This window comes from Pocillopora verrucosa, chromosome 5, assembly GCF_036669915.1.
Source record: "Pocillopora verrucosa isolate sample1 chromosome 5, ASM3666991v2, whole genome shotgun sequence".
In the NCBI taxonomy this organism is placed as follows: Eukaryota; Metazoa; Cnidaria; class Anthozoa; order Scleractinia; family Pocilloporidae; genus Pocillopora; species Pocillopora verrucosa.
In genome coordinates this window covers 17,877,569-17,940,142 of record NC_089316.1, presented here as the reverse complement: position 1 = coordinate 17,940,142, position 62,574 = coordinate 17,877,569, and the positions used below count along the sequence as shown (strand labels likewise).

The window sequence follows — 62,574 nt, the reverse complement described above, 5'->3', positions numbered from 1 at the left end:
CTCTCTATTTCAATATATATGTGTATATATATATATATATACAACTTGACGAACGGACTCTTCCAACCATACAGAAAACCGAATGACGAGCCGTTCTGCATCAATACAAAATCTGACCGCCCACCCACTGTCAGCAAGCAAATATCCGCAGCCATCAATTGCAGATTATCAGTCTTATCCTCCAACAAGGAATCTTTCGACAAAGCTAAGCCCCTCTACGACAAAGCCTTCAGATCAAGTGGAGTCTACGAAATACTTGACTACCGCAAGAGAAACACTACCGCACCTACAAAAAGAAACATCATCTTGTTTAACCCCCATACAGCAAAAATGACCGAGCCAAAGTCGCTACAACCTTCCACACACACTTTACACACTTTATTTTTCTTTTTCTTACAAAATAATTTAGATTATATTGACCCGCAGATAGCAAATTTGCTATTCGAGGCGGGTCAATCATCAACAAACATTATTTACAATATATAAAGAAAATTAAAAACTAAATAGTTAGATATTGTTAAATTATAAAGAGAAGCATAACTGGTAAATACATCAATAGTTGTTCAATAAAGTATAGAAGCAAATAAATTAGTACTGAAAGCAATCGGATCAATTTGTTTTAATTATGCAGTCCTTAAGTTTAGAGGAGATCTTTTCAACATCAAGATAAGAATCTTCATTATCTAGTATCTGAAATAAAGACGTTTTAATTTGTTTATTAAAGGAATGTTTTGATAACGTTTTGAATTCTTTCGGTATCTTATTCCAAATTTTGACACCAACACGCGAGAAAGCCTTTTTTTGTAGGTTAAGTCTAGAGTACTTTGTACTAAAGAGCTGCGATTTGGATGATCGAGTATTGTAGGTATGAATATGAGATGTTTTAGTAAATAGTTTCAAAATATTAATGGGAGCCCTCTGGTCGTGCACGTCAAACATAAGTTTACTTACGGCTTCATAATATAGGAACGTAACAGGCAGAATTTTTGCTTTGGCAAATAAAGGGATGGCATGCTCTCTTCGATCGGTGAAATAGATTAAGCGCAAAACTCGCTTTTGAAGAACTAAAATCTTGTTTAAATAAGCATTTGACGCATTGCCCCAGGCAAGGAGTCCATAAGTTATATAAGGTAGAATTAATGAATTGTAAATATTTACAAGGATAGTAGAGGGAACGAAGTACCTCAGCTTTGCAATCATCCCTATTGTTTTACTTATTTTTACGATAACAGAGACAACATGGTTTTTCCATGACAAATTTTGATCAATTAAAACGCCTAGATATTTGATATAACTTTTTTGCTCTAAACTAACTCTTCGGTTTGTCTCACAATCTAAAATACCTATTTGTGGAGAAAAATGCATTTTTTTCTGACGAGGACGAAAAATTAAGAAATTTGATTTTTTTGTATTCAACGTCAACCTATTTGTAGTTAACCAGTCATGTACGTTATTCAACGCTACATTAACCGTTTGCTCGATCGCCTTAAGATTCTTATCAGCATAAAGTATATTAGTATCATCCGCAAAGAGATAAAATTTTAGTTTATCAGAACAAAGGTGAATGTCATTTATGTAAAGTAAAAATAGAAGAGGTCCAAGGACTGATCCCTGGGGGACACCACAGGGGGAGATAAGTTTTGTTGATAAGTGCTCTCCAATCTGAATTGTTTGTGTTCTATTTTTTAAATATGATTGAAACCAGTCATTTATCAATCCACGGAAACCGTAAAAGTTCAATTTATCGAGTAATATTTCATGATTGACCGTATCAAATGTCTTTTTCAGGTCAATGAAGACACCGCATGAGAAGTACCGTTTATCCATATTACGTAGTATATCTTCGACAATATCAAGTACTGCATGCTCTGTGGAATGTGACTTGCGAAAGCCATACTGTGAGGAGTACAATAGGTTGTTTTTGTCAATAAATTCCTTCATCCGGTAGTACAAAAGTTTTTCAAAAATCCTATTAAAATTAGACAAAAGAGATATTGGTCGATAGTTTGAAGGGTCGGTCTCGTCGTCAATAATAATAATTCAATAATTACAATAGACTCACCAATTGACCAGCCACTGTATATATTTAAGTGAGGTATATGTGAGGTACACTCCTCTATAAAATCTGTCCGATGATCGCGTAAGCGTGAAACTCAGTCAAAAAATAAGTTAAGCCCTACTGATTAGTTCAACCCTCAGATATACTACGCTCTGCGAACGCATAGCGCACTATACCGCATGGATAGACGATAGCCAAGATTTATAAATATATCATATATACCAAAAAACAACCTTATCTTGACAGTAATGAATTGGTCCATGCTTAACATACGTACACAGCTGTTTGCAGATAGGTTGTTCGAAAAAACTCAAGTATAGGCGAAAAACCCTGCAAGACTCTATGGGTAGTTTTCAGGTCACGGCTCCTTGGCCTCAGGGTTTTAAGGAAATCCGAGAAAATAACTTTGTAAAGCGGAGGCTTAGTGCATTAAGTTATTGTTGTTGTAAATATAAGCTTCTAGAAATCTTCAGACTGCTGAGGCAATGCTGACATGCGCACCAGATAACTTTCTAGAACATTTCATCAGGAACCCAGTTATTACGGAATACTACTAAAATAGTTCTTTTTTAAACTTCTGGAATGCTCTAGAACACTTTGTGAATGCTTTTAACGGCTCGGTTATGTAAAAGTAGTAGTTATTGTTGTTGTTGGGAGTGATCGACTGTTTAGAAAGTTTTACCGTGAGAGAGAGCTACAGTGGAAGATTGCTTATATCAAAAAACGTTGTAAGAAACTGCGAGTTTTACTCAGTGGTAAGCTAAGATATATACTGTCATGGGCTTAAGTAAGTTTATCGATTATAAATACTGTCTAGCCTTTATGAGTCGCTCCATATTAAGAATATTACTCGTTGTTTAATATAGTGGTTGAGTTTTTAGGATTGTTATAATTTTTCTGTCAGTGAGATTAAACCGTAATACTAGATATCTTGGGTTTGATGATTTTATTTTCTTCACAAGCCTGCCTTTTCATTTTAAAGTTGATAAAAGAACGAAAAACGAAAAGAAAAACGAACTGACCCATAAAAGACGAAGACGATGTTAATTCAAGGAAAGCGAATTCGAAGTTACCTAAAAAAATTCAGTATTGTCAACTGAGGTGAGAACGTAAATTGAACCCCCGTGAAGAATTTCAAAGCTGACATTTCTAGCGTTAACCCTTTTAGTCCGAACGCAGGACTAACGAAGGTTAACACTCGAAACGTCAGCTCTAAAACCTTTTTCAGTGGCCAATGTACGTTATCCACCCAGTTGATAGTGCTAAATTACACTGTTACACTCTCCCACGCAGTTCTATAGTGTCTTAAGAAATTCACCCCCTTTTTTACAAAAAAAAGAGTTTGCAACGTAATATTCTATGGTTTTGTTCTCTCGTATTCAAGTGCATGTCGGCATTTATCCTCTTTTCATTAATCCTTTTGTGCTTCTTTATTTGTTTCAGTTATTAAGATTAATTGATTAGCGAAAACCCAGATCGCCTGTCGCTTGCACTTTGTCCTTTTCCGTGAACGTTGCAAAAAGCTTTATCTGGTTATGGATGCTCTCGATGCGCAGCGGAGAGCAACTCTACCTTCCTTCAGTGCTCTCCAAACTTCACAAGTGCCCCCATAAATATATATCGGCACAGCTAAAAGCATGAACTTTTTTTTATTTTTTTATAACATAGCAAACACAAATTTGTGTACGAAAGACGAGTTTTATTATACAGTTGTGTTGAGTTCACCAGATAATCGCGTTCCACCCGTAAACTATGAGTAAATGAGAGGACAGAAGCGTCCAAGAAATATTTTGAGACCAAAGCCAATGGCCAGAAAATTGCTATGCTTAGTCTTGAAAATTCGAGATTGTTTTATTTTGAAAATGTAGCCTATAATTGAACATTACTTTTTGGACATATCAACACTTAAACTTATGTTTACCTCTCAAAAAAAAAAGCGAAAGACCTATAGTTTCTTGCATTTTTGAGTGTCGCGTGGTAGATTCACCACGCTCGAATGATTGTTTATTAAAATTTACGACCAGAAAATTGCTTCAACACAGCAACACAGCTTTGTGTCGAAAAGTCTGGAAATTGTACGATTTTGAAACAAAATCATCCGTCGAAGAACAATCTGGGACATATCAACACTCCAAAATACTTAAAATTGATTTCCCCTTTCTACTGAAGACTACCCAACGTTGCAGAAAAATTAGTTTCCCTAAGTTTTAAGCCATAGTTATCATCGTGTTTGGATATGAAGTATCATTAACTAAAAAGAGCTACTTGCTAATCTTTTTATCGAAACAAGTATTATTTAGCATATTTGAGCTCCAGAAAGTCTATCTTAATCGGGGTGACGCGAAAAAACAATCTTGAAAGGTTTGAAACCTCGTAGCTAAACTCGACGGGAATTAGTGGCTGAAGAGAAACTGCATACGTCATGTTATGTATGCACGGCCGTAAGTAAATGGAGATTTACACCAAAAATGCACGCTAGGAATTAGGTGGTCCTAACGCACTTGCGTTATGTTATAATAAAAATTATTTACTGTAGTGTATATATTTAGTAAATCACTTACCATGTAGGATCTGTTGTAAATTCCAGTAATAGTAGAGCTCTCAGCGCGCGCAGCGTAGCCCCATAGTTATAGAAAATAGTAGTAACCCATCAAGCCAAAACAATTTGGACTTACGACCGTAGGACCGTTCAAGGTGCTACTGTCAGCATGGGCGGCCAGCTGTACCGCGGGCACGTCAACGCCGTAGCCTTACTCTTATCCAGCGGACGTTTGAGCACAATGCGTGCACAACACTTGTACGAAATGGTAGTAACCCATCAAGCCGAAAAGATTTAGAATTGAGACCGTACGACCGACCGTAAGAGGTGCTACTTTTAGCATCCGCGGCCAATTGCATTGCAAGCACTATCTTAGCCATTACGTGATGGAAGAGCGGGGAAGAGGGTAATGCGCAGGCGCGATTGCGTCGTAACTTAGATACCATTAGTGTGCGCCAAGAGACACCGACAGATGACAATGAAATGCGCATACTCGAGTGCCGAGCTTTAGTGCAGCGGACCGCGGCACACGGCTGGGCATTACACGAGGGCTTCACGTGGGCTGATGGATATGAAGCCGCGTAAGAAAATTATATGCAACCCGTGTTTTGATAAGGAAATCAAACTTTATTACTCTCCAAGATTTTGACTAGTGCAAAGCTTCTATTGGGGTGCGTAGTAACGTCAATGCCGAATCCCGGAACACTTTCGGCTATCATCGCTGTTCCTGTAAAACTGGTTTTACTGGAAATGGAATTTCATGCACAGGTAAACAATCCAAAAGACTCTATTTGTATCGGTGAATGGATTTGAATCTCATAACAGATTGTCACGCTTGAGTTCTTTACATGCATAGACAGCTACTCGTCGTGATTCTAAAACTACTGAACGCATTGCCATGGGTAAAAATTGACTCGTATTTACAATTTATGCACGAGAACGAAGTATTAGACATGTCATGTATTGACTTTCGTGCGGCAGATTAAATGTCGGGTGATGCTTTTGGGCAAAGGAGGATAGAAGCTCATACGGTAGAGGTGAGGAGGAAGGGGTGTCTTGTTCAACCCTTCCCCATCTTACTCCAACTATATCATGTGGAAACTGTTCTTTATGCAGGCTTGTTTTTTCTTAACAAATTATTTCATTAGGATCACGCTGATTTTTAGAAAAAATCCATTAACTGATACGTCATAACTTGATGCATATTATTGAATGAACTTGGTCTGAAAGATTCCAGTTTTGCAAACTACTTCCGATACTTGAAAGGTAAAGGGCGAGTAATCCATAGTAAATCTTTGCCCAATTCTTTTCTTATTCTAAGGTGATAGAAGGGCGGCTAGAAAAGATTTTCCTTTGAAAGTTACAAAATTTGTCATAAAAGGAAGCAAAAGAAAAATTCACCTCCCTTGAGGAAGTGAGCCCTTGTTGGAAGTTCCTAGAATTGTCTAAGATAAAAGCGGATCCTGATATCTTCCTTTTTCAGAGATATCGACGAAAGCACCGCTTATCCATCTTTGTGTGATACCAAAGCCGCTTGTCATAGTACCCCAAGCTCTTATTGTTGTGCCTGCAAAACTAGATTTTCGTAAATGGACAAACTTGGAGGCGTAAGAATGTTTGGATTGTGAGGGAGAGTAGGCTCGGGGGGAACACGTTCATACGATTAAGGATACCTTCCAGGAACATATGACGGCGGAAAACGAGCATTGAAAGAAGGGAAGTTCACACTGAATAACGGAACTGTGCTAAATATCGTAGTGGGACAGAAATGAGGAGATTCGGTGGAGGTTTAAGGCGGACAAAGCACAAGCCAACCTGCAGCTCAGCTTAGAAAATCTGTGGAGGACAGTGCTGGCTCTGTAGAAGGGGGAGGAAGTTTTGCTTGTACTACAGATAACGTTCTGTTTCTCGCTGCCGGAGGAGGAGGGGGTGCGTCGAGTGGATATAATGGTGTGGACGGTCAGAGGGAATCAAATGGCACCAGTCGTGAGGGGAAAGATTCGTCACACGTTCGAAATGAGGGTACAGATAGGCAGCCAGGAGGAGTGGGTGCGGTTTGTTTTGGTCAAGGTTGTGACCGACTGGGCTCCTCCCATGCGGAAAGAGGTGGATCAATTGCTCAGGGCTGGATCGGAGGTCAACCCTGAGATATGAATAGCGGTAAAAACGGGGGCCCTGCACCAGGAGCGATTGGTGGGTTTGGTGGTGGGGGAGGTGGTTAAGAAGATAATGAGACATCAGGTGGAGATGGTGGATACTAGTGGGGAGGCAGTGGTACTCATAATCACTAAGCCGGAGGTGGAGGAGGAGGCTCGTATTGCAGTGGGGAAGACTGTTCAGGTTTATCTGGTGGGAACATATATGATCATATATGATAACGGCGCTGTGCAAATTAATGAATGGCTGGGCTGTATTCAAAACATTAATTGACTATCATATTTGGTTTTCTTTTACACATTCTTTGTATAGCAGGAAACAGTAGTCATAGCAGCGATTGGGGCAGTTGATCTAGCTTGCAGTCTAGTTCTTGTTTCCATTTCGTTTCAGATTTCAAATCTGATCACCTCAAATCCTTTTATACAGAAAAAAAGCGAAACAACAAAATCACTTCCCAACTTCACACCTTTAGGCCCCTCAGGTAGGTTTTCAAAGAACTGTTTGATTGACTGATTTATACCAATTATATATAAATCCTGGGAAATTTCTTGTTAAAGTTTAAATCGATTAATAAAAAAATAATAATCTTGGAGAGTGTATACGTGTTGTTTTATAAAACAAACGGTAACTTATTTTAACATATTTGCATGTCCTTCTTATTATCTATATAATAACTAGAATGCCAAATTTGATTCGCTAATTTTGAACTTCTCCACGTTGTGTGTGGTTTGTAACCTGATTCAAACAATATTATAGACCGTCTACATATTGAGTCATGCAAGCGTTACGACTTATAAAGTTTATGCGACGATTCAGGAAAACTCAGGATCTCTTTCCCTTCCAATTGTTGTTAGAACTCTAAGCCCTTTATGTAGAAGATAAACAAAAGAAGTTTGAGCGGTCAAAAAGATGTCTTGATTGATTTTCAGAATTATGCAAATGAGCTCTGACACTAGCGCAATGGAGGAAACGCATTGACTTGTGTTGCTTTTAAGATGTTGGTAGATGAAAGTTAGAGAGATAACCGCAGGCTTGAGGCTATCAGTGACCTAAAATTACCACTGATGTGCTTTTTTACCCCGATTTACGCCTACATTTTGAAAATTCTTTCTTCCACATCGATGACTTATTGGTATGAAATTATTTTGGAACAGATGGGTCTCCTCTGATCACGCTGGTATGAATAATATTTCATGTGAAATTTCCATATTTTATGTTTCCTCTGAGTGAATAAATCTGGTATGTTGTGGCGAGAGAAAATTCCGTGAGCTATATCATATTGTTGTCGCAGCGTGCTCGATTGCTATCCACGGGCGGTCTAGCCAAAAAATCAACTTTGGCTTGTAGGCCCACAGAAAAAAAAAGAGAGAGAGAGAATTGGAGAACAACCAAACTATTATTTAAAACGTGTATAAAAAACCATTTTTACGTGCAAAAAAGTAATGGAAAACTTTTTTTGGACGGGAAGTCGAGAGGACTGCTCTTAGCGAGAGTGGCGCTCAGCGAGGTTTGACTTAGTGAAGGCATGTTTTCTAAAAATGTGTTCTAAAATCTTCAAGAAAATTTGGTCAGGATACCACAGAGTTAAGAAGTGAAATATTTGAAAGAAAAACAAATTTGTGGGCTTTTTTGTGCGCCCTTAATTTTACAGAGTTGAACCAATGATTTCTTTTATTTTGATATTGCCTATGATTTACTGAAACGTACACAGGAAGGGACCCTTAGAATAGTGAGTGGATGATGGAAATAACTGCGTGAGGAGAAAACTCACAAAATTATCTTGTTCAATAAACATCAGTCAATCTAACAGCCTCTCTGTGGCGGGCTGTTGAACATCTTTCATATATCCAAATGTGATTGGCTAACATGTTTCTAGGAAGTTTAACATCAAATTGGTGGAACGTCGCAGTCAACAAACTGCTGTTATGCTTCTCGATTTGCTTGACAATTACAAAACATCGAAAGAATTTCTTTTCAGCTAGTTTTTGAAGACATGGGAGATTTTCTCCGCTTGTTCTTCATCTCTGTGGCTCTCTCCCACGGACAAGTTCTATCCTGCCCGGACGGTAGGTTTTAAGTCTTACATTTGTTGATAAGAAACTTATTTTTCTCCTCTAAAATTTTAAGCTTTGCAATTTACTAAATTAAAAAAAAAAGGAAACGCGAATTCTCATGGACTAAAATACTTGAATTCTCGTATATACATGTAGAGATCTAATGAATAAAATGGCTTCAAAATTTATAGTCCAATTCAATGCGATGTTATCTCTTAAGAGGCTGTCTCTCTTATTTCCACCCGGTCAATTTTGCGTCAAAAATAATATTTCCTGAAACTCTATCAACAGAAAGACTTTACCTAGGAAAGAACTAAATCAATTTCAAATATCCTGAGCTTGTTTCTCTCGGTTCCGCGTCGATTGTATCCACAGGATACAAATATCAGGATATTTGAAATTGATTTATTAATTATATGATATCAAACTCCAGGTAAAAGCATTAATTTGATATCATATAATTAATAAATCAATTTCAAATATCCTGAGCTTGTTTCTCTCGGTTCCGCGTCGATTGTATCCACAGAACAGCAACCTGTCAATAGCCGGAGAAATCGGCTACCAACGTGTTAAAAACTTGACACATGCTTCGTATGAACAGATGTTATAAGTGTTGCTTTTGGTAAATTTTCAATCGATTTCACCAAATTATTTCACTGACTACTAGATATTATAATATATTACACTATAACAACGCGGTCAGAACTTGATATCGGAAGTAAAGGTAGTTTGTATCTGTAGAGCACATTCTACACTTCCAGCCACCGTATAGGACATTGTTTACATAAGTCTACTGAGAAACACATTGAAAATCACTAATCACGTCCGACAATTTGTCTAATCACTAATCACGTCCGACAGTTTGGCTCTCAATTTTACAGGGATCTCAATATGACTACAGATGGCTCTCAACAAAACCACATTGAATTTCTGAAGTGTGTTACTGTGGTAACGTTCAAAGAGGTCCTACGTATCGTAGCAGATTGGATGTGAGACTTTGATCTCTTTGTTAACTTTGTCTACCAGATCTTGTCTCTCGGAATTTTCCTGGACGAAAACCATAAGGTTCAACGTACGGCACAAGGTATCAACGGTCTTCTCTTTTGTGCGGACCTTTGTGGAAACAGTATAACATCGAACTGGACCTAAATTTAAGCGATTATTTTTTCACTTCAGAAGCCTAAAACCTTCATTTCTCCCTCAGCTTCCAGACATGGAGAGTTTATATTCTGATTTTGGAAAAAATTCAGCTCTGTAGCGATGTTAAATGGGTGATTCACCGCGAAATGTGGCCAATTCCGACATTTGTTTTGATACCACGAATCACGATGGATGCCGCCTACTTTTCGAAGGCAATACCTAGCTATTTGTTGAAGTTATCATGGATTTCACTAATTTGGTTATTAGAAAAATTCTGAAGTGAGCCATGAAGCCGGGCTGCAAAGCGGGTAAGCTGTATTTATGACGAAATCTGCTCCAGTGGTTCGATTTTGGTGTAGGCGAAAAAATCGCGAATGCTCGTACGTGTGCTGATTCAAACGGTCATAACTTTTGAAAAATCGAAAACGTACAGGGGTTTTTGCATATTTTTACCTATAAAGGCCTAAAATTAACGGCTGTGTAGGATAGAATCGTCAACCAGGTCCAAAATCCCAAAACTTAACGTCTAAATCAAGGTTATTTACGGCCATCGGCCGATGGCGATTTCTAGTGGTCAGAATATGCTAAAATTCGCCTTTTCAAATATATCGAGAGGGAAAATTCTAACTTTCTTGGCAAACTAGAAAGGTTTTTAAGCAATCTGATATAAATTTTGTGGCTTAACTATGCGAATCAAATATTTTACAATGTTACAAAATATGCCTATTTTCCAATTTTCGAGACGTTGCGACGGTCCCTACGGACTGGAAAATAATTATGGCCCCTAATGCAGTCAGAAAATTATTTCGAATCAAACCCAATCTAATTTATTTCTTTCCTAGGTAAAGTCTTTCTGTTGACAGAGTTTCAGAAAATATTATTTTTGACGCAAAATTGACCGGGTGGAAATAAGAGAGACAGCCTCTTAAACATTCAAAAATATTCTCGAGCCCTTTTCACTACACGTGCAGGTATCTTTGCGAAGTTTTTTTTAGTTATGACCAAACAATCATCGCAATTTCTTAACTAATCATATAGTTCGCTGCTTATAATCGTGAATTCGTTTGAAACGCTGATACAAAAATAAACTAAAGTTTTATCAAGGTCATCTAAGATTAATGACTAGATTTTCGCAAAGAAGATCCTATAGTTATGAACAGCCGTGCACTCAAAGAAAGACAAATTGGTGTATGAACTAATTGGAAAGGAAAATGGAAAATGTTTTTCGTTCCCTTATTTTTACATTCTCTTGTAGAATAAAAATCTTTCTTTAGGTACATAATTATTCGCTGGTGTCATATTTAGTTGACATAACCTTTTTCATTCAATAAAACTTTTGTGGAGAAATTTTCCACCTTGAAAATGTTATGCAGACAGGTGTTAAACATAGACCAAAACGTTTTTCGTGTACCTTTTAGAACTCGCAATGCTATGCATATTTTTCTCATAGCACTCCTGCAGTGTTTTTTATTGTGCGATATTTGAAGCCTGATGACTAAGCTTTTCCCAGCCAGTAAGAAAAGAACGAAAGTTGTTGAAATGCAGGGAAAGCAATTATGTTTTTAATAATGCAAGCCATAACACGATATTTACGCGCTAATAGCACGAACCAATTATTTCATAACATAGTGGATATAACTCGTGCACGAAGATAAATTTCTAGTCCAGTTGAGTCGGGTTTACCCGGTAATCGCTTACTACCCGAAAACTATTAATAATAAAAGGGAAGGCGAAAACGACCAATAAACATTTAGAGACCAAAGCTTAATTCAAAGAAACACTAAACTTGCGGCCTGGAATTCGAAGCGGAAGACGAATTCCCTGCATTTACGAGATCCGTGTAATCGATTCAGTATGCTGAAATCGTTTTTTTTTTACTTGAATTCACGGCCAGAATGCGTGGCTTTGTGTTAAACAATTTAAAAAATCTGAAAACTGTAAGATTTTGAAACCAAATCTTCACTTCAACAACACTTTTGGGACTTATCAACTCAAGTAATACTTACTGTTGTAAAGAAGAGTTTCCAAAGTCGCAAAGCCTCCCTTGAAGTAACAAAGTTCAGTTACCTTCTTCACAGCCATAACTCGTACAGCGCCGGATTGGGAATGAAAAACCGCTAACTCCAAAACTATTTTCGTGGATTGACAGAGCTCAAGTTGGCTCATTAGGAGTTTGGTAGGAATTGCAAACGCGCGCTTTGTTATAATAACTTTGATAATAAATTGTGATTTAAAGTAGTAATCAGCAAAAGTTGGAAGTTGATGATTCATGGCTTGAAAAAGACCTTATCCGATGTTACTGACAATAAAACTCGATCCTCCTTAAGGCAATGAATATGCCATAATTATCGATATACGTACCACGTGCATCGAACAGCGAGATTAACAATATGTGAGACCCTTAGGAATGATGACCCATTTCGCTTTTTAACTCTTAATGATTTAATTTTTAGATCAATGCCGTACATTGGCATTTCCATCCACTTTGTTCTTTGTTGGAGAACGTCTTGTCAACCACACTATAGCAAACATCAGTGTGATTGATAGGGACATGTGTGAATATCGTTGCTACTTGGACCACAACTGCGTCAGTGTTAACTTTTATTTTGGAGAAGAAGGAGCAAAAGCACACAACTGTGAACTGAATAACTCAACAGGTAACGAGTATGGAAAGAATCTGGTGAAAGCAGCGGACTATGTATACCACGGAACTAAGGTACCGGTTGCTAAATTTCAACTGCACAACTCCCTCTTTTTTTCAATTCATCAGAGCTAAAGGGGTATCCTCTATGTTCATGTCTGTAAAACGCCTCTTATTCATTATTTGTTATTTGTACATAAATTTTAGAGAAGTGCTGATGTCGTTACGAATCTTTCGTAGATAAGCACTAACAAAAGACAAAAGTTTTTTGAGTGCCTTGAGGACACCCAACTCTATTAACGAAAGCAAGTAATTTTTCTTAGTCATTTCAGAACGTTGGTCACCGGCCTAGAATAAACAATTGATCGCTGTTTTTCTTGCAATAAAGAAAGCACAGCTACGAAACACTCATGTTCATTCATCTTAAATATTTTTCGCGGGCAAGAATGAATGGAATGGCCTTTCGAATGCATTTCTGCAAAAGGTAGTTGAATTCAATTGGTTTTCAGGTATGAAGATACTAGGTTGAATAACCGGATACATCTCATGACTGAAGAGTACGTACGACTATGGATATAACGATACAGTTGAGCTATGAGCGGGGTTACTGAGTACTGCTTTTGAGAAAGACAATTTACTCATAATATCCTTTCTACAAATACCCCTTCCCGATTTTTCAGAGTGATGGGAGTGACTTTACACAGACTTTTGGAATTTCTTCCTCCACCAAGTTGTGGTCAGGTTCTCGGCGAAATGTCGAAAGGGGTTATCAAAACAATTCTTCTTCTCGCCTCATGCTGAAAATGCGGTATATTTAACTCTCGAAATTATGCAATATATCTAGAGCAGACTTTTTATTTTAACGCCCGTGACAAGTTCTTTTCCGTTTCTGTTTTTTATTTCTTTGTTTGTTTGCTTTTGTTAAAGAATTTTTGCGCTCAGTCTCCATGCGAGAACTACGGCACCTGCCAGTCGGGATTTACAAGAAAACAATATCGGTGTTTATGTGCGTCTGGATTTACTGGCTACGATTGTGACAAAGGTAACACTTAAAATAATTGAAATTAATTCCTTTTTTTAATTTTTATTTTAACACAGTGGTCCATTTCTTCAGAGGGTCCAAGATTCAAAATCGGTCGTACTTATGACACATATTGAATATGACCCATTGTGGGGGAAAACAAAGATGGGGGCGCAACTTCAGTTTTCATGCTCTGCTGTATTGCGTCTTGTTTAAGATGAACAGCAAAGAAGTTGAGCCACCTCAAGTCGCAGTCTCACCCCAAGCTATTAATAGGCATTCAGTGCCGGAAAAAGTGGGGCGAAGAATTTTTCTTTTCCTTAACCTCGCATTTTACTGCTCACTTGCTTCTTCAGTCGTCACTGGTGACAAACAGCATAACACATCATATCTTTCCCCCCACCTCCTTCCCGCAACCTCCGTTCTTCACTATTTTGACCAGAGGGCTATTGATTATATTCTAGACATCAACGGGTGTGCTACAAATACCCACAAGTGCAGCAATGAAAACGTCATTTGCTTAAGTATCAAAGGATCATTTAAGTGTATTTGTAAACATGGATTCAGCGGGGATATACATAAATGCATAGGATTAGCCTCTAGTAAAAACACATGTTTTACAATCATAATGTGCTCCGACTATAACACTTAAGTCGGTTTTGCTTTGCACATTAGCCTGGTGGTGATGATAACGATCATAGGAACGATTCGTTGATTTTCTTTTAGACATCGATGAGTGTGCTCTGAATTCCCACAAGTGTAGCGAGAATGCCAATTGTACAAATACCGAGGGATCTTACATCTGCTCTTGTAATCCTGGATTCAGCAGAGATGGACTTGAATGCGAAGGTATAGTCCTGCAGAGCATAACCTTTCTAAGCAGATAAAATTCCGTGTGTAATCCTCTCTCCTTAACTCAGTACGTCCCTAAAGGATATAAACAATGCTACTCGAGATAAAAAAAATGAGTTTTTCGTTTGCCGCCTCTGCAGCAATATAACTGCCCCATCTCAAAAGCAAGTCAAGGAAAGACCTAGTGTTCTTGTCGTCTTTATGGTAATAAGCCAGGCCCCATGATTTCGTAGTTTTTGGTAGAATTCAAATTGCCTTTTAAAATCAAGATCATACATTTACTATCCCTATATATATAAATTTTTTCCTTTTTTTATTCGCCCACAGAACTGTATTATCAGGTCCTACTGTTACTTCGAAGTTTTACCTTTAACACCCCTTCCCCCCACCTACACATTCTGCTACATTCTGCCTCAATATAAACAAAGACAATCATGGCGGTACGATGTGTTAATCTCATTTCAGACATTGATGAGTGCTTTGAAAATACTCACAACTGTAGCAACGGGAATGCAACTTGTACAAATACCGAAGGATCCTTCACTTGCTCTTGTAATCCTGGATTCACTGGGGATGGACACAACTGCACAGGTAATACAAATTAATCAGCAGAAGTTTTCTACCGTTTCAAGAAGTAAAACCCACACAGCTACCTGCACCAAAGGCTATTTCTTTGGGGCCAGACCTATTAGTTATAACAATATCAGAGGTGGCGTATTTAGTTGATTTCGCTCTCTGTGGTGGACACATGCGTTTGATAGTCCCAATTTTAATTTTACTTCCATCATTTTCTTTAGCTGGCAATGGATTACTGTCGTTACCGTCTTTTCTGCATTCTTTTTTGGATGAGTGCATTGAAAATTCCTAGTTCTCAATTCCTACAATTATTTCGAAGTTGCATATTGTTTCCCCCCACCTCCACATTCTGCCTCAACATAAACAAAGAAGGATCATGGCGATATGGTGTGTTGATCCCATTTCAGACATTGATGAGTGCTATAAAAATACTCACAACTGTAGCAAGAGGAACGCCACTTGTGCAAATACCGCGGGATCATTCATCTGCTCTTGTAAGCCTGGATTCACTGGAGATGGGCAGAACTGCCGAGGTAAAATCCTTAAAAGCATAATGTCATTTACCAGAAAAATTTCACTGTTGCCGTTGTCTCCTCCCTATGGGCGCTAACGCACTGAAAAAACTTCAATCGACATGGCTGAGTCGTTTTTCACCTGACGATTTAATTATGTCAAAGAAGACATAACGGGATCTAAAGGTAACGTTATCTGACAGGTTCGTTTGGTGTCAGGGGAGCTTGAGTCACGCCCACCTGGCAATCTCAATCAGCAACAATGATTTTTTTCCCTCATCTTGCAAAAACTATTACTCTTCAGCTTCCCTTATAATTTTGCTCGGGTTGATGGCATCTTTTCGTTCACTCATTCTTATACCTGTTGTCTTTTTCGCCCTCTGTTCAATTTCTTTCCACCGCCTTGATTGACTTTCGCTTCTCTGCCGCGTCAACTAAAAATCAGTGGCTTGATCAATATCACTAAACGAGGGGGGTATTGGGATTTTCGGTTTTCCGGTGTTGGCTAATTTTTAGATCGGGTTTTCGGTTTTTGTGTCAAAAAACTTTCAGGTTTTTCACTTTTTCGGTTTTGGTGTTCATTACGTTTTGCAGATTTTCCGTTTTTTAGCACTTGGTTTTCGGTTTTCCGCAGAATTTGCATAGAAGGAAGAAAAAGTAACTTGGTTTATCCTTTTTTATAGATATTGATGAATGCAGCGCTTCCCCATCATTTTGTCCAGTCAATGCCGATTGTGAGAACACCTTAGGCTCTTATCGCTGTTCCTGCAGACTTGGATTTCTCGGCAATGCAACAAACTGTCACCGTAAGGACATTTGGATTTAAAGACAGACTTACTCACTTGTCATTTTCAACGCTTCAAATTCATTTCACGTTTTTTGTGGACATTTTCCCCAAAAATTTCACAGATATCATGTTCATAGCGAGGAGCCATTACTTAATAGCACATTTCAGGCGTAATTACTTTTTTCTTTTTAAAGGTACTTTGAATCTCAAAACCGATGGGAGAAGGGGACGCCCTGGCACTATACAGAAGTTCACTGTTCCACGGACCACCCGCTATCTCATCAAAGCCTGGGGCGCTCGCGGAGGAACACATTCATACGATTATGGAGACAATCCAGGAACATATTATGGTGGAAAGGGAGCGTTTATAGAAGGCAAGTTCAGACTGAATCATGGAACAGTGTTAAATATTGTGGTGGGACAAAGAGGAGGGGATTCGGTGGAAGTAAAAGGTGGAAATAGCACTAAAAAGACAGCAGCTCAACTAGAAGTGTCCGTGGAAGACAATGCTGGCACTGGAGGAGGGGGAGGAAGTTTTGTTTATACTGCAGATAATGTTTGTTGCTGGCTGCCGGAGGAGGAGGGGGTGCATCTGGTGGATATAATGGTGTGGATGGTCAGGCTGGTTCAAATGGCATCGGTAGTGTGGGGAAAGAATCCTCACAAGTTCGAAATGGAGGCACAGGTGGACAGCCAGGTGAATGCAACAGTAACGGCGGTAACTACCATGGAGGAGTGGGTGCGGTTGGTTTGGTCAAGGTTGTACCCGACTGGGCACCTCCCATGGGGAAAGAGGTGGATCACGCGCTGAAGGCTGGATCGGAGGTCAAGCCGGAGGTATGAATAGCGGTAATAACGGGGGCCCTCCACCAGGAGCAGTTGGTGGGTTTGGTGGTGGGGGAGGTGGATCAGAGGATAATGGTGCATCAGGCGGAGGTGGTGGGTACTCTGGGGGAGGTAGCGGTACCCATGCGAAACAAGCCGGAGGTGGAGGAGGCTCGTACTGTAATGGCCAAGATTGTTCCGGTTTGACTGGTGGGAACTCGAATGATAATGGCCTTGTGCAAATTATAGAACTTTAGGGCTGATTCCAAAACATTTCTTGAGTATTACAGTTATTTTTCAAAAGCCGAAGCCAACACTTTCTCTTGTTGAAAGAAAAAAGTATTCAAAAGGGACAAATAGGTATAACATTTTGTTAAACGTCACTAATCAGTGTTATGGAAGTTTATCAAGTTATCTAGGTAGCTCATCTAGAATTTCATAACTCGTTTTCCTTTCAGCAATCTAAAACGTGGTAAAGTGACGTCTGTTCTCGTTATCTTAGGGCGTTTGTCATGAGTACAGATTTATTAAATAACTTAGAGAAAAGTTTGGTCATGCAAGTCAGCTATAAGATATGAAGTAATAAAAAAAATACACAGGGTAAGACATCGCTTATAAGAGGTTTTGTAGTTTATCGATAATCTAAATAGTCCATTTATTGGAGTTTCCATAACTCGTTTGCGAGCATGATAATCATTAAGACTTAAAAAGTGACTTTCGTAGATATTATACCTATATTATTGATATTTCACTCGATAAAGCAATAATAATAAAAAGGGTCTAAGAATATCACTAAATTAGATATTTGGTAGTGTGTTTAAGCCTAATTTTTAGTCAAGTTGTAAATTGCTTAACTCATTTTGAGAATTCCAGTTCATTGTAGTACATGGTATTCAAATTATTTCATAGCCTGGTTCAAACGAGATCATCGTTTCTAACTCCGTGTCTAAACTTGCAATCTAACTGGGCGTGAAAATCTTCAAAACTCAGACTGTCCATTTCGTTTTCTCTTTGAGGATTTCCGCCTCTGTTCACGTCATTATGACGTGTATTATATTCTGTTGCTATTTGCTAATTCGCTTGTTCCGAAATTTCACTTTCAATTAGAGAAAAAAAAAGCTGGAGAGAAGTCCGGGAAATGGTCAAACATGGCACGATTTGGCAGGATAATAACATTAGGCTCGTTGCAATTTTCGTCGCCCAAGATCAAAAATTTTTATGCCTTAATGCGAAACGATTAACTCTGGGATTTAGTCATTCGAAAAATACCTACGTATCTCTTTCCATAAAAGCAAAAGGAAAAAAAAGCACTTGTAAACATGTATTGAATGTGGTTCGAATGGCATTCTGTGATAAATTAAACGAACTCCTTACGTAAATCAAATTATTTTCATTTTCCTCTATCGTTTCAGGGGAGTTCGTTATATTACTTGCACTACTTTCTTGGAAAATTACTAGTGCGATCTGTTGATTAGAAGTCTAATTAAAAAAAGAAAAAAAAGATCGTTTTGCTGTGAAAGGTTTGACATAAATTTTTGATTCGAGATAAGCTCATTAAAGCCATGAAATACCGGCCTCTGTTTGTGTGTAAAGAACCTTGACACCTGTTCAACCACTTGTTTCTAAACATCAAAGACTCTGGGATTATAATTGTAATCTACTCCAAGGTAATAGCAAACTGGTGACATGTAATACAAACAATTACTTTCAGGTAGCTTGATTCCCTAAAAAAATTCTAAATTCCCCTAAACAGTTTCCAGGAGGCGTTATCATCTACCTTGGATAGCAATCAAGGTACTTACAAGATATGTAAAGTACCAGGTCAGATATTTTGAAAAGTTAATCTGAATACAGAACAGCTGAAGGTTCGATCGCTACAGTATAAACTATAGCATTTGTTCTTCCTCTGTTTAAGCGTTGAATCCTCTCACCGATATACATTTATCAGGACTAGTTTAAAGAATTTGCGAGTTTCCCACATTTCTTAGGGGAGCATAAATAAAACTTGGCAGGTTTTCAATTAAACAAGGCTGAATCTCAAGGTTCATTTTCCATCCTTATGTCTGTCGGTTTTGATGTTTCGTGGATTTTTCCCTCATTCCACAAACAGTTTTTAGCCAAGATCCAAGAAATACCTATATTCTTAGCATTATAGCATAATCTTGGTCTTTAATTTTAATCGTAATTTATCTTACAGGAAAGGACAAGCCGGTGGTCGGGACGATGCGATTCTTTATTTCAGTGACACTTTGTATCGCGTATGAAATTTTCGCTCAAGAATGCAAAAAGGATGAGCATGCAATTTTTGGTATGATGCTTCGAAGACACACCTTCAAAAAGTTGAAATCGTCGATTGCAGTCGAATGTAATCGAGCGTGTAACGATGATTTTCGATGTCACAGCTTCAATTACTTAATTACGGAGAAATTATGTGAACTAAACAACCGGACTAAGGAGGCCAGACCAGAGAACTTTGTACCAATTTCGGAGAGATATTATGTCAGGAGTAATAAGAAAAGAGGTGAGTTTCATCGCCCAAAAGGACTTAACAATGAGTGTAAAATTTAAACTTTCTAAACTACTATGGGGGGTTGGTTGGTTAAATTTGAGACACCATGGACAAAAGACATGATATTACTCCAAATTTATACTTTCGAAAGCAAATTATTTTCCATGAAAGAAAGTGGATAGCGTTATCCGTAGTTTAAATTTCTGGGCCCTAGCTCTTTTTTTTTTTTTTGATCGAGAGGAGTAATGAAATTTATTATCCAACTGCACAAAGTAGGGAAAAATAATGCGAGTGCAAATATCCCGCGATATTGTACAGTTATTTCGACAATTAATTATTTCCCACCGTAAAAAAACCTGTTTGACAAGTTGGCTACATTTGCTTTCTCTTGTACCGTATTTAACAACTGTTCCATGTTTGTTAGTTAAGAGCCTTCAGCTCCTCAAGTACCGGCAACGATTAATTCAAAGCGTCGTCGCTTTGTGATCGAGTCGGATGATGAAAATGAAATGTAGTTTTGGAAATTATTTTCATATGCAAAGGGCACATCCATGTCTTTAAGAGCTTGTCTCCTGGCAGATTCAAAGCTTTGTTACTGGCGATAAATTATGAATCACTTTTCATTGATAAATGTACACTTTCATACTTGCAGCAAATGCGTACAATTTGAGAATAACAATCGAAAATAAAATTCAACTTTTAATCGTTTTGAAACCTTATGTGACAAGTTGACGGCTCAACTCGTAAAAATACTCAGCGATCTACACACCTAAACGTCTAGTAAGAAAGTTGTTAGAGGGTGGAAGTACAGCTAGAAATTATCTTTGATGAAAATATTTCTTGTCCTCAGTTCCTCTTGGTTCCATTCTTGAATTTCCAGCGGAAACATGTGAAGAGATAAACGCCAGCGAAAATGGAAAAGCGAAAAGTGGCGAGTACTGGATTTATTCCGTTATAACGGGAAAAACTGCTCTGGTTTCTTGCGATATGGAACCAGAAGGTAAAAATATTCAAGTTCTTGTTGTTGCGGCTGATATGAATGTGAAATAGTTTGTTTAAAAATTTATAGTTCTGGTAATTTAGATATAAAGGTAATGACAATAATATACACTTTTTGTTGCCTTTCAATGAAAACCTTAAAGCAACCATCATAAATAGTAGTAGCCTTACCCTCATCATTTCCCATTTGCACATATTTGTATTTATTGAGTAAAAAAAGTTATGTGTACTCTAGGATTCGGTAGACTTTCAAGGGCCAATTACGGCTCGACCAAGGAACTTTAGCAAGTGATTAATTGCAAAGCATTCAGACCAAACTAGCATATGAATATGCAACTTTAGCAGGCAAATGTGTGTGTTTGATGATCGTTACCCTTTTAACCGACTACCATACATACCAAAAAAAAAACAAAAAAAAAATGAAATCGACTCATGTATGTGGCCTGTAACATTTCTAGCGCGGCACTAATTATTCCTGTCCTACATTGTATGTGATATTTGTATCAACCTGCTAATCTATATCAACAGATATTGACGAATGTGCCAGCGGTGTTCACAATTGCCACAGTTCAGCTTCATGTACCAACACTGTAGGATCGTTCAAGTGCTCATGTAACCAGCCCTACGTAGGGGATGGAAGATCTTGCATTCCTCTCCCATCAGGTACAAAGTTGAGTCGGGTCTTCCACTGTTGCTGCTTTTGTAACTATGCTTTCACGCAGGCATCCGGCTTTACGTAGATACAAGCAACAGTGGGGTAATAAACTAATTACTCAGATAGTAATCAAGCAACTAGCAACTTACTTTTTTTGCTTCATTTTTGCGCTCAAGGAATTTTGTTGCTTCATATCTTTGGATTTCAAGTGACGTTATGAAAATCGAAAATCCAAAATAATTAACAATAATCCACTTAAGTGGAGGAGAGTAGTCGTGGATATTTATCGAGCCGTCAAGCGCCGAGGTAAATATCCACCACTTTAATCGACAGTGGTAATGAAAAATGTTTGAATGTCAGACAATATAACGAAGATTGGTTGAAAATTAGATTTAACTTAAAAGAACTTGCAAATCACTTCCGAACCAGCCAATCAGCGCACGCGAGAAGCACCATTCACTCAGGTGTTTTATACTAACAAGGGCAGCAACTCCTTGGTGTTCGACGGAAGGGCACCTACTTGGCATCCCCATACTGAGTTCTTAAAATTTAGGTCATAAATCATCAGCGGAAAACCTGCAGATCTGATACTTTAGCAGATTGTTTTATTTATGATTGTTTGTTCATTGATAATGTACAGTAGCTCACTCTCCTGGGGGTGGGGCGTCTAGTATGTAGTTTTGCTTTTAGTTTTGAATTGGATGACAGTGAAAACCATCAACAGTAAAATCCTAGGCAACAACAGGGAGAGGATAGCGGATGACTCAAAAAGTAATCATGCAACGAACACTGCCGAAACCTTTTTTTTTATTTTTTTGCACGGAATGTTTGAGACGGTTGCTTGCGCTGAAGATCTTCCGCCTTAATTCCAGAGGAAATTAAATATGCTTGTAACAACAAACGAGGAAAGTCAAAACAAGAAAAACCATGACTACTTGAATTGAATTCATGTTGTGACTCTTTGATGTGATTATGCGGCCGTAAAACTATTTCGTAACTGACTTCATTTGTTTGGTCATGATGGCTAGATATTGGCTGCGTTTTTATCGCGTTTTTTCCTGGAGTCAAAAACGTAAAGATTAATACACTAGGAGATTTTAATCTCTTAACTACACTAATAAGTAGCGCAGAGGTCATATATTCTATATAAATCAAATACCAAGGGTTTTACTTGGTTTGTTTCGATTCTTGAACCTACGTCAATCATTTCTACTCTGTCCATTTTAGAGTGTCAAAACTATCGAAGTCTGACTGGGTCAGACAGAAAGATAACCTATGGCAATCAAAACACGGTTTGTGACAGGGGTATTCATGGTTGGTATCGCTTTGAAGGAGCAGCAGGTACAAGAATGCCTACTTCATGTCCACCAAAACAGCGATGTAACACTCACGCATCCGGTTGGCTAAATGGTGCTCATCCCACAGTGGCTGATGGTCAGGTCACCAGGACAGTTTGCTTCCACTGAGGGTCAAACTGCTGCAACTGGTCAAGATCTGTCAACGTGATAAACTGCGGCGATTACTATGTTTACTACATAACTGGCACACCCGCATGTTCCCTCCGCTACTGCAGCACAGACTAAATCGATGCTGGTTCAGAAAATTATCAATTGCTTGAGTCGTCTTTTGAACAATGTTAACTGTGATTTATATGAATTTTACTTTAGTGATATCAGATAGTGTGTTGTGATTGGTCACAAATAATAATGATAATCATGATAAATCAAAAATTAAAAAATTAAGAAGAAGAAGTAACATTAACTAAGGGACTTGTCGTTATTTATAGCCTGGTTGGTAGAGAATTTTGGAAGATCACAAGGTTTCTCAGTGGGGGACAGAGGGGGATCGGTCTTCCCCAACAGAGAATGACGGCAGAAGACTATAGAGAATTGAATGTCAGTGAACTGGCAATTACAGCGGAAGGGTGGGGATTATAAAAATGTACAGAACTGCACGGAGGGGTTTCAGGTAATCGTGACTCTAGCAAAGTCCTCCACCAGCAAAGCCCTTCACCCCTGCACCCGCCCCTCCCACCGACAGATGATAAATAATGACAAGTCCCTTAAGTGTGGCTGTTTGTAAAAGTTCTCCGGTAATCCTGATGATGAAGCAGGTCAATGTGTAATGGTTCTCCATACATATTTTTTTCGCGCATTTCATGATGAAGCATTTTACCAAGCTGAGGGCTAATGATGATTTTCAAGGGGTGAGTTTCACATGAAATCACAAGAAACTTTCGTCTAAATAATTGCACGAGTTGGTACCCTGTGTTTTTGGTGGCTTCCAAATCACTTTCATTGTTTACTAATTGAAATAAACAAAAAAAAATACTCGCCAAATGCATCCGAGAATATCCACTCTTAAGTTACCTTGACCAAATAAAACTGGGTTAGAATACCCAATTATCTTGATTCAAAGTTATCATTTCGAAAACTCAAAATGTCAAAGGCAGCTTAATTAGAAACCTTTAAACTCAGCGTTTTTTTTTCAGTCATACTCGTGGTTTTTGTTTTGACTGCTACAAATAGGAGTCTTAAACATGTTTTTTTTCCTTTTTCATAGATTTAATTTCATTTTTAGGTCAAAAACCTTAAAACAAAAACAAAAAAACCGCATGGGACATATTGTGTTGAACGAAAACGAAAACTCTATGTAAATTATAGGAGGGCCGAATTCGACGAACCTCCCATTTAAATCAAACTCTTTTAATTTTCTTCCATCGTCCGGACAGGTTTATGACGTTACAGACAGAAAATGATGTGCCACGATTTACCTAAGCAATTTTTCGGCATAAGGTTACTCCGACACCTCCATGGGAAATTACGCACGCCCTGATTAGGAGGTTAATTGCTGCGAAAGATTTGATATAAATTTTTCATTCAAGATGGCTTTATTAAGGTAGGGAAAACTGTAACCTTCACGATTTTTAGGCAGGAGTAAATCGAAAATTGAAATTTTATTCTTCTGACAATTCATTGCAATAAAAAAAGGTTCAGCTGCTTTACCAAACTTCAACGTTTGAAAAATGCCCTTTGAACATTCGTCTGTATCAATTGCAGTAGCTTTAGATGGAATGGGCCGGCACTTGTGGCTGAGTTGCAAAGGAGAAACGCTGATTAAAGGCGTCACATTAATTGGAAGTTTTCAAAACACTTAAAACTGACAAAAAAAGGAGAATATACTACAAAAAAAAAAAAACCGTGAAAATGCGGGCATTCAAAGTGGGTTTCATTTACAAAAGCTAAGAGCTTTCTGTAGATATACTTATTTGCTATTTTTCCAGGACGGAGGAAATTTTAAAAACTGCTCAAAATCTCAGGAAAATGCAGTTTATGTTCTAGTCGAGCATTTTACAATAAAGTAATTTCCTAAGTCATTAATTTGCAGGATTATTTGGGTGAACAGTACTCAATTGTAAATTTCATTATGAAAGCTTCCTATTAGATAATAACTAATCTACTGTGTGTTATAAGATACTGAAGTTGATTTGACTTGACCTGAATACCGTAGCTTTTCCTTCAAAGTCAATGGGATTCTGTACATCAATAATATTGGGAACAGGCCCTTACAATTTTATCTTCTCATTTTAATCGATAGAGAACGAAGTTATATCGTCTAAATAATTCTGCCTCAACGATGTGTTTAGGACCTGCTGATTACACGTCTTCCTTGCAAAATACTCTTAATTTGTTATGCTGAACGTTGTCTGTATGTTAAAATCCTTGACACCTTTAAAACTGTAAAACATAAAGTCTGACAATTCAAACCAGTTTGTATAACACAAAAGAAGTTAGGATTTACTTAATTTACTCCAAGGTATTAACGAATTGATAAATATAAAACACACAGGTATGTTCCAGTGGATTTATTCCCTGAACGAAGTTATAAACTTGAGCTTTTATCAGAAGGATGATCTAATCTCTGTAAGAAAGGAAAAAATGTATGTATAGGAAATGTAAGGATCAGGTCAGATATTTTGAAAACTTAATGTGCAGATATCACACTTAAGGACTCATGTTACGCTATATTTTCATAGGTGGTAGTACATGGACGATCTTTGTTGGTGGAATGATTAGCCTCGTTAATTCTTTCTCTGTTTAAACGTTAAATTTTCTCAGTTTATGTTTATATTTTCAGGGCCATTTTGATGAATATTTAAACATGTGTAAACAAGCATAAATAGATAAATTTGTAAGATTATACACTTAGCTGGTTGTACAACGCACTAAACTATACATTCAAATCGCAATTTCATGAATCATTTCCTGTCCTGTCTTTTTTTCGTTAATCTCAGGTGCATAATTGGCAAAAATCGACAAAAAATTACCGTAATTTCTTACTGAAATTATACCGCTTTCTTCAACCCAAATTAATCACAGTATTTATTTTTTTCAAAATTTCTCTTAGAGGAGAGACGAACCAGTGGTAACGACGATGCGGTTCTGTATTGTAATTGCAGTGTGCTACTTTAATGAAATTTTTACTCAAGAATGCAAAAAGGATGAGCATGCCATTTTGGGCATGATGCTTAGAAGACACATCTTCAAAACTATGAAATCATCGATTGCGGCTGAATGTAATCAGGCGTGTAACGATGATTTCCGATGTCACAGCTTCAACTACGTCATTTCTAAGGAACTATGTGAACTAAATAACCGGACTAAGGAGGCCAGACCAGAGAACTTTGTGCCAAATTCTGCGAGATATTATGTTAAGAGTAATAAGGAAAGAGGTCAGTTTAACCATAGAAAACCATCATCAATGAAGTGAAACCCATCTGAACAATAGTGGCTAGTCTTACTAGAAAAGTAAGACCATAGGTGAATGACATAAACTGGTCTAAATTTATACTTTGAAGTTATTCCCACATTTAAGTCAGAAGGCAATTTCTAACCTGAAAGCCTTTTTCCATCGAGAACCATAGTAAACAAAAGTGAATATTTTTTTTTCTTTCACTTGCGCACTGTAATAAGACGGAAACCCGCAATGAAGTTCATGACGTCAAAACTTGCCTTCTCTCCAGTACATGTATAGATTTCGTTTTATTTTTAGTGGGCAAATGGAATTAGAATTACTTTCTGAAGAAAATGTTTTTCGACCTCAGTTCGTCTTGGTTCCATTCCGGAATTTCCAGCGGATACATGTGAGGAGATACAACGAAGCGAAGAGGGAGAAGCGACCAGCGGCGAGTACTGGCTTTACTCCATCACAACGGGAAAAAGTGTTCTTGTTTCTTGCAATATGGAAAGAAAGGGTGACAAAACTGAAGTTTTTTTTGTTCTTGTAATTGATGTGGATGTGAAAATTTTAATTCTTGTGATTTACAGGTAGAGTAATTGATTTGTTGTGCACTGTTTGTCTCGTTTCGATGAAATCCTTGTCACAACCGTCAAATATAGCGGTAAATGTCATGTTGTTTTCTCATTTGTCCATGTCTGTATTACATCAGTTATAAAATTTGGGAACACCTTAACCAAAGTAATGATACGGTAGACCTTCGGAGGCCAACTTTCCTTTTTTATTTTTGCACTTATTATTCAGCCCGTCAAGTGTTCATGGCCAACTAGAACCTGTCAACACGAATTAGAGATACTTTTTGCGGCGAAACATCTTATAAACGGCAGCTTTTCAATTTCAGTCGCATAAATATTTCCTGATTTCGATCGCACGTGCAGATCTCTGCAATCGGTTTGGGTGTAAAACTGGACGAAAGTCCAAGAAAGATAGCTTGGCAGAGAAGAAATTCGACACAAAAAGGCGAAAATAGGCCTCTGAAACAAACAAAGGTTCGTGGTTTGAGGAATTTTGGCTGATGGCACTCGATCGAAAAGTTTTACCGCGGCTGCTCGAGCCGTGTGAGACTTGAAATTGCCCATAAGCAGACTTCAACAAGATCTTTCAGTTGCAACTTGTAGGTGGTGTTCTACGAAACATATTTTTGCAAATGTCTCCTGGGCCTTCGCAGGTTGCCCCTGTACTTCTATTGGGGGTCGGCATTTCTAGTGGTCAGGGTGTTCAAGTTGTTTAGCATATGGTCACCTAAAGAAGTGAAAGGCATTAATTACAAATATTGAAAAAAAAAAACAGAAAGCAAACAAAGATTCTCCGTTTTTATACAAGTGTGTGCATTTTCAATAAATTTTTCAAGCGTTAAAATGTCACCGATTGCCTTGAAATGTTTTAAACTTCGATTTCTCGGTGATGAGATACGTTGTAGCTGTAAGGATTTTTAGATTTCATATTAGATTTAGATTGCATATTTGTGCCCCTCGCAGACAAACAGGCACCGGCAAAGAAGGACTTATTACCTGACCATCTTGCTGTTTGCAACCAGTTAATGTCAATTTATACTTTTCATGGATGGTATATTTGCTTATATTCGACAGATATTGCATTAATTGCACAATCTAATTCTTTTAACCATATTTTTATACAGAGGTTAATTTTACGGTGAGTGGGAGAAAAGGACGCTTTGGCACTATACAAACGTTTACAATTCCACGGACCACGGGGCGCTCGGGGAGAGAGTGACTGACTGACTTGCCAACTGATAAACTTATTAATTTTTAACATTTTGATGTCAATTTACATTTTTCATTGTTTTTTTTTGTCATTTATAGTAGACGATCTAGTTTCTTTTTATTTCTGTTGCTAGCTGGATTTGAAGCCGGTGGAAGAAGAGGACGCTTCGGTAGTATACAGACGTTCACTGTTCCGCGGACCACCCGCTATCTCATCAAAGCCTGGGGAGCTCGGGGAGGAACACATTCATACGATTATGGAGACAATCCAGGAACATATTATGGTGGAAAGGGAGCGTTTAAAGAAGGGAAGTCCAGACTGAATAAGGGAACAGTGTTAAATATTGTGGTGGGACAAAGAGGAGGAGATTCAGTAGAGATTAAAGGCGGACAAAGCACTAACAAAAGAGCAGCTCAACTAGGAGTGTCCGTGGAAGACAATGCTGGCACTGGAGGAGGGGGAGGAAGTTTTGTTTATACTACAGCTGATGTTCTGTTGCTGGCTGCCGGAGGAGGAGGGGGTGCGTCTGGTGGATATAATGGTGTGGATGGTCAGGCGGAATCAAATGGCACCAGTAGTGTAGGGAAGGTTTCGTCACAAGTTCGAAATGGAGGCATAGGTGGGCAGCCAGGTGAATGCAACAGTGAGGGCGGTTACCACCATGGAGGAGTGGGAGCGGGTTGGTTTGGTCAAGGTTGTACCCGGCTAGGCTCCTCCCATGGGGAAAGAGGTGGATCACGTGCGCAAGCGTGGATCGGAGGTCAAGCCGGAGATATGAATAGTGGTAATAACGGGGGCCCTGCACCAGGAGCAGTTGGTGGGTTTGGAGGTGGGGGAGGTGGAGCAGAGGATAATGGTGCATCAGGTGGAGGTGGTGGCTACTCTGGGGGGGTAGTGGTACCCGTTGGCAACAAGCCGGAGGTGGAGGAGGCTCGTACTGTAATGGCGAAGATTGTTCCGGTTTGGCTGGTGGGAATTCGAATGATGATGGCCTTGTGCAAATTATGGAATTGTTCGGCTGATTCCAAAACATTTTTTTGAGTTTTACAGTAATTTTTTCAAAATGGATTTCTGTATTATTAGTAGTTGTGGTGGTAATTGCAGAAGTTTTATATACATTTAAATCCCTCTTTCCTTTTTCAACAAGGGGATGATAAGAATCCTTTCCTCTGGCTACGTATTAAAAATGGCACCGTCTAGGATTATAATATTCAACACGCTTAAGCTTAAAATTCTGAGATTTGTTGACATTTTTTGAAATTTAACTTGTAAGAGTGTGGTCAAAAACCATTATAAAGTTAAAAATTTGAAGGGAACTGTCCAATGATTTCCATCTATTAACTATCCTATTATAGAAAGTCTTTTAAATAGTAAACTTTTCAGAACTGGTCCCGAGTAAAACAAAAAGAACGCTTCACAGTAGGCACAGTCGTCTAGTAATTTATTGTGCAGCAAAAGGAATAAATTAGAGGAGGCGATGCAGAAACAAATCGAACATTTTGATGACCTCCTTTAAAGTGTGTAAGAGAGCAAAATATCACAAAACCATAATATCATGCCGGTTTAACGTTACTCTCAGTCAAGCCATGTTCACGTGTAATAGTGGTCGTTCATAAACACGAGCGGGAAACGTTCCATTGCTGCCTACTGATGTCAAAGATTTTGTAATGTTGTCCACTCAGATCAGAAACTTTACACAGACAACAGTTTTATTGTTGGATGTAATGTTACCCCAAAGTAACCAATGATAGTGACCGCTGTTAAGAAAAAATTCCAGTTGTATAACAGGATCAGTTTTTGATACATGAGATTGATTGTAAGGTTACCAGTGGTTTCGTACCTTCGGTCGTTTCGTACCCAGCTAAAACGTTTCGTACCCAAACAGTTGAGTCAACTCGTACCCAAACAATTAAGTCGTTTTGTACCCAGCACGGTGGTTTCGAGATGTGAAACTTTCATTAAGTAACTTGTTTAAGTTCGCCTCTTCCCCTGTTTACACAATTTTAAAAGCTGAGGCTCTGAATGAGTCAATTGATTTCAGCTTCCTTGTGTTTTGCCCCATTTTCTCCATGTTAAAAATTCGTTTCGGGCATAAGAGACTAATGGACATCAATTGATTCATTAATATCTTTCTTTTATTATTATTATTATTATTACTATTATTATCATTATTATTATTATCATTGTTATTATTATCTCTTCCATCACAGTCTTTGCTGGTGTTCTTTTTGTGCATCCGCTGGGCGCAAACCATGCACCTAGGGCATCAGTCACTCAAGTCAATCATTCTGTTCATACGCTAAGCACCTTTCTGAGGATTTGCATAGATCCCAGAATGTAGATCTTTTGAATCTGTGTCACATTAGCTTCTTCTGATACTTTCGTTTCTCAAAAATAACATTCATAAGTTCCAGCGAGTTTTTATTTTGGAAAAAAAATATGAAAGTTCGAAATCGGCCAAAACGTACCTAGTTTGCATAATTTCTATTGGGATTTTAGTGCATTTTCACAACGCTCGTACAAGACAGCGAAAAATTATCTTGGATTCATTTTTTCATAAGTTGTTTTCATCCCTCGGAGTAGCTTTGCAACTATATTTCATCTCTAACTGAACTTTCTTTCGTTTGTAGCCACCCACGTAAAGTACACTATATTTTCTATTCAGTTTTTACGCTGAATTTTGCTATATTTCAGACGACCATAACATCGGAGGTATACGAATTTACATAAAATAAATGAGCTCTTTTCAACGAAAAATTCTTCGTGTTTATCATGTAAAAATATTGTTTTTGGTCCGTGAAAAGCGAGCGCGCCAGACCAAAATATATAGCGTGCAGTTTCACGGAGTTAGGCCATTTTCCTTGCTGTACTCCTACTGCAAATCGCACGCTATTGCGACAAAACTCGACGTGTTTGGTGTCTACTTCAGTTTTGATTCATTTAAATATATCGATTTTAACTTAAAAACTAACCTTCCTTTATTGTTAAGTGAAAAAACCACCGTTTTAGGTAAAGGTTTTGAGTTGACTTTTCTCGAGTGCTAAATAAACAAATCGCTGTTTACAAAGATACCAGCTCTGTCGACGTGTTTTTAGCTGAAAAATCGATGGGAAAATCGTAGCGTTTCTTTCTCCTGTCTTTTATTATTTTAAAGATTTGCTAAAATCAGGATATAGGGCACTTGTACAAAACCAAAACATTCATTAGTCTACAATTTGATTGTTTATTATCATTATCGCACAGTTCACAATAAGGAAACTGTAACAGGAGAGGAGATTTTTAAATTCAGATGCCGCGAGCTTGTTGACGTACAAGTTCCCGAGTGTAACAATTTCGGCTTTTCGGGAAACTCTGCTTCTCTTATATGATAGGAAATATCAATAGCCCCATAAAATTCATTAACTGCGCCATATTTCCAGAAAATAAGACTGGAAAATGGTTTTTCCACTTTCCGCCATCAAGAAATTCCACGTAGAAATAGGACTTGTAGCGTGACTGCGTGACCTTTCATGAGAAGTAAAAATTGTTTTTCTTTTTTTTAAGAAGACACCTCCAGAAAGTTCTTTATCCTTCTGTCATCTTATTTGCCTGTTTTTTGACTGCAAATATCATCTGCATTTGCCATTATTTTCGCTGATTGTCCTGCGTGCACGTGCGAGCAAGTTCATATACAGCACTCTTTCGAGTTTCTTTGCGTGGTGTCGGGCATAAGTGTGTACGTCTGGCTCAAAAGATATCTGTGCGCTGCAACACTGGTTTCTATGTTTTCTCCTTTTTCTTTATTTGTATTTTTATTCTCCTCCTTGCATTATCACACATGTATGTTTTTTTTTATTCCCTCGGCGCGTTCCCTTAGATTTGGAAGTAAGCTATGAAAAGTCGATATTGACCAGAACTGAAACCTTTTCTATCACTATTTGTTTCAAAGAACCCCTGTTATTTATAACTTTATTTCTCAAGAGAATATGTTTTTATTTGCCATTTACTTCCATTAGTACATGAAACTAGGTCCCGATAAGTTTTTTTGTTTCGTGACTCCCAAAAGCTGTTTGCGACAACATCAGTTGAGAACTCAGAGCAAAAGCAATTACACCCGAGAAATTCGCCTGTAGCCTTCTACGCGCAGAAGACAAATCCAAGTAATGAAGCTTTGTAAGACCTCTGTAAACTAGAGACATTACGTGACGTCGAGGGGTCAAATATTTACACTAAATCTGTGACCCTCAAACAGATTACCTACTCGTACATGTAACGTCCGAAAAATGTCACGCATGTCACCGTAGGCGCACCTGGCGAGTTATATCCACTGGCTTCAATAGTAAAGAGACAACTTATTTACTATTTGTATTTGAGCAAGCTTATTTACCCTACTTGTAAAACTCCTTGATGAAGTCTACTATTGTCAGACGAAATGCGTGGGAGATAACTACAAGTTTTCACTTTCTCAGTTCGTGCAGTGAGTTCAACAGAAAAATTAAGCTCACCCTGTCATAATCAATGATTTGATTCCGTAAGTACCAATTTAGGTACATCATTGGGCTTTGATCACAATAATGAAAAAAATGTGCGTTTCCCCACGCTTGCCACATTTATTCTTTGGAAAATTATTTTACTGGAGGGCGATGTCACTTAGCTTGGTGCGTCTTGACTCTGGCCGACGAAAATTATCGAGGTGAACCCCATGAAATTCTTGTCAAATGTTTTATAAACTTTGTCTACCCTTGATTTGCACGCAATAAAAGGCAAATTCCGAACGATATTTCAAAAAATTTTATTCAATGGTCAATTAATGACCTGTTTTATTTTTTCCCAGTAAATTTAAGAAAGGGTCAATTTTTTGTGGCAGCCAAAGATAGACATCTCTGAAAAGTCTCTGAAACTCTTAAAGAATTTACACTGCCGGTAATATTTTCCTCCTTCTCGCAACAGCGCAACAGACATTGTCAATCCTTTGTAGTGTAGGTGTATCAGTTGTATTACGTCTTCATAGTGATGCCGTATAAGAAATCGAGTGTCTAAAAAGCTCTCAATTCTCGCGCTGGCCAGGGACGGCAGCAGCTCACAACTCTAAACTCGTGGATGTACAGCGTAAAAAAAAAAATAAATAAAAAATATAAAAGACGTCAATGTGTCCCAAACATGCGTTTCGTCCGAGGAGAACCTTTTTCTAGCGCGTATTGGCTTATTTGGAGATTAGGAAAGCCGCGATTTCACGATATGCCTCAAATATCATGCACAACTTGGTATGAGATTCATGCCAGTATCCTCGTCATAAAAATCGGACACGTACAGTTGAGAGAGAGGTGAATCTGAAGATGGCAGAAGAAATCAAAGCTGGTGGCGAGTCTTCCTTGTGGCAAGGTGACTGTAAACCTAATAGAACGCGTACTGTAACCGCTATCTTAGAGTCAGCAATGAATAAGGAAGAAGGGCAAGAAGAGCGCTTATCTGAAAATCAGTTTTCCTAACTAATGATTTGTGACTGAAATGAACTTTATATCATATGATTGCTAGGGATACGCAGGTACTGTAGAGACGCTCACATAAATAGAGGTGGGCGACCCTCCCTCTGACTTTAGAATTGCGACAAGTTTATAGCGCAGACCAACTGGCACAGTTTGGAGCACCTCAGAGTCTCACTAGGCTCATCGCATAAGAAACCTTCAGCAAACTAATCGTAGAAGTGGGTGGTTATCAGCAACGTGCACGGATCCCTGAACGCGGGCCATCGCGAGAACTATATCCAATCCGTCACGGACGGAACAAGAAAGCGAGATGTTCTTGCTAAGAGGAAGGATGTATCAAGAAATTTTAGTCATTGGCTGCCATCCAAAAGCACCCTAACAAAGGCAAACACAGTGAAGCTGACAAAAAAATCCGCCTATGATAAGATCAAGAGAAAATGGACGAAGACCGGCTTGCCATTTTAAAGGGGGTGGTTACGTTCAAGGTTGAACCTCAGGTAAACTTCTGACGAAACATCCCTAACTAGCTAAATGGACTTTGCATGGGCTCTTTGGAAAACACAAAAACCAGCCACCTTTTCTCAGAAAGCAAAGAATTATTTCATTGACATGAGCTGGACAGGGGAGGAAACTAGTATGGCAACCGCCTCTAACAAGGCAAAAGATAAGGAGTGACCTTGAAAATTTAGACGAAGACTGCAGGAGAGGGTACAGCTGCTATTAAGCTAAAAAAAAAATAATAAAGATCTTTGCATCTCACTTTTCAAAGTTGTCAAATATTTGGATGAATCCAAAAGTCTAAAAACTCAGTCGTTTATTTGCCTCTGTTGACTGACAAGCCGTCGATCGAATTGACTGATACTTGTGGTGGACATTAACTAAGGGTCAAGAAAAACCGGGGGGTAGTCTATATCCCCCTGGAAAAAAAACAAAACAGAAACCAGTTTGTCTTTTTTAGTTTTGGAGTAGATCCTTTAACCTGGCAAAGTTTCGTTGAAATCGGCGAGATTGAATGTAGCACGACTGCCCGGTGCTACATGCCATTTTTCTCGGATTTCTTTGACAATTTTTACCAACAGAATTCCAACCTACAGTTGATTTGAAAATGTATCTAAAACATACTGTTTTACAGTGACAGTGGTAGAAATCTACAAAAGCGACCGAGCAAAACACCGAGGTTCATGCACAATTAAGCGAGTATTTTCATGCGACAACTACATGTTTCGAATATTTTAGGTATGCGAAGATTTTATTTAGCTCACGCTCACGTATTTACAACAACATTTATAGTTACATGTAATTTACTCTAATTTTATGCCAGTGGGATAGATTGTTAATTAAAGAACAATATATGCGACGGGCCAATTTCAGCTAAAAACACGTCGACAGAGCTGGTATCTTTGTAAGCAGCGATTTGTTTATTTATCACTCCAGAAAAGTCAACTCAAAAACTTTACCTAAAACGGTGGTTTGTTCACTTAACAATAAAGGAAGGTTAATTTTTAAGTTAAAATCGATATATTTATTCTTCTACAAAGCATGTAGAATTCTGATTATGTTACATTTTTTGACAATGAAATTTTTTACTGCACACTTCTCTGGAATTTTCCCCTTACACTGACCACTATTTTATTACTCTATTGATCATGACATAAATTCTTAGTTGATGATCAGAAGATATTTATTATTTTATTACTAGCTCTGCATGTGGGTAAGATGAAGTGAAATCTGTGTTTGAATTGATTCACTTCACAAGCAAAACCAGTCTATCTTTCCTGTTTTGAATTGGCAACTGAATTTACATGACTGTATTGACTTCCCTCAATATGATAAACTCTTGGTTTATTAAGCTGGCTTTCTTGTTCATAATGTAGACATTCTTTTTCCCATTTCATAGACATAGAATTTCACCTTGCCCGTGACACACTGGCACACCCACATAATGTGGCTTATATCAAGCCATCTTGACTGGTGATGACAAGTGTAAAGGGTTTGTGATGGAATCATACCTGAATAGGAAAACAATTTTCCTGGAAAGCTCAAAAACTTTACCTAAAACGGTGGTTTGTTCACTTAACAATAAAGGAAGGTTAATTTTTAAGTTAAAATCGATATATTTAAATGAATTAAAACTGAAGTAGAGACCAAACACGTCGAGTTTTGTGGATTTTTTAGAGCAGGGTTTATCGAATATGCTTTGAAAAATTCATATCCTAGATTACTCCATTGAGGAAGCTGATCTTCAGGTTGAATAGTCCCGTGTTTCCTCCTTTAACTCGTTTTGCTCGACTTAGTGAAGCCTATTACAGTTGGCTTCACCTTCGGACGGTATTTTGAATTACAGGCACGATTGCAAACTTTATTCAATAAATTAATGTTATGTAAAAGTCTGGCTCATGCCTAGCACGCTTCGACCTGTTAATTCGCAGGTAGTTACTAACAACTGAATGGTTTGAATAACACCGAACCTTTTCTAATGTTTTGATCGATCAAAACGGATGCAAGTAGGAATATTTATCTAATTGTTCGCAGAGCCGTAAGGATGTTTCAGGCGAGCGCTTCTTTGTTTTTTTTTCTCTTTATCATCCGGAATTTAATGAGAAAAAAACGTGCTAACATACTCTCGTTCAAGACTACGTTAGCCAGGAGAGTTAACTCTTTGTTAGCTCTTTTAGAACGCTTTTAACATAATAAGATTTCAGACTAACAATTTTCCATCTCCTTTGCAGTAGATGTTTTTGTAATCGCTTTATCCTTCTTTTCTTTTTAGAAACAAGGAAGAATAACCTCTATTTAGTTATTAAGTCCTGATGATCAAAAACCATCAGTGGAGTATAACAGTTCGAGTGTGAAGTATAAGGGAGTGACCCATGCATCGCACTGCTAACAATGAACCCAAACGATTGGGCCGTTTTTTCGTGATATTTATTTTCTTTACGGGAGCCCGCTAAAATCACTTTAATTGTTATTCCTAAGTATTGCTCTTCGCATCCTATACTGTGCCTAAAAAAACACACATAAAAATCTAGAAGTGGGGAGAAACACGAGACTATGTCTCGTGTTTCTTCCTAGAATTCCTTCTTGTTCTAGCTGCTTCCTGCGTGCTTTACAACGGAATAAAGCACAGTCAATGCTTTTCTATTTGTTTCATATGAAAGATTGTCCGCTATTGCTAACTCTATATTTTTTCGAACATCTTACAACTCTAGCAATTTACAAACCAGCAGGAGAACTAGTACTTTCAAAGAACAATGATTGATCTCCATAAAAGGTTAACTGATACTTGTGAAGGTACTTGTTTTAACTTGTACTTGTACGTCGAGACTGACAGAGTGATATTGGAAATCAAATTATAATTAGTTTTGTGGACAGCAGGTTCTGAATGAGTTTCTTCTTTCTGAGATAATGCATGAAGAGAGAATCAGTTAAATCACACGTTAAGTACGAAAAAGTCAACGATTTCATAGAAAACTTCAGTTCATGCAAATTCTTGAATGTTTATCAAAAGGCTTTTGAACACATGACGTGTCACTTGACAACGTTTCGTTGGCCTATTTCCACTCTTATTTAATATTACATTTGACAATTGGCTAAAATGATGTCTAATAAACCACGTGTTTTGTTCGTTAGACATAAGAGTATCCTTAAATTTCGCCCATATTTTTTAGCAACTCTCTAAAGCCAAGTTATTTTTTGTGACTGATATTGGCAATTCTTGTAAAGAACCAAAAATAAAGCTTTTTAAATTCAAATTAATGTTTCTATAACAATATCAAGAAATTTAGGTGTCAACTTTTTGTATTTTTTTGCAATTTCTAGAAACTATTCAAATTAGCAACTTTCCAGCAGTTTAGGATCCCAATCGGGACAGGCCTAGTGTTAAGGATATCGAACAAAAGAACAGTTTTTTTTTTTTTTTGATTAGATCAATTATGAATTACTTTGTATGCCTAGTTACGATCGTAGTTACAATGTTTATCTTTTCCCTATTGGTTTGGAATCGGAACTTTTAGCATCACCACGCGCATATAAAAGCTAAGTTAGCGCTTTTAAGCCAGAGTTTCGCAAGATTTCGCCTTGAACAGCAGTACCTTCGTTCTTTCGTTCCAAACCTTTGGCACAAGCGGGACCGATATGTAAGTGATTTTTTTAGTTTTATTTCAATATGTTTAAGTTTAGTTTTTAACCTTTGGCGATAGCGCACATATGTACTGTGTTGTACAATAGTACAACTAATTATCTTGAAATCAAAGGAGTATTTGAAATAAGTAGACGCTCACACAGCAACGCCCACATTTTAGTCTTTGGGCTGTTAATCAGCCGCAAATGGTCATCGTGTAGCCGATCTTTGAATCTCGAGTAGTTTTAATTTAGCCTTTTATGATTTGTTTATGTTAATTCACGTTAATTGTTGTTATTTTAATCGCGTTATCGACATAGGCACGTAAAGCGTTTCTTTCATGCCTTTCGCACCAATTCAAGTAGATTCATGCATTCGTTATAATATTATTGTAATTTCAGTTTACGATCGTGATCGTGATCGTAATCGTGATCTAAATAAACACTGTTAATCGTCATCTTGGTTTTCGTGGTTTCATTACGACCGGTAAAATAGTCCCCACATCAGCGACACTTAGAAAACACGCCTAGCGACACCCCTCGAAGTTTCGTCTTTCATCGCAAGCGTCACACCTAGTCTCGATGGGGTGATCGCTTTTACGGGCAATTAACGGTTAAAAATGTTATCATTTTACGGCTAATGGTTAATTTCTCTCTGTCATTTTGATTATTTTGGTTGTGTTACGATTAACTGCTCTCCCCACTAAGCTCTGTGATATTTTTAAGACCCCCCCGCCCTTCATTGGCCTTCAATTTTCTATAGTCCCCTCTACACTTTGTTGGAGACGACTGACCCCTCTGTTCCCAGCTAAATCCTTGAAACTCCCCCCCCCCCAAAAAAAAAAAAACCCAACAGTATCCCTACCCCTCTGACGACTAGCCCCTAAAGGGCATAGAAAGAATAAAATTTAAGTATATTCAGGTGATACTGGATTACGGCCAGAAGACATAACGAACCACTGACTCAGCTTGGCCATTATAGCTCGTTGGAAACATTTTTTTATCAATTTTTTTCCATTAATCAGGTTGATTTGTTTGTTTAGGTAGGAGTATGTAAACAATGTTGGAAAATTTTATTTCCTGGACTTTTTAGGTATAATTTGATCGGGGGAGAGGGGTGGGAAACTCGTCAAAATTCATGTAAATTGCGTCACGGGTTTGTTAGCCATCTTTGTATTAAGATAAGGCTATGTAAGGGACGGACTATTATTTTTCTAGAGGAGGGGTATGAGAAATATTGAAAAAATTGTTTGCAGGGTCTGAAAAGACAAAATTAATTGTTTACAAACGTGATAAGGTGAAACAAATGTTTGCAGAGAAGTCAGGTAAGATATTAAAAGATATTTTTACCAAAACTGAAATTAAAAAATAAAGTAACAAATCGAAGCATTAGTATAAAAATTAACAAAATTTGGCCACTTAAAAGGTGGTCACTGTATTACGCAAATAACAAATCTGAAAGTAGCTGAATATTTCTTGAAAAAACTGGGAATTAATTGTGGCAATTAAATCTCAACGTTACTTGTCAACATGTTGTCCTTCTACAAAACTTAGTATATCAGGTATTTTTTTCAAAACTATATGAAACAGATAATATTCTTTAATCCTGGCTATATTTATCATTGGTACTTAATACTTATTTCATAGTTTAATAAGCGAATTGTAATATTGCGCACAAATAAAAAAGAATACTAAAACCACGAAGATGATGTTGGAAAAAGAATGTTTGCGGAGTTGTATATGTTTGTAAAAATGTTTCCAGGAGAAAATTTGTCATAGCCCTCTTCCAGAAAAATAATGATCCGTCACTAAATACGGGAAAAGACCTCTACTGCTAAAAGTTTCCATGAAACACGTGCCCTGACTAATTGAAACAGTGTACTTTATAGTAGTACGGATACACGGAGAGAAAGCTCATTAGTGTGTCTGATTTCAGTTCCAATATTTCTTCGGGTTTATCCAAAATTGAAATGTTGAATCGTATGTCTTAGAAAAAAAAAACAAAAAACAACGAGCTGCCTGTCTGCAATAAAGAAAACTCGCCACGTTTAGATTGAAACAACGACAAGAAATAAACTGACATCAATAGCGTAGTTTTTAGATTTCCCATCTGGCAAGATATTCGAGCTTCATCGGTATTTGTCACAAACACATCTTGAAAAACCGTAAGGGTAGTCTGAAACAGGTGGCTTATAACAAAAGCATTGTTATTAGCTATCAGCTATTGAACCGTCAGTTGAGGAGGAAACAGCTAATTGAAAAATTGTTGTGAACTCAGTATTCTGTGCGTGTTTTATTAAACGAAACAAATTATTATTGTTGTAAATAGGTTGCAGTTATTATTTGAGATGAACGCGTATACGATGTGAATCGAACGTGTATGCTGCAAGCCTTCTTTAGGTGATAAGGTCAACTGGATACGCCTGCAGCTGTGTTCTTTGATCGTTGGAACTATGCGGTCAGATGCAATTGATCGAGACGTTGCGATCCAAAGTGACACCATCGTTGAAAAAACTATTTAAAAAAAAATTTAAAAATTCATAACTTTTTCCATTTTCTGCAAAACTTTGATCCACCTAGTCTCACATAGAGGATTCTCTAGTGTTAATCAAAAATTTAATATTTAATATGCATTGAAGACAATACCTGTTGTGTTTCTTTTACTTTACTAAAAATTCTTAATGCGACTTAATTTTGGTGGAGAGAACCGACGTCAATAATTTGCATGGCAGGGTTATTTCAGTAGTGTAATCAACTGAGTTGATAAGGTAAATTGTACATTGGAGCGATTGGAATCGCTCTGACGAAGGGTTGACGAAGCTCTTGACAAAGGGCTAACGCTCGAAACGTCAGCCTTTAAAGCCTTTAAACTCTTTCCGGTGGCCAATTTACGTTATCAATTCAGTTGATAAACTAAATTTCCCTGTTATACTCTTCCACCGACACAGCACCACAGTTTCTTTAGAAACTTGCCTCCACTATTAATTTGCATGACAGTCAACTTCCCACGTCATATACCAGAGGTAGACGGCTGGTCGTGCCTAAAAACAACACTAGGTGACTGGGCTTAGATATCTTTCTGAAAAGAGAATTCTCACAAGCCTTGTAGTTTTATTCCAGTTATACGGATATTTTGGACTTGTCTATCGCTGCTAAAAATTAGCCAGAAGTTTGCGTTTGATTCAGCTGACAGAAACTCGACTCACACAAAGGAAAAAATAATAATGACCGGAAGTTGCCAGTTACGAGGAACACTCTTGCGTGAGTACCAGAGTTCTTTCTAAAAGATTAATTTTATTTGATATGTATTACAAGCACACTATGAGAAGTCGAGCCTATGTCTTCATCTTGGATGGTTTTAAATTAGTTTCTCCTTTGTTATGCAGCTGACCGCACAGGATTTCTTCAGGAAGCCAAGTCAAATTATTTCATGGGATATACTTAAAGAAGCCAGTTCAGCAATGTATTACTGAGCTACAGACTTCAATCCTGATTTAACTCACGGCTCTGTCATAAAAAAAGTGAAGCTCTGATGCCCGATTTTTCTTTCAAAACATGATTCGCTAATGTCAGAACAGTCCTTTTGTTAAATTATTCATACGCTTTAGAGAGAAGTTTTGATTGTAAGGTTACCAGTCGTTTCTTACCTTCGGTGGTTTCGTATCCAGCTAAGACGTTTCGTACCCAAATAGTTGAAACGTCTCGTATCCAAAGAATTAAGTCTTTTCGTACCCATCTCAATTGTTTTGTACCTAGCTCGGTCGTTTCGAGCTGTAAAAAACTCTCATCAAACAACTAGTTTAAGTTCGCCTTTTCCCCTATTTACACAATATCTTTCTTTTATTATTATCATTATTATCATAATTATTATTATTATTATTATTATTTTAATCTCTGTATTTTACTCTGTTTTAGCTAATATCTTACATCCAGATACAATATAGTCCTTTGTCTCTTCATTTTACCAACACATTCTGCATTTGCTCTTCACTTGCTGGTCACATATTACTTTCTGATAGTTTCTGGTATTTATTGCCTGGTCTTGAGCTACAACAAGTAGTTCCTCTGTTTCTACTCTCAGATTACTTGACAACCATTTGTTGTTGGTGACTGTGTCTGCGTGAGGTACCACCACCAAATGGTTGTCAAGTAAGAGCAAAACCCACACCAACAGGTAAAACGTGAAACTATAATGAACACATATCAACTTTGATTTTAGATGTGGCTCTGGAGGACTGCAAGTGATTTAACCCATCGTGCAGAATGCGTCGACACATCCGGGTACTTTTTAAGTCCATCGGGGGTAAATTTGAGAGGCCCTCCGAGAAAAGAGGCGAAGCAATAAGGAATATGGCTAGAAATCGCCTGCTTGTGTCTTCTTTTTTTCTTTTTATTTTGAACACAAACTAGTTTCATGCAGTAGCTATTTGCCAGCATGTGGATTTTTTAGAAGAGGGTTAAATAACCAAATACGACTATTATCAAGTATGCTTTGAAATATCGATATTCTAGATGTCTCCAGTAAGGAAGCTGATCTTCAGATCGAATAATCCCATAAAATAGTCCGCTTTTCCTCTTTTAACTCGTGTTGCTCGACTTAGTAAAGCCTGTTACAGTTGGCTTTACCTTCGGACGGTATTTTGAATTACAGACACGATCGCAAACTTTATTCAATAAATTCAACACTAGAAACAGTGGGAAATCAACAAAGCTACCCAGGGTCAAACTGGATTTTGCGCGCTGCAGTTTTATTGTCTGGGGCGCCTCGATTTTTTAATTCGTTACCTTTAAGTTTGAGGAATATTAATTCTAGAGTTTTATTCGGGAAGCTACGGACGATTATTTCTTGTGATTTCTATTGTAGTTTCAGCAGTTTTTAACTGTGTCATTTGTATTATAGGTACTATCTTATATATACTTGGATAATTTGTTATTTTTTAGTTTTTAATTCTTAATCAGAAGGACCCCGTCAATAACAGTACTTTTGCATTGTTGGGTTATCCTGGATAAATATTTCGATTATTATTATAATGTTGCGTGAAAGCCTGGCTCATGCCTTGCACGCTTCGACATGTTAATTTGCATGCAGATATCAACAATTGAATTGTTTAAATAAAACCGAACCTTTTTGAGTGTGTGAATCCATCAAAACGGGTTCAAGTAGGAATATTTATCTAATTGTTCGCTCAGCCATATGAATGTTCCAGGCGGGCGCTTGTTTGTTTGTTTTTCTCTTTTTCGTCCGGAATTCAATGAGAAAAAAGAATGCGCTAATACACTCTCGCTCAAACCTGCGTTAACCAGCAGAGTACATTCTTTGTTAGCTCTTTGAGAACGCTTTTAATATAAGAAGATTTCAGACTAACAATTTACCATTTCCTTTGCAGTAGATTTTTTTTTAATCGCTTAATTCTTCTTCTCTTTTTGGAAACAAGGAAGAATAACCTCCATTTAGTTGTTAAGTCATGATCATCAAAAAACATCAACGGAGAATAACAGTGCGAGTGTGAAGTATAAGGGAGTGATCCATGCATCGCACTGCTAACAATGAACCTAAACGATTAGGCCATTTTTTCTTGATGTTTATTTTCTTTACGAGGGCCCGCTAAAATCACGTTTAAATGTTGTTCCTAAGTATTGCTCTGCGCATCCTGTACTGCGCATAAAAACACGCATGAAAATCAAGAGGTGGGAAGGAACACGAGACTACGCGTACGGCTAGAGTTCTTTTTTGCTCTAGCCGCTTTTTGCGTGCTTTACAACAGAACAGAGCACAGTCAAGGCTTCTCTATTTGTTACATATGGAATATTGTACGCTATTCCTAGCTCTATTTTTTTCGAACGACTTACAACTCCAGCAATTTACCAACCAGCAGGCGAACTAGTTCTTTAAAAGAGCAACAACTGATATCCACAGAGGTTAACTGATACTTTACTAGTACGTCTAGACTGACATACAGATATTGGAAATCAAACTTAATTAGTTTTGTGAACAGCAGGTTTTGAATGAGTTTCCTCTTTGTGAAATAGCGCATGAAAAGAGAATCAGTTAAATCAAATGTTGAGTAAGAAAAAGTCCACGATTTCACAGAAAACTTCAATTTATGGGAATTTCTTGAATGTTTATCAAAAGGCTCTGTGATATTCTTATGACCACCCCCCCCCCCCACTCTTTATTGGCAGTCAATCTTTTATAGTCCCCTCGATACGCTTTGTTGGAGACGACTGACCCCAGCTCCTGATTACGACCAGAAGACGTAATGAACCACTAACTCAGATTGGCCGTTATCGGTCGTTGAAAACATTTTTTTCATCATTCTTTTTTTTTGCCATTCATCAGTTCGACTGATGTGTTTAGGTAAGAGTATGTAAACACTGTTGGAACGTTGTATTTCCTTGACTTTTCAGGCAGAATTTAATCGGGGGAAGGGTGGGAGACTCGTCAAAATTTATGTGAATTGCATCACGGGTTTGTAAGCCGTCTTTGTATTCATATGATGCAATGTAAATACGGAAAAAGACCTCTATTGCTAAAAGTTTCGATAAAACATGTGCTCTGACTGGTTGAAACAGGGTACTTTATCATAGTACGGATGTACGAAAAGATAGCTCAGCAGTTTCCTTGATTTCAGTTCCAAAATTTGTTCTGGTTCATTCCAAAATTCAAATTTTGAATCGTATGTCTCAGAAAAAACGCAAAAACAACGAGCTATTTGTCTGCAATAAAGAACACTCGCTACGTTTACATTTAAACATCGACAAGAAATAAACATCGATGGTGTAGTTTTACGATTTTCTTTCTGACAAGTTTTTCGAACTTCATCGATATTTGTCACGATTTATTTGCTTTCGTTTAATCTAGAATATTCCCAACACACCTTGAAAAACCATAGGGGTGGTCGGAAGCAGGCGCTTGATGACAAAAACAATGTTAATAGCTATCAGCTCTTTAACCGTCAGTTTAGAAGGAAATAGCTAATCGGAAAATTATTGTGAACTATTATGCGCGAATTTAAATGTATCAATATATTACAGTTGTAAATAGGTTATAGTTATTTATTGCGATGAACACAGTTGTATACGACGTGAATCGAACGTGCGTGCTGCAACCCTTTTCAGGTGATAAGGTCGACTGGATACGCCTGCAGCTGTGTTCTTTGGTCGTTGGAACCATGCGGTCAGCTGCGATCGATCGAAACGTCGCGATCCAAAGTGACTCCATCGTGGAAAAAACAATTTTAATTCAAAACGATTCATGACTTTTTCCACTTTCCACAAAAATTTGATCCGCTAAGTCTCACATAGAGGATTCTCTGATGTTAATCAAAAAGTAAATATTTAATATGCATTGCGGACAATATCTGTTATGTTTCTTTTACTTCTTAAAAAATTTCCATTGTAACTTAATTTTGGCGGAGAGACCCGACATCAGTAATTTGCATGACAGGGTAATGTAGTGTAATCAAGTGAGTTGATAACGTAAATTGCCCACCGTAAGGAGTTTAAAGGCTTGAAAGGGTGACGTTTCGAGCGTTAGCCCTTCGTTAAAGCTTTGTCAGCAATTCGTCAGAGTGATTGAAATCGCTCTGACGAATGGATTACACTAAATAACCCTGTTACATTGATTACACTAAATTACCCTGTTACATCTCCTACCGACGCAGCACAACAGTTTCTCTAGAAACTTACCCCATTGTTAATTTGCATGATAGTCAACTTCACACATCATATGCCAGAAGTAAACGGCTGGACGTGCCTCAAAACATAACCAGGTGACTGGGCTTAGATATCTTTCTGAGAAGAGAATTCTCACAAGCCTTGCGGTTCTGTTGCAGTTATACAGATATTTTGGACTTGTTTATCGTCACTGAAAATTAGCTAGGAGATTGCGTTTGATTCAACTTACAGAAAATCGACTCACACAACGGGAAAAATGATGATGACCAGAAGTTGCCAGTTATGAGGAACACTCTTGAGTGAGTACCAAAGTCCTTTCGAAAAATTCATTTTATTGAATATGTATCACAAGCATAATACGAGAAGTGGAGCTTATGGCTTCATCTTGGATGGTTTTAAATTAGTTTGCTCTTTGTTATGTAGCTGACCACAGAGGCTTTCTTCAGGAAGCTAAGTCAAATTATTTCGAGGGATATACTTCAAGAAGCCAGTTTAGCGATGTATTACTGAGCTACAGACAATAAGCCTGATTTAACTCACAGTTCTGTCATGAAAAAGTGAAGCTCTCGTGTCCAATTTTTCTTTCAAAGCATGATTCGCTGATTTCAGAACCTCCTTTTGTTAAATTATTCATACGCTTTTGAGAGAAGTTTTGCATCCGCTAGTTTGATAATGTTGGACTATACACTAGCCCACACTTGACTTTACTCTTGAGCACGCTGCGTTTTGTCACAAGCCATGGTGTTTAGGTTCCATCAGTGATTGCACTGAGAGCAAGAAAAGGAAAAAAAAACAAAAGGTTTACGGCAAAACTCTCCAGAAATGTGATTGAAAAAAACCGCGCGTGCCTATTGTCAAAGTGAAAATCGAATCCAAGTATTCAGAGTGCACTCTGTCTCACATTTTGATATGGAAATAAATATTGACTCATCAATAAAAATTACCAATTCATTGATTACTCGCGTAATTATTAACACATCGGACAATGATCTTCATCGGTTTATGCAGGTCTGAAAGTTGCAAAGTTTAATGCAGTTGTAATGAATAAAGAGAAAGAACTGCATTCATGTAGTTAAATATTTATCGGACTTAATTTTTGGCTGAATCAGGTCGAGCTGAACGGTAAAGTTAGTTGGCTGTTTATCATGCCATGTCTCCACGTCATGACCTGGGGAAAAAATTTTGCCTTCCTTTACGGTCAAAAAGAAAATTTTCATAGCTGCATTATAGTGAAAGATGAAAAGAAACGAGTTTTGAAAGTCCGACTTTTTCCGAGATATTTCCTCGGAATATAAAACTAAGAGTTTCGCTGCCGTTTATTTACATCATAACGACGATATCATGTTTTGACTTTCGGCCAAAATAGGTCTTAGAAAGTCTGCTGATGGCATTAAAACTTTTGAGATAAAGCATTCTTTTACATAGTGACACCCTTGCGCACGTTCTGGCCTGTATAAAGTTCCAATTTCAACGCAGGCGTAGTTTCAAAGTTATTTCTGTCCCAACGATCAGTTTTTCGATCTTGAAAAGGAAAGGAAGACGCGAACTCACTCAGCCAAGTTCATAGCATAGGAGAAGTACCTCATGGTTCTGTTATCATCATGATAGGACAGAGCTAAACCAAATTGGATATCTTTTTGGGAAATTTTCATAAGCGTTGTCAGGGGCGGCGAACTGTGCGCTATTTTAAAAGAATAGCATGAATGTTTGGATCAGAAGAAAGAGCTGCTAATACGTTAGGGAATGAGGCTTAAAGAATTCAGTTAATTTATTATTTAGGTGTCTGTAGATAGCAATAAGAGAGATGGTAAGTTTTGAACTTGGTAAAGAAATACAGAAAGATGTTCTTCGTCTTGTCACGAACGTGGGACAAAGAAAAAATTCTCAGTTCCAATGAAGAATCGAACCTCAGACCTTCGGATTTCTCGCTCCGATGCTCTACCACCGAGCCACAGAGACTCTACGGTGAGCGAGGTCTATTACGAAGTTCATATGACACGCGTCCTGCATACTGCTAGGATCAGTATGTCGATAGCGTAATGTTTGTAGATAGAAATAAGAGAGATGGTAAGTTTTGAGCTTGGTAAGGAAATAAAGAAAGACAAGACGAAAAACATCTTTCTTTAGATGTCTGTTTCCAGTTTGCATGCATTGGGACGACGTTTGCACTAAGTAAAAACTGTTTTTGTCATCGAGGATTGCATTTACGAAGCTTTGACACTTGTGTGCGATATGTGATACTGCTTGAAAAAAAAGCCAAACAATAAGTGGCTCTACAATTATCGTATTCTCTGTTTTTCTGTAGACGGCCACATATTTGTATCACTGTGCTCTCAAAATTTGAACCCTAATTAGGATGCTAATAAGCTTCACCGGCATCCGCTGGTCTGATACTGTTGGACTGTAACGGTGAAACCTTAAACTTAACTTATCTCTTAAATTCAGCAGTGACCGCACTGAAGAGCAAGAAAAAAATCTAAATGATAAAGACAGAACTCTCAAGAAAAGTGATTGCAAAGAAGTGCCTCTTGTCAAAGTGAAAAAAACAGATCCAAATTTAAAGACAGAAAAACTATGTGAGGTCTCACATTTTGATATTGATGAATATAGGAGGTCAATGGCGCATAAAAAAGTATGGGGAATCAAGAGAAAAAGCAGCAATCATGCTATAAAATGCTTCTTAGGTCGGGTTGGAGGGGAATTTACCTAACTTTTTGTTCATGACATAAGGACCAAAATGCGTTCAACCTTAATGTCATGACCTGGCGAAAAATACGTTCACAGTTCTGCCCTATTCTTAACAAGAACAATTTTATAGCTGTGTCAAACGAACGATAATAAGAAATGAGTTTTAAAAAGCCAAATAATTCTGAAAAAATGTTTTTATGAGATAAAACGAAGAGTTTCGTTGCCATTTACTTACATTATAATAGTGATGTCGTATTTTGAAATTCCAAGAAAACGGAAATTCTGCGTGGATCTCAGCCAAAGTGCTTTCAAAGAAGGTCTGCAGGTGGTACTGAAAGGGGTTTTAAAAGAGCATCGTATTTCATACTTTTATCATTTAAACATGTTGTGGTCTGCAAAGTTCCTCTTCCGATACATGTAAAGGTCCATTGAAAGTCAATTTGTTTCCAACGACCTCTTTGTCGATTTTCAAAAGTGAAGGAAGACCGCGATACTCACTCAGGCAAGTTCATAGCATAGGAGAAGTACCTTATGGTTCTGTTATCATCATAATAGGATAGAGCTAAACCAAACATATAATTTTGGGAAGTTTTTTACTACGCATTGTCAGGGGCGGCGAACTGTGTGCTATTTTAAAAGAATAGCATGAGTTTTTGGATCATGAGAAAGAGGTGCTAATACGTTAGGGATGGGTCTTAAAGGAGTCTGTTACTTTACACTTAGATGTTTTTTTATTGCATGCATCGGGAGTACGTAAAAACTGTTTCTGCCATTGAGGAATTGCATTCAAAAAGCTTTGATAACTCCTTATTGGAAGAAGCCATAGACGAATGCGGAATGGGACTGTTTTATTATCCGTGTCTTATCGAATCGTGCCATATCTCACGCTTGTTTTTTCGACTAAAGCTTTAAATTTGTCGTATGCATGACATATCGTTCGTCATGTATGTCGGCGATACGCCATACTACTTGCAAAACAACCAAACACTGAGTACCTCTGCAGTTATCGTATTCCTGTTTCTCAGTGCAAGGTCACATATTTTTATCACTGTGCTCCCAAACTTAATGATTTCATTTCAGGTAAGATTATATAACCGCAATGGGAGTCCAAGAGTTCTTTCATTTACCACTTTTCCTCTCAATGTTGGTATCGTTTGACTCAGTTGTAACTCAGAACCACCGTGATACACGCGAAGTCTCCATCCTTGGTAAGATGCTTCAAAAACACATTTTTAAAACAATCACTGGAGCAGCTTTCGGTGATGTGTGTTTGCGGGAATGTTATCGTTACGTCAGATGCCAAAGCTTTAACTATGTGTTCACCCAAGACAAGTGTGAACTGAGTAACCGCACAAAGGAAGCCAGGCCTGAAGATTTTGTACCCAACTCTGAGAGATATTACTTCAGACGAGATATGAAGAGAGGTGAGCATTAAGGCAGAATGATTCGGCTAACTGTTTAAGAGGGGGAAATATGGCGTTTTTTCTTCACTCTCTCATTTTCTTATTTTCTAGCTATTCTCGGTGCCATTCCCGAGCTTTCTGCAGACTCGTGCAAGGAAATCAAGGCCAGTGAAGGTGGACAAGCGGTCAGCGGAAAGTACTGGCTGAATTTCATCAAACCTGACACTCCTGTGTTGGTTCATTGTGACATGAAAACCGAAGGTAGAGTAGGACAGTTAAACAGAATGGACATGCACTAAAAAGTACTGTACCTTGCATAAAAGCTAATAATCAGCTTTTCTGTCAAGTAATATACTTTCTTGTTGTTGATCGTAAGTCTGATCGTTTGGAAGGAACACTTGGAAAAGATTGTTACCATGTCAAAGAAAATTTAGAAATATTCGTAATCGTTTAAGATTTGTTCCTTGGAAACTAGTTATGAAGCAGCAAGGAACTTTTCTTTCAGCCCTAACAGAGCAGATGGCTGGCTTTTAATCTAACAGCAGGAAACTAAATTAAACTAAAACCAAATGAATAAAGACTAATAAAGACTAATAATAACACTAAATTACCTGCTAAACTAAAACCGAGTCACATCACCCACGAAGAAACGCCCGCGCATTTCGAAACATGGCGGTTTTTTTTCTATCTTATCTTTTATCTTATTTATATAATTCATGTTTCAATCCATGTACGACAACAGATAACGGCAAGAATTGCATATCCATAGGCTGGAATCTATTTTTTTCAAAGTAGGATTTAATAACTATTGACTCATTTGCATCCTATTAAGTAAGATGAACTCGTTGTTTATGCTTCGCTTTTATTGTCAACACCAAGCACCGATTCAATATGTTATGGGAATGATATACATAGAAACTCTTGGAGAGCCTGGAGAATAAAGCTGTTTGAAACACACACTCCTTGATTTTTTTTTAAAAAGTGACTAACTTGATAAAAGAGGATCTGAACATCAATTTGCTTAAAATTGAGCTTCGTGATCAATGTATAATGTCACTCTAAACGATTTGGATATTCATTGACAGATGCTGACGAATGTAATACCTCCGTTAGTGTTTGTGATGTGAACGCTGACCGCAAAAACATATTGGGATCGTATCGCTGCTCTTGCAGAACCGGTTTTTCTGGAGATGGACATACCTGCAAAGGTGGGAAGAAATTTTAGCAGAAAACGTACAACTCTCATAAAGCAATGTGGTTGCAAGGTGTTATTTCTCTGAGCTTTCTTCGACTATTACTTCATTAGATTTGAAATTACTTTATTTGAATTTAAAAGCTCAGTACAAATGTTCTGGAATCTTCGCATTGTTATCTTACTGCAAAGAGTTTATTTCGCCTATCAGCGATACGGCCGAACTTCCATGATAAACATCCTACACTTTAATTTCCAGGTGCTGACCCTATTCGCAATAGTGTTTGCTAAGTGTGCAGCTCTCTCGGTTCATTGTTCGATTGAAGGTGACAAAATACTGGGGAAAAAACAAATACGTCAATCTAGAGGCTGCAGAATTTTCATAGAAGGAAGAAAAAGTAATTTGGCTTTCCTTTGTGGGAAGGATGCGCGTTTGAGGAATGGTCCTGAGGGAGACTAAGAAGAATAAGTCAGCTGTTAATGTTTTACTTTTTTAACAGATATTGACGAATGCAACGCTTTCCCATCATCTTGTCTAATTAATGCCAATTGCGAGAACATCTTAGGCTCTTATTACTGTTCCCGCAGACCTGGTTTTTTGGCGATGGTACAACTTGTTACCGACATTTGGGTTTGGATATTTGGATATTTAAGTCTTTAAGACAGACTAACTAACTTGTTGTTTTCAACGCTTTAAATTCAATTCACATTTTTTGCGGACATTTTCCCCTAAAAATTGCACAGGTATCACGTTTATAGCATATTTCAGGCGTAAATTTTTATTTTTATTTTTGAAGGTACTGTGAATCTCAAAACCAATGGAAGAAGAGGACGCTTTGGAACTATACAGACGTTCACTGTTCCACGGACCACTCGCTATCTCATCAAAGCCTGGGGTGCTCGGGGAGGATCACATTCATACGATTATGGATACCTTCATGGAACATATTATGGCGGAAAGGGAGCGTTTATAGAAGGCAAGTTCACACTGAATAATGGAACAGTGTTAAATATTGTGGTGGGACAAAGAGGAGGAGATTCAGTGGAGGTTAAAGGCGGACAAAGCACTAGCATGACAGCAGCTCAATTAGGAGTGTCCGTGGAAGACAATGCTGGCACTGGAGGAGGGGGAGGAAGTTTTGTTTATACTACAGCTGATGTTCTGTTGCTGGCTGCCGGAGGAGGAGGAGGTGCGTCGGGTGGATATAATGGTGTGGATGGTCAGGCGGAATCAAATGGTACCAGTAGTGTAGGGCAGGTTTCGTCACAAGCTCGAAATGGAGGCACAGGTGGGCAGCCAGGTGAATGTAACAGTGAGGGCGCTAGCTATCATGGAGGGGTGGGAGCGGGTTGGTTTGGTCAAGGTTGTACCCGACAAGGCTCCTCCCATGGGGAAAGAGGTGGATCACGCGCGCAAGCGTGGATCGGAGGTCAAGCCGGAGGTATGAATAGTGGTAATAACGGGGGCCCTGCACCAGGAGCAGTTGGTGGGTTTGGTGGTGGGGGAGGTGGATCAGAGGATAATGGTGCATCAGGCGGAGGTGGTGGGTACTCTGGGGGAGGTAGTGGTACCCATGCGAAACAAGCCGGAGGTGGAGGAGGCTCGTACTGTAATGGCGAAGATTGTTCCAGTTTGACTGGTGGGAACTCGAATGATGATGGCCTTGTGCAAATTACAGAATTGTTGGGCTGATTCCAAGACATGTCTTGAATATTACAGTTGTTTTTCAAAAATGGATTTCTGTATTACTAGAAAAAGTAGTTGTTGTGGTAACTGCAGAAGTTTTATGTACATTCAAATCCCTTGTTCCTTTTTTCAGTATGAGATGATAAGAATGCTCTTCCTCCGGCTAGGTATTAAAAAGGTCACCGTCTAGGATCATGATATTCAGCACCCTAACCCTTAACATCCTGAGATTTGATAAAATTTTTTAAAAGTTTACTTGTAAGAGTGTGGTCAAAAACCTTTATAGAGTTAATAATTTGATGGGAACTGTCCAATGAGTTCCATCTATTAACTATCCTATTATAGAAAGTTCTTTCTTTAATAGTAAGCACTTCAGAACTGGTCCCGAGTAAAACAAAAGGAACCCTTCACAGTAAGTACAGTCGTCTAATAATTTGTTTTATCACTTAGACTGCGGTGTTATACAGGGATTTCCGGCCTCGAGAAAAACCACGTATTATTCTCTATATGTATAGCATAATAAATAAATTAGAGGAGGCGATGCAGAAACAAATCGAACATTTTGATAACCTCCTTTAAAGGTCTTAAGAGCGCAAAATACCGCAAAACCAAAATGTCATGCCGGCTTAACATTCCTCCGAGGAAAGAGGCTAAACAATAAGGAACATGGCTAAAAATCGCCTGCTTTATTTTGAACACAAACTAGTTTCATGCAGTAGCTATTTGCCAGCATGTGGATTTTTTATAAGAAGGTTTCCATAATCAAATATATAATATGACCATTAGCGAATATGCTATGAAAAATTGATATTGTAGATGTCTTCAGTAAGGAGTGTGATCTTCAGGTCGAATAATCCCATAAACTATTCCTCTTTTCCTTCTTTAATTCGTTTTGCTCGACTTAGTAAAGCCTATTACAGTTGGCTTTACCTGCAGACGGTATTTTGAATGACAGGCACGATCACAAACTTCATTCAATAAATTTATGTTACGTAGAAGCCTGGCTCATGCCCTGTACGCTTCGAAAAGTTAATTCGCAAGTAGTTATTAACAACCATATGGTTTGAATAAAACCGAATCTTTTTAAATGTTTTGATCGATGAAAACGGATCCAAGAAAATCTAATTGGTCCCTTAGCCTTAAGGATGCTTCAGGCTCTTTGTCGTCCGAACGAGAGAAAAGAATGCGCTAATACACTCTCGCTTAAAACTGCGTTACCCAGGAGAGTTAACTCTTTGTTAGCTCTTTGAGAAAACTTTTAACATAAGAAGTTTTCAGACTAACAATTTATCATCTCCTTTGCTGTATATGTTTTTGAAAGCGCCCAATTCTTCTCCTATTTTTGGAAACAAGGAAGAGTAACCTCCATTTAGTAATTAAGTCACGATCATGATAAACATCAGCGGAGCATAACAGTGCGAGTGAGAGGTATGAGGGAGTGACCCATGCATCCCACTGCTAAGAATAAACCTAAAGGATTGGGCCATTTTTTTTGTGGGGGCCCACTAAAGTCACATTCAATTATTTTTCCTTAGTATTGCTCTACGCACCCTCTAATGCGTATAAAAAAACGCATAAAAATCAAGAAGTACGACCACGTCTCCCGTTTCTCCACGCAGTTCTTTCTTGCTCATGCCGCTTTTTGCGTGCTCTACAACAGAACAGAGCACAGTCAGGGCTTCTATATTTGTTAGATATTGAATATTGTGCGCTATTGCTAACTCCATTTTTTTTCCGAACGTCTTACAACTCTAGCAATTTACCAACCAGCAGGAGAACTAGTGCTTTAAAAGAACAATAATTGATGTCCACAAGAGGTTAACTGGTACTTGTGTGGGTACTTGTTTTAACTTGTACTTGTACGTCAAAACTGACATAGTGCTACTTGAAATCAAAGTTAATTAGTTTTGTGGACAGCAGGTTTTGAATGAGTTTTCTCTCTTTGAAATAGCGCATGAAAAGATAATCAGTTAAATCACATGTTAAGTACGAAAAAGTAAACGATTTCATAGGAAACTTCAATTTATGCGAAATTCTTGAATTTTTATCAAAAGGCTTTTAAACACATGACTTGTCACTTGACAACAGTTCGTCGGCCGATTTCCATTCTTATCTAATATTACATTTGACCATTGACTAAAATGATGTCTAATGAACCATGTGTTTTGTTCGTTAGACATAAGAGTATCCTCAAATTTCGCCCATAAAAAAGCTAACATTAGTCTCAAGCTATTTGTGGTGACTGATGTTGGCACTTATTATAAAGAACGAAAAATAAAGCTTTTTAAATACAAATTAATGTTTATATAACAATATCAAGAAATTTAGGTACAACTTTCTTTTTTTAGCAACTATTCAAATTAGAAACTTTCCAGCATTTTAGGATTCCAATCGGGACAGACCTAGTCTCAGTGAGCTGATGGCTTTTACGGCTAATTAATGGTAAAATTTTCATCATTTTACGACTAACGGTTAATTTTTTTCTGTTATTTTGATTATTTTGGTTGTCACGATAAACTGATCTCACCACTAAGGCTCTGTGATATTCTTACGACCCCCCCCCCCAACCCTTCATTGCCAGTCAATTTTTTATACTCTCCTCTCTACACTTTGTTGGAGACGACTGACCCCCTCTGTTCCCATTGACATCCATGTGATCTCCCCAGAATCCTATACCCCCCCTTCGTTGACGGCTGGCCTCTAAAGGATATCGAGAGAAAATTGAAGTATATTCAGGTGATGCTAGATTACGACAGGAGCTCCTGATTACGACCACAAGACATAATAAATCACTGATTCAGCTTTGCCGTCATCGGTCGTTGAAAATCTTTTTTAATCAATTTTTTGGAGCTCCTGATAACGACCACAAGACATAATTCATATAATTCATATAAGACATAATAGACATAATAAATAATAATAATAAATCACTGATTCAGCTTTGCCGTCATCGGTCGTTGAAAATCTTTTTTAATCAATTTTTTTGCCATTTAATCAGGTTGATCGATATTTTTAGGTAGGAGTAGGTAAACACTGTTGGAACACCATATTTCCGCGACTTTCCAGGCAGAATTTGATTGAGGGGAGGGGTGAGAGTCGTCTTTGTATTTAGATAAGGCTATGTAAATTAGAAAAAAAGACCTATTCCTAAAAGTGTATCAAGAAAAGCGGATCAGCTTAAAGTTAAGCAGGCTTTGTTTAACCATTAACAATGACCGTATATGGCTACTTTGGAACAATGGCGGAAACAGCTTTAAAATATACGTGGGATTTTTCAAAATTTCCGATTATCATACGAGCGGCAGATTCAAACCATCGGCAAAACTGATGATAAGACAAATCCTTCCCGTGGGAGTGATTCTGGTAGATTTTTTTAGGATGCAAATTGTCACGGTGGGGTGGATGGTGGGGCGACTGTGGCTTTCCTATCTGAAGTAAAGAGATGTCACCGTTTTTTTCCTTTATATTGCTTAAAACTGGCGGAAGATGTATTCAAGTAGAGGCTCACCATGCGATGCAAAGGTGATGAGAGCATGTGTAACCTGGTATTAACATCCGAAGCCTACCACGCCGTTGAATCATGTAGAAGACTATCGTCGTTTGCTCGATTGAAACACTCTATTTACCATACAAATGCTACCTGTTTACCGTAGCGTAAATGCATAAGCCCAGAAAAAACTTAACACGCGAAAAAATCACACCCCTTGATTCGTTAAACGCCGCCTCGCTTGATTGAGAACAAACGTAAAGTCCCAACGTCCGCTTTCTACAAAGCGAGTGAGTTTGGATAAAACATGTGCTCTGACTGGTTGAAACAGTGTGCTTTATTATAGAACGGATACACGAAGAGAAAGCTAAGCAGTGTGTCTCAGTTCAGCAGGTGGTTGATAACAAAAACATTGTTAATAGCTATCAGCCATTGAACCGTCAGTTTAGGAGAAAAGAGCTAGTCGGAAAATTATTGTGAACTATTATGCGCGTGTTTAGACGTATCAAATTATTGCTGTTGTAAGTAGGTTATAGTTATTAATCATGATGAACACAGTTGAATACGATGTGAATCGAACTTGCATTCAGGTGATAAGGTCGACTGGATACGCCTGTAGCTGTGTTCTTTGATCGTTGGAAGCATACGCTCAGATGCGATCGATCGAAACGTTGCGATCCGAAGTGACCCCATCGAGGAAAAAACGATTTTAATTCCATACAAATTGATAACTTTTTCCACTTTCTGCAAAACTTTGATCCGCCAAGTCTCACAAAGAGGATTTTCTAGTGTTAATCAAAAAGTTAATATTTAAAATGCATCAAGGACAATACCTGTTATGTTTCTTCTGAAACTTAATTTTGGCGGAGAGACCCGACGTCAATAATTTGCATGACAGGTTAATTTAGTGTGATAAACTGAGTTGATAACGTGAATTGTTTACCGTAAGGAGTTCAAAGAGGCTGACGTTTCGAGCGTTAGCCCTTGAGCGATTGGAATCGCTCTGACGAATTGCTAACGAAGCTTTTGACGAAGGGCTAACGCTCGAAACGTCAGCCTTTAGAGCCTTTAAACTCATGGCGGTGGCCAATTTACGTTATCAACTAAGTTGATTATATTAAATTACCCTGTTACATCTCGTACCGACGCAGCACAACAGTTTCTTTAGAAACTTACCATATTTTTAATTTGCATGACAGTCAACCTCCCACATCATGTGCGAAAAATAAACGGCTGGTCGTGCCTCAAAACATCACCAGGTGACTAGGCTTAGATATCTTTCTGAGAAGAGAATCCTCACAAGCCTTGTAGTTCTATTGCAGTTAAACAGATATTTTGGACTAGTCTATCGTCATTGAAAATTAGCTAGAAGTTTGCGTTTGATTCAACTTACAGAAATTCGACTCACACAACGGAAGAAATGATGATGACCAAAAGTTGTCAGTTATGAGGAACACTCTTGAGTGAGTACCAAAGTACTTTCGAAAAAAATTAATCTTATTTAGTATGTATCACAAGAAGACTAAGTAAAGTGGAGCTTATAGCTTCATTTTGGATAGTTTTAATTGAGTGTGTCCTTTGTTATGCAGCTGACCACAGAGGCTTTTTTCGGGAAGCGAAGTCAAATTATTTCAAAGGATATACTAAAGAAGCCAGTTCAGCAATGTATTACTGAGCTACAGACTTTAAGCCTGACTTAACTCACGGCTCTATCATCAAAAGTGAAGCTCTTGCGCCAGAATCTTTTTTCAAAACATGATTCGTTGATGTCAGAATCTCCTCTTGTTAAATTATTCATACGCTTTTAAGAGAACTTTTGTACTCGCTAGTTTGATAAAGACCGTTTTTATGCTAGAGACGTTAAAGTTGTCTAAGACGTTCAAGTCGACTTTAACGTCTTAGACAACTTTAACGTCTCTTGCATAAAAACGGCCAATGTTGGACAATACGCTAGCTCACACTTGTCTTTACTCTTGAGCACGCTTCGTTTTGACACGAGCCATGATTTCTAGGTTCCATCAGTGATTGCACTAAAGAGTAAGAAAGAGAAAAAAACCAAAAGATTTACGGCAAAACTCTCAAGAGATGTGATTGCCAAAAAACCGCGCGTGCCTTTTGTCAAAGTGAAAATGGAATCCGAGTTTTAAGATTGCGTTATCTGTCTGACATATTGATATGGAAATAGCGCATAGACTAGTTCATAAAAATTACCAATCCATAATCACTCGAGTAATTACTAACACATCGGACTATGATCTTCGTCGGTCTGGGCAAAATGCAATTATAAGGAACAAAGATACAGAATTGCATTCGTGTAGTAAAATGCTTATAGGACCTTTTGGCTGAATCAGGTTGAGCCGAACTGAGTTCACATGTTTTTTTTGATCATGCCACAAGGATCTTATCTACTCTCAGTCTCTGAATAATGACCTGGGGACTAAAATTTACCCTCCTTTACGGTTAAAAAGAAAACTTTTCATAGCTGTATTATAACGAAAGATGAAAAGAAACGAGTTTGGAAAGTCCGACTTTTTCCGAGATATTTTCTCAGAACATATAACTAAGAGTTTCGCTGCCGTTTATTTACATTATAACGACGATATCAGGTTTAGACTTTTGGCCAAAATAGGTCTAAGAAAGTCTGCTGGTGGCATTAGAACTTTTGACATAAAGCATCTTGTTACATATTGACACCGCTTGCGCACGTTCTGGCCTGTATAAAGTTCCAATTTCAACGGAGGCTAAGTTTCAAAGTTATCTCTCTCCCAAATATCAGTTTTTCGATCTTGAAAAGGAAAGGAAGATTGCGGTATTCACTCAGGCAAGTTCATAGCATAGGAGAAGTACCTTATGGTTCTTTTATCATCATGATAGCATGGAGCTAAACGAACAATATTATTTTGGGAAATGTTCATGAGAGTTTCAGGGGCGGCGAACTGTGTGCTATTCTGAAAGTATAGCGTGAATGTTTGGATCAGAAGAAAGAACTACTAATACATTAGGAAATGGGTCATAAAGAATTCAGTTGCTTTATTATTTAGATGTCTGTTTCCAGTTTGCATTAGCTGTCATTGGGGAAATGCATTTAAGAAGCTTTGACACTACTATTTAGAAACTAAGCTAAATTTTTTATTTAAAGATAGACGAACGCGATATATAACTGTTTTCAATATTCGCGTCTTAATCGATCCGTGCCATATCTCATGCACACCTTTCATATTAAGTTTTAAATTTATCGTATGCATGTCATATCGCTCCCTATGTGTGTGCGATATGTCATACTGCTTGGAGCAAAGCCAAACAACAGGTGGCTCTGCAGCTATCGTATTCCCTCTTTTTCTGTAAATGGCCACATGTTTGTATCACTTTGCTCTCAAAATTCGACTCTAATTAGTATGCTAATAAGCTTCACCGGCACCCGCTGGTTTGATAATGTTGGTCTGTAATGATGAAAACTTTACTTATCTCTTAAACTCGCTCCTTTCTGAGATCAGCCATGGTTTTTAGGTCTCAGCAGCGACTGAACTGAGGAGCAAGAATAAAATCTGAACGATAAAGACAGAACTCTTAACAAAAGTGATTGCAAGAAAGTGCCTCTTGTCAAAGTGAAAAAAACAGACCAAGAGAAAGAGCAGCAGTCATATTATAAAATGCTTTTTGGGTCGGGCTGGATGACGGAACAACCGAAATACGTTCAGCTTGGCTTTAACCCTTTGGCTTAATGTCATGACCTAAGTGAAAAATACGTTCACAGTTCAGCCCTATTCCTAACGAGGATATATATTATAGCTGTGCCAAACGAAAGATAATAAGAAACGAGTTTTGAAAAGCCAAAGAATTCTCAACAATTTTTTTTTTATTTTAGATAAAACTAAGAGTTTCGTTGCCATTTACTTGCATCATAACAACGATGTCGTATTTTGAATTTCCAAGAAAACGGAAATTCTGCGTGGATCTCAGCCAAAATGATATTAAAAGGAGTTTCAAAAAGAGCATCATGTTTCATGGTCTCATCGTTTAAGCATGTTGTGGCCTATAATGTTCTTCTTTCAATACAAGTCAAGTTCCATTTGAAGTCAATTTGTTTCCAAAGATCTCTTTATCGATTTTGAAAAGTGAAGGAAGACTGCGATACTCACTCAGGCAAGTTCGTAGCATAGGAGAAGTACCTTATGGTTCTATTATCATCATGATAGGACAGAGCTAAACCAAAGATACAGTTACTAGGCGTTATCAGGGGCGGCTAACTGTGTGTTATTTTAAAAGTATAGCGTGAATGTTTGGATCAGCAGGAAGAGCTGTTAGTGCGTTAGGGAATGGGTCTCAAAGGAGTCTGTTACTTTATATTTAGATGTCCTTTTTTTTTCCATGCATGGGGACGACGACCGTTCGTTGTACTTAGTAAAATCTGTTTCTGGTTTGATTAAACCATAGATCAACGCGCAAAAGGACTGTTTTAGTATCCGTGTCTCATCGTCTAGTGCCATATCTAACTCTTGCTTTTTCACATCAAGTTTTAAATTTGTCGTATGCATGACATATCCCTCGTCATGGACGGCCACATATTTGTATCACTGTGCTCTCAAACTTCATGATTTCATTCCAGGTGAAATTATTTAACCACAATGGGAATCCAAGCGTTCTTTCATTTACCAGTTTTCCTCTTCGTGTTGGTATCGTTTCATTCAGTTGTTACTCAGTACCACCGTGATACACGCGAAGTCTCCATCCTTGGTAAAATGCTTCAAAAACACATTTTTAAAACAATCACTGGAGCAGCATTCGGTGATGTGTGTTTGCAGGAATGTTATCGTGACGTCAGATGCCAAAGCTTTAACTATGTGTTCACACAGGACAAGTGTGAACTGAGTAAACGCACAAAGGAAGCCAGGCCTGAAGATTTTGTAACCAACTCTGAGAGATATTACTTCAGACGAGATATGAAGAGAGGTGAGCATTAAGGCAAAATAATTTTGCTGACTGTTTTAGAGAGGGAGATATCGCGTTTTTCTTCACTTTCTCATTTTCTTATTTCTAGCTATTCTCGGTGCCATTCCAGAGTTGTCTGCAGACTCATGCAAGGAAATCAAGGCGAGTGAAGGTGGAGAAGCGGTCAGCAGAAAATACTGGCTGAATTTCATCAAACCTGACACTCCTGTGTTGGCTCATTGTGACATGAAAACTGAAGGTAAAGTAAAACAGTTAAACAGAATGGATATGCACTAGAAAGTATTGTGCCTTGCATAAAAACTAATGGCCAGTTTTTCTTTCAGGTGCAATCCTTTTTTGTTGTTGGTTGTATCTTTTATCTCGTTTATATATTTCATATTTCAATCCATGTACGACAACAGATAACAGCAAGAATTGCATATCACTGGAATTTAAGTTTTTTGAAGTAGGATTTGATAAATCTTGACTCGTTTGCATCCTACTAGGCAAAGTGAACTCATTGTTTATGCCTTGCTGTAATCTTAAAACCAACCAACGATTTGACATGCTATTGGAATGATATACATAGAAACTCTTGGAGAGCCAGCTCGATAAAGCTGTTTGAGCCTCACACGGTTGTTTTTTGTTTTGTGTTTTATTTTTTTAACAGTGACTAACTTGATGAAAGAAGATCTGAACAATAATTTGCTTAAAGTTGTACTTTATGATTAACGTATATTGTCTCTCTAAACGATTTGGATGTTCATTAACAGATACCGACGAATGTAATGCCTCCGTTAGCGTTTGTGATGTGAACGCTGATTGCAAAAACACTGTGGGATCGTATCGCTGCTCTTGCAGAACCGGTTTTTCTGGAGATGGACATACCTGCAAAGGTGAGAAGAAATTTTATCAGAAAAAGTACAGTCCTCATAAAGCAATGTCTGAGCATTCTTCGACTATTACCTCATTAAATCTGAAATTGTCTCTCGTCAACAATTTATTCCTTATATAAATTTAAAAGTTCGGTGCAAATGTTCTAGAATCTTCGTATTGTTTTCTTTAGATATTCTTTGATGTTATCTTAATCAGTACTCTACACTTCTTAAATCTTCACGTGTGAATCATAATTCAAACCTAATTGATCAGTGTGTGGGTGGGTGACTTCTGCAAGCTATTTCATTTGGTTAATTCCTTGTCTAGGGAACCACTTGAGACGGCTCTCCCATAGCACGACGACCCCACAAAGCTAGCTAATGAATTTCGCACCTTCTTCCTCAAAACAATTGAAATCATAAACGAAATATAGAAAATTGAATGCCAAGAAACTGCCAATGAGGAATGGGGGACCAAAAAAATAGTGCAGAGTCTTATGGGGGAATCAGGTAGCTTAAGGAGACGCAACAGCAATCCTTTCATCAAAACCGTCATGTTTATTTCTTGACGAAATGTTCTAGAAAGTTCTATGGTACGCATATCAGCATGACTAGGCAGTCCGGAGATTTCTAGAAGCTTATATTTACAACAATTTCTCATAAAACACATATTACGGCCACGGCTGACAGGGCTACCCTACTTAGCACACCGAGTAATGCGCTTAGGCGGGTAACTCACCTATCATGTAAACTTGATCATGATAAAAATTAATAAGGAATTACATGGACAGGCCGGTTACCTAGACTATATCGGTTACCTCACCGACCTGATTTCCACTACCTCCATGTAAACAGGTCCTTATTGTTCCTCTTCATTGTATTATGTGTATCAACTTTCTTATCTATATCGACAGATATTAATGAATGTGCCAGTGGTGTACATGATTGCCACGTTTCAGCCTCATGCACTAACACTCTTGGATCGTTTAGCTGCTCATGTAACCATCCGTACAAAGGGGATGGAAGATCCTGCGGTAATCTCCCATCAGGTAGGAAGACGAATCGATTCTTCTCTATGTAAATGTTGCACCTCAATCCTGCTGCTCTTTCTGTATCTATTCTTTCATGCTGACCACTGGTATCTGGTTAATATGAAAATCACTGAGATGATAACCTGATTGAGTGAAGAGTAACTAGTACCTAA

At 38.0% G+C, this 62,574-nt stretch overlaps 1 protein-coding gene and 4 pseudogenes across 1 annotated transcript in view; all 5 read left to right on the top strand.

The window, feature by feature from the left end:
- Window positions 1-5,285: 5,285 nt before the first annotated feature.
- Window positions 5,286-7,028, top strand: LOC136280767 (loricrin-like; annotated as a pseudogene).
- A 1,720-nt stretch (window positions 7,029-8,748) lies between these two features.
- LOC131768790 (uncharacterized) lies at window positions 8,749-17,480 on the top strand (annotated as a pseudogene).
- Window positions 17,481-20,593: 3,113 nt separating this feature from the next.
- On the top strand, window positions 20,594-28,914 carry LOC131768787 (uncharacterized; annotated as a pseudogene).
- A 16,430-nt stretch (window positions 28,915-45,344) lies between these two features.
- Window positions 45,345-62,574, top strand: part of LOC131771910 (uromodulin) — a 75,184-nt gene continuing 57,954 nt past the window's right edge. The window contains exons 1-5 of the mRNA XM_066167198.1: window positions 45,345-45,408; window positions 56,766-57,029; window positions 60,173-60,516; window positions 60,605-60,754; window positions 61,269-61,391. Coding sequence (XP_066023295.1) covers window positions 60,192-60,516; window positions 60,605-60,754; window positions 61,269-61,391 — 598 coding nt within the window. The 5' untranslated portion in view covers window positions 45,345-45,408; window positions 56,766-57,029; window positions 60,173-60,191. The remainder of the gene's footprint in view (window positions 45,409-56,765; window positions 57,030-60,172; window positions 60,517-60,604; window positions 60,755-61,268; window positions 61,392-62,574) is intronic.
- LOC131771907 (uncharacterized) lies at window positions 48,897-52,085 on the top strand (annotated as a pseudogene).